The 60,948-nt window shown below is 39.8% G+C and overlaps 2 protein-coding genes across 3 annotated transcripts; both read left to right on the forward strand.

Annotated features, from left to right (window-relative positions):
• The first annotated feature begins 18,786 nt into the window (after window positions 1–18,786).
• Window positions 18,787–24,314, forward strand: hoxb9a (homeobox B9a). The gene is made up of 2 exons (XM_086055849.1): window positions 18,787–19,381; window positions 24,079–24,314. Exons 1-2 carry the CDS (start codon window positions 18,787–18,789, stop codon window positions 24,312–24,314), a joined length of 831 nt encoding a protein of 276 aa, XP_085911975.1.
• Window positions 24,315–37,535: 13,221 nt separating this feature from the next.
• hoxb8a (homeobox B8a) lies at window positions 37,536–42,292 on the forward strand. 2 transcript variants are annotated; one of them, XM_086055667.1, is made up of 2 exons: window positions 37,536–37,968; window positions 41,313–42,292. In XM_086055667.1, exons 1-2 carry the CDS (start codon window positions 37,536–37,538, stop codon window positions 41,720–41,722), a joined length of 843 nt encoding a protein of 280 aa, XP_085911793.1. In that variant the 3' UTR covers window positions 41,723–42,292. The 2 variants fall into 2 exon arrangements, with proteins under 2 accessions (XP_085911793.1, XP_085911794.1); XM_086055668.1 differs by having other exon boundaries at window positions 41,316–42,292.
• Window positions 42,293–60,948: the final 18,656 nt, after the last annotated feature.

Genomic DNA, 60,948 nt, shown 5'->3' on the forward strand with positions numbered 1-60,948 from the left:
GTCGTGATCTCTGTTGTTACTTTATATTTTTGTTGATAAAGACTTTTTACTCTTCAACTTCCGTGTCCTATCTGCAAATCCCGATCGTCACATGACAGTAACAATGTAAAAAAACACTTTGGATGACCTTTCATTTTGCGTTCTTCGTCTTTCAGTAAAATGACTGTAAAATAAAATCAGCTTGTTGTTTTTTACATCTTAATATTACCACTGGTTAGCTTGTTTACAACTTCTTTGCATTCCAGTTAAATACTAAAATGTTAAGTAATGCATTTGTTAGTGCTGCCATAATTAACAGCTAGGGATACCGGGGGACGGAGGAATAACACATCAAACTCAGTCTTTTGCAACACGATCATCACAACCAATGTGAATGAGGTGCAACCATTTATTGGAATGCGCACCTGTGTGTAACGATGCCCACATCCCCCATAGTAGGTCACGTCAATTAAGAACAATACAACAGGCCTCAACAGGCCAACACCCCCACTTGTACTTAGGTTGACATGGGTACAACACGATACATCGAATAGACAACAATTTTCGATATATACACGCATACAAACATTTAAATGCCAAATAGAAAAATCAAAAATGCATTCATCCTCATTTCAGTTACAGGTTTAGTAAAAATATCTGCCAGCATTCTATCTGTAGGACAGTAATGAATTATTATTTTACCATCGTCAAGGACAGATCGGACAAAATGATATTTAATATCAATGTGCTTGCACCGCTGATGACTAACTGGGTTCTTTGAGAGGGCAATAGCACCTTGGTTGTCTTCAAAAATAGTGACAGGTGCATACTTTGATCCTTTGTCCATTCCAGAAAGTAAATGTACAAGATAATGATTTTCTTGTGCAGTAACTGACAAAGCCCTGTACTCAGCTTCACACGTGGATAAAGCAACTGTGGCCTGTTTCTTTGACTTCCAAGAAATACTAGCTCCACTCTCAGACAAACTAGAGCAGTAGCCAGTCATGCTACGTCTGTAATTCTGATCAGCTGCCCAGTCTGCATCACAAAAGGCTACAAGTTTTAAGTTGGCATGTTTCCTGTAGCACAATTCCAGGTCCACAGTGCCTTTTAAATATCTCAACACATGTTTTGCTGTCACCTAATGTTGTTGTTTTGGTTCAACAAGATACTGAGACAATTTACTCACAATAAAACTCAGATCTGGTCGCGTCGATGCCATTACACAAATTAAACTGCCGATTAGTTCACGATATTTCTTTGAACCAACAAGTTCACCCTCACTGTCGAATTTCATTTTCATTTCGCATGGTGTTGATCTTGCTTTGCAGTGAGTCATGTCAAATCTCTCCAAAATCTTGGTAATGTATCTCTTTTGATTCATTTTTATTTCCCCTTGTTTCTGGGCAAAATCAAGGCCAAGGAAGTGCTTCAATTTCCCAAGATCTTTAATTTTGAATTTAACTCCCAATATTTCCTTTCCACTTTTAAGTATTTGACAATCACTCGCTGCAAGAATAAGATCATCTACCCAAATTATCAATATGATCTTTTCATTGTCAGATTCTTTACTGTAAACACAATAGTCAGCTATATTTTGAACAAAACCATTTTCAATTAGGTAGTCATGAAGCATTTTATTCCAATTTCGTCCTGATTGCTTCAGGCCGTACAGTGATTCGTTGAGTCTACACACAAATTTTTGTCCCGTTTTTGACTTAACCTCAAACCCTTCAGGCTACTCCATATAAATTTCACAATCTATTGGGGCATGCAGATATGCAGTTTTAACATCCATCTGATGTAGTTCTAGATCGTACTGAGCTGCAAGCTGCATGAGCACACGTACTGAGGTCATATCAGCAGTAGGTGAGAAAGTTTCATTGTAATCAATACCAGCCACTTGGCTGTAACCTTTCACCACATACCTAGCCATGTAAATTGTCTCATTCGGATTTTCTTTGACAACATAAACCCATCTACCCTCCACTGCATGTTTACCTTCGGGTAAAGATGTTAGTGTGAAGGTATAATTTACTATTAGAGAGTCCATCTCTTCTGTCATAGCTTTAACCCACTCCTCTGATTTTGAAGAGCTCAAAGCTTCCTGAAACGTCAAGGGTACATCACATGTCACACGATAACAATAATCAATATCTGTCAATGCTTCACCTTCGAATTTGGCTTCATAATCATAGTCCATATAGTATTGAGGACGTCTCCTGTCTCTCTTTGGATAACGAGAACTATGGTCTTTTTCATCATTACTTTCCAAGATGGTATTAGACTCACATTCCTCCATTTTTACATTGGACAGATCAATTTTTGGCTGCTAAATTTCAGCTTTCTTTCTATATTCAAAAGAGTCATATATGTCTTCATCTGTCTGAGTATCACATTTATTAGTATTCTTTGTGACAAACTTAACCAGTCTGTTTTTCAATACTTTGCCTGTATTTGGATAAACACGCATGACTGTTTTTGTTGTATCCAACAAATATTTCCTTTTCACAATGTGTGTCTAACTTTTTCTTGTCATATTTGTATGCAAAACATTCCGAGCCAAATGCTCTCATTTTGGACAAGTCAGGTTTCTTTCCAGTTAGCACAAAATATGGGGTTTGTTCAAGTCGTCTGTTAAAGCATTGATTTCTGATCATAGCAGCATATTATCACTGGTTAAGTTGTTTACAACTTCTTTGCATGCCAGTAAAATACTAAAATGTTAATTCACATAATGCATTTGTTGGCGCTGCCATAATGAACAGCTAGGGATACCGGAGGACAGAGGAATAACACATCAAACTCAGTCTTTTGTTGAGCTTGCAACACGATCATCACAACTAATGTGAATGAGGTGCAGCCATTTATTGGAATGCGCACCTGTGTAACCCCGCCCACATCCCCCAAAGTAGGTCACGTCAATTAAGAACAACTTAACAGGCCAACAGCATTACCTCAAATGGAGATTTATTATAATAAAAGTTATTTCTACTCTAAATATATATATATATATATATATATATATATATATATATATATATATATATATATATATATATATATATGTATATATATATAGATAGATAGATATACATATATATATATATATATATATATATATATATATATATATATATATATAAATCCCGCCCCTTTGATGACGCCATGTTGAAGTCCATAAGCCCCACCCCTAACGGCGCCCCTTTGTAGTCCTTAAGCCACGCCCCATAACCCCGCCCCTTTGTAGTCCATAAGCCCCATCCCTAACCACGCCTCTTTGTAGTCCATAAATCCCACACCTAACCGCGCGCTTTGATAACGTCATGTTGTAGTCCATAAGCCCCCCCCTAGCCCCGCTTCATTTCCTGTCAGCCATTTTGGCACTTCCTAGCCCACGCCCCTTTAACACGTCATTTATGATTAACGCCCCCTTCCGGTATGCCCAATTATGGACATTATGCTTCCGCCAAGTTCAAGACATGCCCGGGCATGTTTTGAACAATGATGTCACCCCGGGCAAGTCCAGGCCTGTCCTGGCTGCCGCCATCTTTTCCGGCATGCAGAAAATATGGATGGATGAGATCATAATTCCGCCTCGTCCAATGTAACAGAGGCACATGTAACAGACATGTCCGTGCAGTCGCCATCTTTTCCGGTATGCCCAAATATGGGCATGATGCTTCTGCCTCATTCAAGGCATGTACAGACATGTTTTGGCTGCCGCCATCTTTTCCCGTATTCCCAAATATGGGCATGGATGAGATCATGCTTCCGCCTTGTTCAAGGCATGTACAGACATGTTTTAAGGTAGCTGCCATCTTTTCCGGTATGCCCAAATATGGGCATGATGCTTCTGCCTCATTCAAGGCATGTACAGACATGTTTTGGCTGCCGCCATCTTTTCCCGTATTCCCAAATATGGGCATGGATGAGATCATGCTTCCGCCTTGTTCAAGGCATGTACAGACATGTTTTAAGGTAGCTGCCATCTTTTCCGGCATGCCCAAATATGGGCATTTGATGACCTCATACTTCTGCCTCGTTCAAGGCATGTACAGACAAGTCCTGGCTGCCGCCATCTTTTCCATTGTGCCCAAATATGGGTATCGTCTAACATCATACTTCCACCTCGTTCAAGACATGTACAGACATGCTCTGGCTGCCGCCATCTTTTCCGGTATGCCCAAATGTGGGTATGGATGACATACACGCTTCCACCTGTAACATGAAACTCATTGTATAGCCTGGGGTAGATGTCCAGGCTTATTCAGACATGTTTTTAGACCCTCCCCTCATCTATGGGGGGCTACCATAAACTTGGGTGTAAACAGAAAGTAAAAGTGATCTTCCTGACAGCATCATGATTGAGGGAACATGTATTTCTATTCATAAAGGCTGTGGATCAAACGCTCATCAAAAGTCAAGGATTCATTTGGAAAAGAGACAACACCCACCCACTGAATCACTGGAGTAATACCACGTCATCTTCACATTTGACTATGAAACAACTGAACTACACCTGTATAACATTGTGAATGATTCTTTGTTTTTTTTAATGATTGAGAATACAACCCTTATTGTTCTAATACAGCTTGTTAGGGCATCTTCCATACAATTAAGACAGCATAATTGTAAAAAGTCTGAGTGCAAAATACCATGTCATCTCCAAATGTACTTATGAAACACCTGAACTACACCTGTAGAACATTGTGAATGATTCTTTTTGGGGGTTTTTTATGATTGAGAATAGCAACCCTTATTTTTCTAATACACCTTGTTAGGGCATCTTCCATACAATTAAGACAACATAATTGTGTAAAGTCTAAGTGCAAAATACCACGTCATCTACACATGTACCTATGAAACACGTGAACTACACCTGTACATCATTGTACATGCTTGGCTATGTTTTTTTAATAGACTGAGAAGAGCAACCCTTGTTGTTTTAATACAGCTTGTTAGAGCATCTTTCATACAATTATCAGGTTAGTTTACAATTAAGGCAACACAGGTTGGAAAGTCTAAGCGCAAGTCTCTTCACATACCATGACACAAACGGCTCTCCCCCCACTCCACCCCTCCTTTTCTGCATGTAAGAAAGACTACCTAAAATACAGACGGACAACGTTCTCTTAGGTGTATGTGTGTGTATTGCATCCAGGTTGGTAATTATGAAGTTAGCCTTGAAAAAATTTGGGATTATAGACCAAGTGATTAAAAAAAAATAAAAAAACGCGAGGTATGAACAATATGAACGAAGTGGCACAGGAGGTCTTTCCACAGAAGAAGAAGAATCTCAGTGGAGCACCATCTCAAAGAAACTCAGAGACAAACAGACCATAAAAAATGGACAGTAAGTACATACTTTAAGATACTTCTCTTAGTTTCATGACTCACACGAGTTTATGTCTTCTAAATGTGATCTTGTTTTACATTTGACTGAACGCGCATGAATAACACTTGTACATGTTGTCATTAGCTATTGTTTTAGGATTTTAGCTATCCATGCATTCATGAATAACACTAGTTTATGTTATTATCTATTTGTTTTAGGATTTTAGCCGTCCATGCACTTCTGAATAACAATCTGTGAAATCAATATATCTGTTTCAGATGTAACTATGTCTTCGTGCATATTCATGAAAATGCCAAACAGAACATTAAGTTATGCCATCTATATATCTCTATATTTTTTATATACAATACTTTGATATGATGTATTTGTCAACATCCAAGTTCTCCAAGTTAGATCATATGCACATAGCACGTATTGTAACTAGATGACATGTAAATGTTTGACCTGTGTTCTTCAATGGGAGTGATTTCAAGCCATGTAGAGTTAGTAAATACAGTGTAGCTCAAACTCTGATAAACAGCACAGCTAGCAACAAGCTTTTGAAGGCATGTGTGTGTGTGTCTATGCAGCCCTCCCTTGAGGGGATGCGTGTGTGTGTGTGTGTATGTGGGGGTAGCGGGGTGAATGTGTATGTGCGTGTGTAGGTCTGCGCGTGCGATTGTGTGTGTGTGCACTTGTGAGCATGGCAGTCGGGGGAGTTAACCAGAGGAATGTAGATAAACGGTTGCTTACCGGCGATTTCTTGAGAAGCTTTGTGTATCAAAATCCGTGTCCATTTAGGATGGCTGAGGGGCAAGTAGTCTAGAATAATAATAAACTCACTTTTTAAAAATTCTGAATGATTAATATGTATTCTTTTTTCTTTTCAGAACAGTACTGAGGTATAACAAGTTCCCTACATATTAGGTAAGTGACAAACGGACTCTAATCATTAGTTTGTCTGTAAACAGAGCGTACAATGTAACTTGGTGTGTTTTTTTTCTTAGCTTTAAAAAAGTCCCCCTCCTCTCTTGCGCGCCTAAGAAGAACGTACCCAAATGGTCTGCTTATGAACCTCCAACCGTCAGTAGCCATAATTGCAGACATGTCAGGGAGAGTTTAAACCATTATTGTGGAAATAATATTTCATTTAAAAATTCATTCATTTATTCAAAATCATATTTAAACACCTACATAAGATTTTTTACAAATTGTTCAGCTTCGATGTTTAAAAACTTTAACATTGACTAATGTTGACCTACTTTATTATTAACACAATTATTGTGTAGACTCATATTTAAACACCTATATACGTTTTTTTTACAAAATGGTCAGCCTCAACGTTTAAAATTAGGTCTTTATCATTGACATTTACCTGATGAATCCCTATCATTCTTATTAATGCAATTATTTTGTCGTCTTATATTTAATCACCTACATAACGTTTTTTTACAAATTGGTCAGTCTCATCCCTTAATTCACATTTACCTGATGAATCCCTCTCATTCTTATTAATGCAATTAATGTGTGGACTTATATTTAATTACCTACATGTGTTTTTTCCAAATTTATCAGTCTCAACATTTAAAAACTTTAACATTTACTAATGTTAACCTTTCTTTATTAATAATGCAAGTATTGTGTAGACTCATATTTAATCACGTTTTTTTCAAATGAGTCAGTCTCAACATTTAAAAACTTTATCAATAACATTTACTTGATGAACCTCTATCTTTATTAATAATAATACTAATTATATTGTGTATTTGATCATCTGTTATTGTTGACCATGTTTTCTTACATACCCAGTGTTTAAACATCGACCTGTTACTTTAGTGGGTACTTTTATTAGCATAAATGTTTGTTTATAATCCTTGTATTTTAAAATCATTGCGAGAGATTGATGTAAACTCATTAATCAAAGCAGGAGGTAAAACCTATACAATATACTGTTTCTTGTTTCAGCCTAAAGCTCTGTCGTATTTGTTCATTCATGTACAGACATCATGAAATACAAGTTCCTCACCAGTGAATCAGTACGTGCATGAGTAGACCCCACATACTGGAGTGTTCAAGGTGCCTTATTTTTTTATGACCTCCTCATATCCACCTTGGCAGGAAGGATGAGAAAACAAACTTCAAGGAGTAAAGTTACATGCAAAATCAGAGGCACCCTGAGCTATCCATCCTCTCACCAATCTGTCTCCAACCAGCTGCTTGAGTGATGAATATCAAATTGACTTTGTCAATTTATTGAGATATTTAAAATTGGGGTGCTATGGTAAGTTATACATTGTTGTGAGGCGGTAAAAGATGATCTGACATGTAAGGAAGGGTATCTTTCAGTTCATTTGAACCTAGCATGTGTTTAACATGCGAGTAATTGTCAAATGTATACAGTTCTTACACACACATAGATTTGAAAGTTTTTGTTTATTTGTTTGTTTGTTTTTAAATGATGCCCTGTCTCACTCAATTATTGGGTAAGAGCTGGGCCCTTAAAAAGGAAACCACATGTTGAGAAAAATGAAGGTATCATGCTAAGTTTATGAAATCATGTCAACTTGAATGTTGTTTTTAAGATAACCAACAATACAATGTGAGTATGCAGACTAAATGAAGTGAATGTCATGATCAACATTATTTGAAGTCAATCCATAAAAGTTAAAAGTTTTGAATGAAGTGAATGTCATTATCAATGTTGTTATTTGAACTCAAATCATAAAAGTTGAAAGCTGATGTCAATGATTCACATGTTTAACATACATTGATGTATTAAAGCAAGTATTTTTAGAGTTACATTTGAGAGTGTAGAACTGGTACTCTCAGGTTTTACATGCTTTTTATGACTATCACAATTTTAAGCAGACAAATGCATACTTTTACCAGCACAAATGTTTGAATACAGAATCCTGATATTTTAAAAATCCTCCTTTTCTGACTCCTACACACCTACACACGCACACACACACACACACACACACACACACACACATCCCCTCAAGGCATCCCCTCAAGGGAGGACTGCATACACACACACACATGCCCTCAAAAGCTTGTTGCTAGCTGTGCTGTTTATCAGAGTTTGAGCTACACTGTATTTACTAACTCTACATGGATTGAAATCACTCCCATTGAAGAACACAGATTGGCTGGAAACCACTTCAGGGTGTCCCCTGCCTACTGCCCGAAGACAGCTGGGATAGGCTCCAGCACTTACCGCGACCCTTGTGACGATAAGCGGTATAGATAATGGAAGAAGAACACAGGTCAAACATTTACACGTTATCTAGTTACAATACGTGCTATGTGCATACGATCTAACTTGGAGAACTTGGATGTTTACAAATACATCATACCAAAGTATTGTATATAAAAAATATAGCGATATATAGATGGCATAATTTAATGTTCTATTTGGCATTTTCATGAAAATGCACGAAGACATAGTTACATAGTGTTATCCATGCGCGTTCAGTTAAATGTAAAACAAGATCACATTTAGATGACATAAACTCGTGTTAGTCATGAAACTAGGAGAAGTATTTTAAAGTATGTACTTACTGTCCATTTTTTATGGTCTGTCTCTGAGTTTCTTTGAGATGGTGCTCCACTGAGATTCTTCTTCTGTGGAAAGACCTCCTGTGCCACTTCGTTCATATCGTTTATACCTCGCGTTTTTTTATTTTTTTTTAATCACTTGGTCTATAATCCCAAATTTTTTCAATGCTAACTTCATAATTACCAACCTGGATGCAATACACACACACACACACCTAAGAGAACGGAACGTTGTCCGTCTGTATTTTAGGGAGTCTTTCTTACATGCAGAAAAGGAGGGGTGGAGTGGGGGGAGAGCCGTTTGTGTCGTGGCATGTGAAGAGACCTGCGCTTGGACTTTCCAACCTGTGTTTCCTTAATTGTAAACTAACCTGATAATTGTATGAAAGATGCTCTAACAAGCTGTATTAGAACAACAAGGGTTGCTCTTCTCAGTCTATTAAAAAAACATAGCCGAGCATGTACAATGACGTACAGGTATAGTTTGCACTTAGACTGACACAATTATGTTGTCTTAATTGTGTGGAAGATGCCCTAACAAGCTGTATTAGAACAATAATGGTTGCTATTCTCAATCATTAAAAAAAAACAAAGAATCATTCACAATGTTGTACAGGTGTAGTTCAGGTGTTTCATAGTCAAATGTGAAGATGACGTGGTATTACTCCAATGATTCAGTGGGTGGGTGTTGTCTTCTTTCCAAATAAATCCTTGATTTTTGATGAGCGTTTGATCCACAGTCTTTATGAATAGAAATACATATTCCCTCACTCATGATGCTGTCAGGAAGATCACTTTTACTTTCTGTTTATGATGTATGGTAGCGCCCCATAGATGAGGGGAGGGTCTAAAAACATGTCTGAATAAGCCTGGACATCTACCCCAGGCTATACAATGAGTATCATGTTACAGGCGGAAGCGTGTATGTCATCCATACCCATATTTGGGCTTACCGGAAAAGATGGCAGCAGCCAAAACATGTCTGTACATGTCTTGAACGAGGCAGAAGTATGATGTTAGACAATACTCATATTTGGGCATAACGGAAAAGATGGCGGCAGCAAGGACATGTCTTTACATGCCTTGAACGAGACGGAGGTATGAGGTCATCAAATGCCCATATTTTGGCATACCGGAAAAGATGGCAGCTGCCTTAAAACATGTCTGTACATGCCTTGAACAAGGCGGAAGCATGATCTCATCCATACCCTTGTTTGGGCATACCGGAAAAGATGGTGGCAGTCAAAACATGTCTGTACATGACTTGAATGAGGCGGAAGTATAACGCCCATATTTGGGCATACCGGAAAAGATGGCGACTGCCAGGACATGTCTGTACATGTGCCTCTATTACATTGGACGAGGCGGAATTATGATCTCATCCATTCATATTTGGGCATGCCGGAAAAGATAGCGGCAGCCAGGACAGGCCTGGACTTGCCCGGGGTGACATCATTGTTCAAAACATGCCCGGGCATGTCTTGAACGTGGTGGAAGCATAATGTCCATAATTGGGCATACCGGAAGGGGGCGTTAATCATAAATGACGTGTTAAAGGGCGTGGACTAGGTAGTACCAAAATGGCTGACAGGAAACGAAGCGGGGCGAGGCTACAACACGACTACAAAGGGGCGGGGTTAGGGGTGTGGCTTATGGACTACAAAGGGGCACGGTTAGGGCTGGGGCTTATGGACTACAAAATGGCGTCACAATCTTTACTTACGGACTACAAACCTGTCAAAAAAGTTTGACGAAAGCGGTATTGTATACTTTTTCTTATATTTTTATATATATATATATATATATATATATATATATATATATATATATATATATATATATATATATATACTAGTGCTGTCAAGATTTTTAAAAATTAGTTTAATTAATTATGATCTGTAATTAATTGATCTAATTAACATATTTTTAATCTAATTTGAAAATTACTGAGAAAAGCACCAAAGCTCCCATTGACTTTATATATGTACAGTATGTATCTGTATTTATGGTGGATAGCTTTTTTTCAATTCCCCAGTCATTTGCCAAAATGACAGTACAAAATAATGGGGCGGCACGGTGGTCGACTGGTTTGCACGTCCGCCTCACAGTGCAGAGGTCGTGGTTTTGAATCCGGCCCCGGCCATCCTGTGTAGAGTTTGCATGTTCTCCCCATGACTGCGTGTGTTTTCTCTGGGTACTCCGGTTTCCTCCCACATTCCAAAAACATGTATGGTAGGTTGATTGGACACTCTAAATTGCCCGTAGTTGAGATTGTGAGTGTGAGTGGTTGTTTGTCTTTGTGTGCCCTGCGATTGGCTGGCAACCAATTTGGGGTGTCCCCCAGCCATTGACAGCTGGGATAGACTCCAGCACTCCCAGCGGAGACTTCCCTTGTGAGTATAAGCGGTATAGATAATGGATGGATGGATGATAAAAAAGATTAAACACAGGAAATCACCCTTTCTTGTATGGATAGAAACAGGGTGCAGATAAAATCAGGTAGCACTTGCCAACTAGTAACTAATGGCTCTTGTGCAATTGTATATGACAGGGACCACGGTCTTGCTAATATGCACCCGGGATGGAACATTGTAACGGGGCTCCAGCATGTTTAATAAATGTTGAAGCCCAGTTCCTGGACTAAAGCATATGGGACGGCGCATAGATGTTGCTATGTATATGCCGATTGCTTCAGTAATTACGAATATCTTTGGCTCTGTCTGCTTTAATTTCTACAGGCTGCTTAAAAGTAGCGGGGATACATTTTTGGTGTTGAGCGGGTTTCTTTTTTCTACCCCCGGTAACTGTATCGGGGTGATGCCGTCTTACATGCGTTAGCATGTTTGAAGTGTTACCTGCAACATACCGCACGGGGGTCGAACAACGCCAACACAGTTCTTGTTCGGTCCACCGCTCGCACTCCATCGCCGGTGTACTCAAATCAGAAGCCGAAATGTTCCCAAAAGGCTGATTTGTATAGGGGCAGACGGCTCCTCTAGATCCATGCTTTTTCCCGTACTCACCATTTTTCTTCTACATTTGTTTTGATCTATTTCTTCTTCGAACAACAAATGTGGCGGTCACTTGGTCTGGCTGTATTTTTTATTTTTATTTTTCGATGAATACTTTTCGAAAACCCGTGATGCACTGAGGCGAAGTGACGAGTGATACATATGTACATATATATATATATATATATATATATATATATATATATATATATATATATATATATATATATATATATATATATATATATATATATATATATATATATATATATGTATATATATATATATATATATATATATATATATATATATATATATATATATGTATATATGTGTATATATATATATATATATATATATATATATATTAGGGGTGTAACGGTTTTTGTATTCGTCCCGAACCGTCTCGGTATGGGCTTCACGGTTCGGTGCACGCAGTCACACGACGAATACGTCTGATGGGGGGAAAAAAAAAAAAACGCCTGAGACTAAGCGACCGCCTCATTTGTTGTTCGGAGAAGAAAAAGATCAAAAGAATTTTAGAAGAAAAAATGGTGAGTGCGGGAGTAAGCATGGAGCTAGAGGAGCCGTCTGCACTATCAGCCGTTTGTATAATGTATTGTATATATAGTATAATCAGCCGGGAATATTTCTTCTTTTGTATGGCGGCGATGGAGTGCCAGGCTGCGAGCAGTGGAGCGAATAAGAACTGTGTGTCTGTGTTGTTGGACCTCCGTGCGGTATGTTGCAGGTAAGACTTCAAACATCATACCGATACAGTTACCGGGGGTCGAAAAAAGAAACCCACTCGCTCTACACCAACGACTTATCACCGCTACTTTTAAGCAGCCTGGAGAAGTGAAAGCAGACAGAGCCAACGATATTTATAATTACTGAAGCAATCGACATATACATAGCAACATCTTCGTGCCCATATGCTTTAGTCTAGAAGCCGGGCTTCAAATGTTTATTAAACATGCTGGAGCCCCGTTACAATGTTCCATCCCGGGCGCAAATTAGCAAGACCGTGGTCCCTGTCATATACAATTGCACAAGAGCCATTAGTTACTAGTTGGCAAGTGCTACCCGATTTTATCTGCACCCTGTTTCTATCCATACAAGAAAGGGTGTTTTCCTGTGTTTAATCTTTTTTATCATCCATCCATCCCTGTCATAAAGAATCGCACAAGAGCCATGGTGGAGCATGAGCTGTCCACTGCTGCGCCCCTAACTCTTACAACCAAGTTAAAAGTTACTAGTTAGCAAGTGCTACCTCACTTTATCTGCAACCTCATTCTACCGAACCGTGACCCACATATCAAGGTAGGTACCGTACTTTTGTCCCACAGTCACTCATAAAAGGCGCGTCATCACAGCCTCTCGCTAGTCTCGTCCATGCTAACAAACGAACAGCACTTTTGAACAACGTTCTGTTCGAGTAGCTGTATAGTCTACTTAGAAAATGTATCTGGATTCCTGGATTCAGATGTTTATATTTTGTGCAACCACATGAAGAAATCATTCATTCATTCATTATCCCTACCATCATCGATGCCGCTTATCCTCACAAGGGTTGCGGGGCGTGCTGGAGCCTATCCCAGCTGTCTTCGGGCAGTAGGCGGGGGACACCCTGAATTGGTTGCCAGCCAATCGCAGGGCACACAGAGACAAACATCCGCACTCACAATCACACCTAGGGGCAATTTAGACAGTCCAATCAACTTACCATGCATGTTTTTGGAATGTGGGAGGAAACCGGAGTACCCGGAGGAAACCCACGCAGGCACGGGGAGAACATGCAAACTCCACACAGGGAGGCCGGAGCTGGGATCGAACCCACGACCTCTGAACTGTGAGGCGGACGTGCTAACCAGTCAACCACCGTGCCGCCACTTGAAGAAATCAAATTGAGTAAATTATGAAAAGAATCGTGTTCAGTGTATGAATAGCCTACACTGTAAACAACAATTTTAGAGAGTGGTAAACCCATGGAAATCATAATTTACACTATAGTTTACACCCGTAACAAACGTTATCTACAACAATTTTGTGATGAATACCTTCGTTTTAAAATAACAACAAGAAACCAATCAACAAATGTAGACTACAAAAAAAAACAACCTTTAGAATCAGCAAAATAAATATAAGGTAACAATTTGCAGCCACTTTAATTGGGTAAATGTAAATAATATATTTGGGGTAAAGAGCACCTTACTTACATGAATAGAGTAAAGTTTCACATTTCTGGTTACATTCGTATATTTTTTTAGCAATATAATAATGCAAGATCAGCCCATCAGCACAGCACGGCTGAGGTGGTAGAGTGTTCGACTCCCAACCACGGACAAATACAAATGGACGAACAATTCCGCCTATTCGCCGTCGGGAGATCGCCGTCGGGAGAAGTGAAGCCACCGGCAGCCAATGCCACTCACTAAGAAACTAAGCTCTGATGCACTTCGTTATTTTCTGTTTCTACGGCAACATCAAACCGATTTACAATCGATCCTGCATATTCACTGATTTTTTTTCCCTGTTTTTCCTGAAACCATTTTTGAAATAATTTTGGGGTGTGTGTTTGTGTGTAGGTGTGCGTGCGCGTGTGTGCGTGCGTGCGCGCGCCCGCGTGTCAGTGTGCGTGTGTGTATTATTCAAGAATGTATATCATTGTCAAACTCAATTTTGTTGCGGGTTGTTGCAGTTTGGTTTTCCCTCAGGCAGTTGTTATGACTGTGAACTAAATGTGTAATCATCATCATGCTCATACACAAGAAAATGATGAACTAGTGTCGAAATCCAAAGTCCAGGAAAACAGTTTGTTCCACTTTTGAATTTGGTAATGAATAAAACTCGATAAAAATAAAAAGGTAAAGTCAGCTACAAAGATCGACACTTTGCTGTTGAGAAATAATGCTGCAAGCGTTTGTGTGTGTTTTGCTTTCACCAAGTGAGATTAGTATTGTACCTTTTTACACCGTGTTCACGTTTTATATATCCTGTTTTTCTTTGTAATTTTCATAATGCCGAAGACCAAAGCAGCGACAGCATAAGTGTACCTCTTGTGAAAATACTGAACGTTTAAATTGAATGTAAAGCCGCGGAACGACGTTGCGTTTGAGCGCGTCGGTATTAAAGCGAGGGTTGATGTTGTTGTTACTTTTTCTTTTCCCTGTGAAGGCCCGTAATTAGTATTTCCGTTTTTAATACCTCTGTATAATATCGAGAGTTGTCTTTACTTACTTGTGTGACATTTACTTTTGTCGCACTGAAAAAAAATGCTGTGTATCATTTACTCAATTTTATTTCATCAAGTTGTTGCACGAAATAAAATAATCTGATTCCAGATAGATTTTTAAAGCAGACTATACATCTACTTTAATAACGTAACTGGATATAGATTATCTTATTTTGCGCAACCACTTGACAAAATAAAATTGAGTAAATTCAACCATCATTTTTTCAGTGTTGGAGAAATATACGGGAATCACGCAAATTTGCTTAATGTTTGTTTTCTGCAATTGTCGTAAAATAACAATTTCTGCCTGAACCCTCCCAATATTTCAAAATTCAAAAACACGATCACATCCGTTGTTTTAAAATGCGAAATCTAAATTGGCATTCACTGAAAAGAAATGGTGTGTTGAATTCACTCACTTTTCGTCAAGAATTGCACAAAATAAAATCATCTGGATCCAGATAAATGTATTTAGTAGATGTACGGGCTACTTATATTATTATAATTATTATATTTCGTGCAACCACTTGAAGAAATAAAATTGAGTACATTCAGCAGACGCTTATTTCAGTGTTGTTTATTTTTTTCTGCACTGATATTTTCAATTTTGTATTTGTTCTTAAGATGTGGAATTAATCGCTATACGTCATCCGCCTGCACGCATTATTAAAATAAAAGCGGACGAAAATTACGATAATTATTTCAATCAATTACACTGTTAGTGTGTCATGTTGAAATATTCACTATGATACTGAAATGCAATAATTTTTCAACACACCATTATCTTAATGTAATTAAGTTGACATTGTGAGTTAAAATCACTAATATAGTATTATCGAGACACAATTTTTAAATGACACTCCTGGACGTTTTTTTTGTTTTTTTTTTAAATTGAACAGAGATACCTAATCGCATTGTCTTCACTGTGTTTGTGTGTGTGTTTGTGGGGGGGGCTTGTGTGACAGTGGGTGTGTGGGTGTGTGTGTGTGTGTTGGTGTCTGTGTGTGTGTGTGTCTGTGTGTGTGTGTGCGCGCGCGAGTGTGCGTGTGCGGGTGGGTGTTTGTTTGTTTGATTTTTTGTTTGTTTGTGTGTATGTGTGTGTGGGGGGGCGTGTGTGTGTATGTGTGTGTGGGGGGCGTGTGTGTGTGTGTGTGTGTGCTGAACAATTTATAGTTCAGAAAACTATTCATTACTTGATGTATTCAGATCAACAGCAGATTGCCTTATTTACACCATACTCTACCCCGAGAATGAAAATATAACGCGTACAAAGAATGGAATACATTACATCAGTTTTCTTAGTATTTTTTTAAACAGCTATAACTTTACATTCTTTTTATTTTAAATCATCATTTGAAAGTATATTGCAGCTACTTTTATTAATTGGTCAACATTTTAATTAAATATGCAAGGTAACCAAGAGAGCAACTCAGCAGGAGTATAACCATAAATAATAATAATAGTAATAATAATTATAATAATACCATCTTCAAGAATATACCCTGTATACGCCACTATCCCTCCATTCGCCTCGGGTTCATGATTTTTTTAATTTGCAAGGCCTTTGTGGTTTGGAGGAGGCCGTTCTTTTTTAAATGTAGACCTCGATCATAAACACCACGGAAAAACTATATGCTACCGAAAAGGAAAACAGTTTCTTTTAGTGAGCTCTGTAGCAAACTAACTTCTCATTATGTCGTATATTTTGGACCTAGATGTTTTTCCCGTTGGTCTTCGATGGCAATATTCCTTTCTTCCTTGCCCAGAAAAGAAAGAGATTTACAGTAGTTACCACATATTAAGGGCAAAAAAATAAAATTTCTTCAAATTTCGTTTTAATTTAGCTCTTTGGTAGCTATCCACTTGAGGTGGAAACATGAAATCGGATGCCTGATGTGTGGAACGAATTCAATCTCAAACCTAAACACTCGCGATCCAGCCGCAATTCACGTGTTTGGTTGTCCACTGCTGCTGCTGGAAGCCATGCGTGCCCTCTTTGAGTCCCATCACATGCCCATCTGAAAGCATACCTCACCCTCATAAATAATAATAAATAATCACCATGGCCCAACCAGATATGCGGAGCACTCATTTGAGGGAGATACTTGGAAATGAAAGCCAGACATTAGATTTACTGCGCTGATTAGAATCCTGTCAAGCTCGAGAATTCAACATTGTGATCATTTGGAGAAAATACCAAGACTTACATTGGCCTTTGAATAGAGGTCAGCAGCAAGTCCAGAATCAAGTGGGACGATCTGTTGTTGGGCCTTCATCTTCAAAAGAACAAACTCTGGATTGTATTCCTTGAATATGACTGTCAGTCTGAGTCCGTGGGATTTTTATTCCGTTCCACGGGGAAGTTGATATCCCGCGTACTCCCACAGACATCCCACACCCACGAGGTGTTAACTCCGAGCAGCCTGACCGCTGAGTGAGATGCGAGTGAGGGCACTTTCCCGAGCAGAAATAAGGCTGCAACAATCCCAGTAGTGTTTACAGTCTGCACTAGAGCAAGTCATATATCAGCACTGTAAAACCTTAAGCAGTCGCCATGAATTTTATTATGGTTTCAACGCACTTAAAAACATAGTTGAAGAAGTGGCTTGGGCAAAGGCAAGGGCATGACCACGTGGCCTGGCTTAATGGTGCTCGTTAACAAAAATGACTGTTAATGTGCCAATAAAACAATGGCAGGGGGGTTTGAATGCAGATGCAGAAACACGGAATGTTAATTTTGTCGTGTGTAGAAAAAAAAGCTTGTTTCTGGATTCACTCTAAAGTCAAATAAGATTGACCTCATGAGAGATTCGATAGCATATTGTGCTAATTTGGATGTGAATGAATGAAAAAAAATGAGTATGTATTTTTAAAGGGGAAGTCAACCCCAAAATGTTCTTATTAATTCTTATAATATTGCATTTGTGGAATATGAGTTAAGCAGCAAAATCCACCCGTTTTGCTCAGGATCAGATAACGACCAATCACGGCTCACCTGTTTTCTGAAACTGAGTCATGATTGGTCGTTACCTGAGCCCTGATGTCATTTTCAGTCAACAGCAAGTGGTAAAATGGCCGCCCAATCAGATAGCTAAAAACAGGTGGATTTTGCTGCTAAAATCATATTCCACAAACGCTATATTAATCAGAATGTCGTTTTAGATTAGTAGGGCTGCATACAACATTTTTTGAAGGATTGATTTTCTATAAACAACTGTAATTTTTCATCATCATCCCCACTCATTCAAAAATACTTCATTTAACAATTTTATCTACATCTACCGTGCATACTCTAAACATGAACTGGCACTGTATTTTGTAGATGATGATCTAAACATGGGAATCTATAAAAGATTCGAGGAGGCGATCTATGGGGGGGGGAGAGTGATTTACGCTCCGTGGAAGCTTTAACCCTTTGTCGGCATTGGCCAATCAGTTTCTCGGAGAAAGAAGGCTGCATCACTTGTTTCACAAGCGAGCAACTTGCTTGGAAAGAAAGAAGGGGGGAGAGCGGGAGAGGCAAAGAGGGAGGAGGTGGGGTGGGGGTGGGGGGACAGAGAGAGAGGCGAAGTAGCAAAGGGCAGATGAGGAAATTCTCCACATGTCTATCTTCTTGTTCTCCATTTAGTGAACTCGTAGTGTTTCACAGATAATGTCCAAGAATGTCTATTTCTGGGACTCTGAGCAACTATTACGTGGACTCCATCATAAGTCAAGAGAGCGATGAACTCCCGGCCCCAGCTCATTTTCCCAGCGTCCAATATTCCGGCTCCAGCTCCACCGCTGCGGCCGGTGGAAGACAGCCCGGCTCGGCAGCACCCTCGGAGCATCCGCTCCCCGAGTCGTACCCATCCTGCAGCTTCCAGCCAAAGCCTCCGCTCTTGTCCTCACCGTGGAGTCCATTCAGTCCGCACCACCATGCGAGCGGTCTTCCGACGGTCTACCACCCGTACATCCCCACACAACACGTCCCTTCCACGGACACGCGCTACCTCCGCTCGTGGCTGGAATGCGCGCCGCGCGGCTCCGACTGCTTTCCGGGCCCGGGTCAGAGCGGCCAGGTCAAAGTGGAGCCCCAGCCCGGCCACCCTGGCGTGGAGACCCCAGCCAAAATCGGCGGACAGAACCAGCTGGAGAGCGCCACATACATCCTGGAGTACAGATCCACGGCGCCGCCCGCCACGATCCCCGGTGTGGGCTTCGGAGAAAATAACGACTCTTGCGAGGGGAGCGAAGACAAAGAGGGCCCAGATCAAAGTAAGTTATTAGCGCAGGAAATAGCACTTTGGCGAAAGACACACGATGATTGGGGCGAGGGATTGTAAATGCTTTTTATGCTGCTGTAAAACAAGAACAAAGAGCTGGAGAGCCAAAGCCACTTTGTGCTGTCGAACCTTGCAGCTACTCAAAGACCAAGATAGGATTGTTGATCCAGTGTAACGGAACAAAGTGCTGCGCACAGTCCAACATTTTAATTGAACTGGACTCTGATTGATATGTTGGTTTTTATGTTTGCGATTTAATTAACACGGTATAATTGCGACAAAACATTAAATGAGGTGTTCATAGGGCGCTATTTTATAACCCATAGAAAGCCCTAACTTGTCAAAATACAATGTACAATCAGTTTAAGATCTATTATTATATGCACACAACGCATTACAATCTCTCTCTCTCTCTCTGTCTCTCTGTCTCTCTGTCTCTCTCTCTCTCTCTCTCTGTCTCTCTCTCTCTCTTTCTCTCTCTCTCTCTCTCTCTCTCTTCATATATATTATATCTTTATAGTTAATAAAACGACTTAAAATGACCTTACATAAGTTAGTTGTTTCATTACCATTATTAAACAGCCTGGCTTTTTTTTTTTTCAAATGAGATCGAATATATCATAACTTCAGGTACAGGTTCTTTACAGGATTGTCACCTCACCTGATATTGACAATGTAAACATAGGATATGTCCAGATCATGCCTTAAAGTTCTGCGATTCGGGGTCAACTCAAACCTTTCCTGATGTGTGGAGTTTGCATATTTTCTCCGTGCTTACAGGCATCCTATGCATCCCCCCACATTCCAAGAACTTGCATGTTAGGTTAATTGAAGACTCAAAATCAGGAGTGTCAAACTCCTTTTTGTCATGGGCCACATCATAATTATGGTGTCCCTCGGAGGGCCGTTACGAACCGATGTTGATGGATAACTAGTTTTGAAATCAAAAGCCAGTAAGTAGTTTATTCAACTATTTTCCAATGTATTTTAAAGAAAGGATTGTTAACAAATGTCTGCAATGTCTCATGCCGTGTTAACAGTGAAGACAATTTCAAAGAAACATGTCAAGTCAACACACATTATTTGATAAACAAAAAAAAAAAAAACTATGTTGCGGACCGGATCTGGGCCCCGGCCCTGAGTTTGACACCTGTGCTCTAAAATGTCCATGTTGTTTGAATGTGAGTGTGAATGCTTGTTTGTGCTCTGCAACTAACTTGTGGTGACCACTCCATGGGGTAACCATCCTCTCGGCCAACGTCAGTTTGGATGCTTCAGCTCACCCATCAGTGAGATAGGCTCCAGCTCACCAAATGACTAAATGTGGTGCCCAAATGAGGGCAAGCGGTAGGATGGAATAAGAATGAATGGTTGACTATTGGGGGCTTGACCAAAGCAAACTCTGGTAATCATGCTTTAGTTCAACGTTCAAGATTTTAAACCAGTCTGCTTTTGATCCATGTTACGATAATAGCATTTTAAGTAAACCTCCATCCGAGGCTTGGCCTCCAATGTAAACTTTGAACATTGAATGCATCAGTTGGAGGTAAAAGATGGCTCAGTTTTCTACATTAATTTCCAAAATGGACTTATTATTGGTACATCTAAAAATATCCCCTGGAATGATACACTGGATGGGACCCCCTGCCTGCATGCTTAACCATCCAATTATGCAGAATCAAAGGGAGTGGCAGTTATGTGCAGTAATCAAGGTGTTTAAATATGTAACTGTTCATAACAGCTCTGCATGTGTACAATAAATCTACATATAGGCATATATACTGTAGCATATATCAACTGTATGTAACCTATCTATATAGCTACTGTATATAATCATCTACATTCATCCCACACAATCCTGCCTCGCTCTCTATGGTCAACTTGTGGCTGCTTTGCCCTGGTCTGTGGAATGGTTCGACATTTTGGAGAAGATGCTTATTATCTTTCTTTTTGCAATGCAAGCGAGTCACCACTACTGTCGTGTACATAGCAATTGCCAGCAGCTGCACTGCTTGGCTGCATTCAAAAGTAAACGAACTTGATAAGCATACCATTATGAACATTATGTTTCTAGTCCTTCAAAATGTTTGCAATGTTAAATGTATAACAAGTGCATCTTTGGTTAAATGTTGGTTTTAGTAAGTTTTTGGCTTCTTACGTTGTGTAGTTATGAATGGTGTGTGTATGAATTAACTATTCTAACGTGCAAGCTAATCACAGCAGTAAAGGTCGGAATATTTTCTATTTTTTGGTCGCTGTTCTTCATGTAATTATGTTCACGATCTAGAAGTGTTTTTAATATTAATATGTATGAAATTATGACTACATAGGCTTGTGATAAAGACTACGGTATGTTCCGAATTAACATTGCATCAGCGTCGTAGAAGACGAACTCTGTCATAAACCGAGGAGCCCACTGTAGCTCTGTGTAGTTGGTATTTATTGGCAAGGTATAGGTTTGGTGATTTCCCCAAAGGTATAGCACTTCTCAAAATGGCCACTATATGTGTAGAGTCGACCATAAGGAGAGAGCTACCTTTCAATATACCACACTAATTAAATTGAACATCCTGCAACAGATTATTTTCACATTACTGGTGCTGGGCACCCATCCAGAATAAACTACGATATTAGACTTCAATCTTTGTGCTGTTGTTACTGTTGCCGGCAGAGCCGGGAAAATGATGACCTCTGAAGTTTATTAAGTTATCACAGGGTGAACAACCCCATTAATTGGCGTGCTGCTGTTGGTGGTTGGGTGAAATGTACAAGGGGTTGGGGTGGAGAGGGAGCAGGGTAAAATACGACAGAGAAATGTAATAACGTGCCTTGGGATATACGAGGGGTCAATTTCTGGAACTATTAGGGTGAAATTGCAAGCGGAGGGAGAAAGAGGCGAGAGAGGGGATGCAATATTAATCCAATAGGCGATCGGCTCACTGTTTCCATGCAAGCTGCATTCATCATGGTGGACACATGCAGGAAAAGACACATTGGTCAGCAATTGAATTTTTCATGTTGCACAGCCACGGGCTAGAGCAGGCTGCTTTATGGGAATATCAGTCCTTCCATCTATGTGTCTGTTCATGCCACATTTCCGTTACAGCTACAAGAACCTCAAGACAGGAATAGTGTATCACCAGAACACATATTCTCCCTGTCTGCCTTCTTTCCATTGGTCATAATCTTTTCCTATCTTCTCAATACTACAGCATCCTCAAGACAATTCTGTCATCCAGCGTGACAGCCACGGTTGTGGCACAGCTTACACAAGTAATGGATTGTTCTAGAAGTGATTATACACGACTGTAAAGCACCCACTTTAGCGAGTGACACAAGTAGTGCACACCCTGGTCTCGTCATCCATCTTCTCCCCGCCTCCCTACCAGGCATTATTTTCCCTGAGAAGAAATCAATACCGTACGTTTGGGCCATGTTGGAGGACATTGATTACTCAGCGTATTAAGCACGTATTAACTGATGATGGCCACTGACTAAGCGTTGAGGAAAAGTGGAGAGCTGCAACATCCGGCAAAGATAAGGCCTGCTCTCTTGACTTAAAATCTTGACTATTTCCTCGATGTTGAGTTGAGATTACATTTTTGATTTGTTAAAATATATTCTTATTCCATAAACTCCTCTCTTGCTTGGCGAAAAGTTATTTATTTTTTAATTATTTTCCTCACTGCCTTCACGTGCTACTTGCCTGTAATTAACCTACCCTTCAAAATATTTTTGTACTTTCACCCCTAGGAATAATAATTACCAAGTTAGACTGCATTGTTTTTACTAATAAAATTTAAAAAGTAAAATAAAGACGTCTTTTTTTTCAGGATTTTAAAAAAAGAGAAAGTGGCCAACTCTCAGTAACTCATAAACCAGTGGAGGTTCACTAAGATGTAGTATCATTACTTTTTTCTAAGATTATGAATAACAAAGGGGGATCCATTTTATTTAGACTATCCACAAAATATGTTCAATATTGATATTAATTTTGCAGTTTGGGAATAGTGTGCTCTCAAAATATATGGAATATCATCAGAAACATACATGTCCTTAATATAATCAGCCTCTTAAAATAATGGCCTAAGTGATATTTGACTACATTTATAATTTTTTTTTTGCCTTAAACATCTCCTCAGGATGCTGGCCACCTCTGATAAAAACGGCTGCATCCTTAGTTAAACAGACCATTCAATTCTACGCCTGAAATGAAATTGTTAATACATATAAGATAATCAGAATGTGGTTCAGTTTTTCGTATTTTCTGAAAAAAATGAAAAAATGACATATAGGCCTGTAACACGGTGGGTAATTGTTTTGTATAAACACAAACATCACAGCATATTTTATATAAGACTGTTATCAGTGTCTCTAAAATATTGCATGTATAGTTGTTTTAATTTTCTGCCTTCTTTGTTCAAATTCTGAATTAATTTCACGCTGCAAAGTAGATTGGTTTCTTGCAAATATTAAATGAAGCGTCAATTTGGATGCAGTGGTCCATGAGTGGTGTCAAATAAAATAGCCACTGATATGCTTCTGAATGTGACCTATTATGACGTGTGACATTGTGGAGTAAAACAATGATGTTGTCCACCGAAACGACCCCCCCCCCTAAAGTTGGGGGAGTGATTTGTTTATTTGTGTGTTTTAATTCACTCGTTTGCATACTTGTCCTTCCTCCAGATGACCCCTCCGCCAACTGGTTACATGCGCGCTCCTCCAGGAAGAAGAGGTGCCCGTACACGAAATATCAGACGCTGGAGCTGGAGAAGGAATTCCTGTTCAACATGTACCTGACGCGCGACCGCCGCCATGAGGTGGCGAGAGCCCTCAACCTGACCGAGAGGCAGGTCAAGATCTGGTTCCAAAACCGGAGGATGAAAATGAAGAAACAGAGCAAGGATCAACCCAAGGATTAACGGGATTTGCATGAGCGTGCATGTGTACGCACTTCAAATATCATGCAGACGGACTTGGTGCACGCTCACACCCCACGAGAACACACAGTCCACGTTGTATGATTAATAACATAACCTGCAACCTCAAAGGAAAACCATCACTGCTGGTTCCATTCTGTTTCATTCCCACCAGTGATCGTTTTGCTGTGCTTTTATGGAAGATCAAGTTTGGAAAGCATGTGTATATTTGGAGTTCTTATCTTCTTGGAAATTGACGGGTATACACCACTATCCTCAAGGACAGAAATATTTTATCTTGGACTTGGACAGAGTATGACGCGTCCATGCACTTTTACTGTCGTGTCACGCACATCCAGGAGCACGAGGTTCTGAAACCAGTAATTCGCGTGGAACATTAATAACGCCGATGCACACGCGATCGCCAGTGTCTATATCGTTTGCACGGGGCTTTTCCTTTTGTATTAATTCCATTATGGAGCAGGTGGCACACGTTGATACATATTCTCGGTTTAGTCTTAGTAATGAGCAGATTTAGAGTATTAAATATTTTTACAACCGGACGTTTAAAAAGTTGTTGTAAATTTAATCTTATCGACTCGTTCTTAATTCGATGTGTCAGGCATTCACTTTCCGAAATTATAAATTATCGATGTTTCATTAGTTGGGAAATGTAAAATAATCTCATCGTTGCTGTGAGCCACAGAGGCGATGCGTCTGTCTTTGGTCAGTCCGGGCCATGCTGTCATGTTTCTGCCCCCCCGAAGTAATGCTGATTTCAACAAACCACACATTGAAAAGGAAAAAAAAGAATCTTTATTCAATGAGCTGTTGCATTTTAAGAAAGGCGCTCTATTTTTATACACCACATGTTACATCTGCTATGCAAGTAATTTAAAAATACAACATTGAAGAAAAGGGCCAATACATTTAACGAATATTTTTTCAATCGCTGTATCAATGTTATTTTTCTGATAATGTCATGGCTTGGGGCTGTATAAGTCAACATCATTCAACAAAACATACACTAGGTTTATGTACAGTTTTATTGATCTGAGAGTTGATGAAAAAGGCCATGTTAGAAGGTCATCTTGTTTTATGATATTTGAAGTGTCGTCGTATTTAAATGGCGTGCGCTGGCAGTTTTATGGGCGGACCATAAACAAGACATCGGCGTTGAAAGCAAGCCTCTTGTCCAGTACGAGTCTGCGAAGAGAAGCTATACAGACACTTGATGCACAGCGTCACATCCTATATCAGGTTCAAATGTTTACATTGTTTGCGCATGCCTCAAATCGCTCTTAATATTTTCGTTTACTCTTTGTAAGTGGCGAAATTTCCAGAGAAAAATGCTTGCAAAAAAAAAAAAAAACATATTAAAGCTGTTTAAGAATGTGATATTTCTAATTTATTGTAGATAAAGTGAGTATCTTGTCTTTTTGAGAATGACTTAACTTGTTTAAATTTGTCCTCATGAGAAAAAAAAAATCCAAATTTTCTCTTAAAATTGTCAGATTGTTTTTTTTATGTCTTTGAATCAAAACTATCCGTCCATGCTTCTACAGGTGTTTGATTGAAAGTTGGTCACTACACTGTTTGACTGACATGAAACGTTTAATTACTTTCAATTGTTCTCTCCGTTGGCGGTGCGTAATATTTACACTCCCTGCTAAGACCGAAGGGCACACGTTGATAAATATGGATTTAATATGTCATTCAATGCGGCAACTGTAATCTGTGGTAAAGGTTGACAAGCGTCCCGCCTTATCGTAGAGCTTTCAAGTCCCTTCATGAATGTTATCGTCTTTCCTTTTTTAGTGTTGTCACTTGTTTCTCTAATGCTGGATTTCTATTAAAGACACTTAATTACGGCAATGTTTCCTTTGATTGCCTTGCACGCGGCTAATTTATCACACAGGCTATGTGAAAGGAAATCGGAACGGATTGAGTGCGAGGTTTGTTAACAACTGGGCGTTGCTATATTGAAGAAACGATGCAATTGCTTTGTTGCAAATTGCAAAAGCCAATAAAAATAACTGTGCAATTGGAATTCCTCGCCAGGTTTCATTTGGTATCTGTGGGAAGAAATGAGGGGGAGCGCAAAGACGTAAAATGACCGCAAGTAAGGAGGAAAAAGAGGATGAACCCGCATGTGTTTCAAATATGTGTCTCATGGCTTGCACGCTGGAGTTGAAAGGAGAGGGGCGTCTGTTTGGCTGCAACACCAAAAGACTGTCATAAAGCCATAAACGCCGCAACCCCCACACGCAGATGATCGGCGCATTCATTCGAGGCGTCGTCACCCTTCCATTGGGATCTTGGGGAGGGACTGAGGCTGTCTTTTGGCTTCTGAATTTGGAAGACCTCATGGCTCGCAAAAAGGCCCGATGACGTTCAGTGCTTACATTGTAGTACACATTTCCAAATTGTTGCAGTATACAATGACTGCTACTATTCTTATAATTATCTGGAATATTATAAATTAAAAAGTCACAACATTCTATTATTTTCCCTCAAATAGCAAAGTCAAAGACAAATCCTTAAAATAACATAATCCTGTTCTACTAATGAATTAAAATAATCTTAAAAGAGTCTAAACTTCGAATGCTGCTGTGACCCAAATATTGAAAATGGGATTGCGTTTCATAGACATGTTACTTTGTCTAATCCTCCAAATTGATTTTACAGGGGCACACTCCTTTGCTTACTTGCACTTGTGCAAATTGGTTCTTTGTCAGTAATACTTGCATGTCGCTGGTGTCGGGCTAAGACCTCATGAATCACATTTTCGTGAATTTCATATTTAAAAAAAAAAATCTATAATATTGGTTAGTCCATATGTGAGGGTGTTATGTTTACACATTATTGACCAATCTAAAATGTTAAAAATGGCTTGCTGTCTTTCACGATGTAATGTGAATGGATTAACAAACATTTTTGGGGTCTTGGCCCAACGCCAGCGATATGCAATGGCAAAACGTCTAGTGTGGATTGCTTTGTGTAGAGATCCCCCACTTGAGAGGTTCATAAAATGTAGCCTAATGATAATAATTTTTAAAAAGTGCATTGAGTTTGTGGGGAGGATTCCGAATTTATGTTTACATCATGACTCTTTATTTGAGAGGCACACTAGGATACATTTTTAAATTTTTAAATTTCTTGTAAACCATTCAGTCCAGTGCAAGTGAAATAATAAAAATTGAATATAAAGGATCTGTTTTTATATGGGTTTGAATCTCCGTTCCCTTCATCCCATGCGTGCTGCTACCTCCCACATCCCCAAAACACACTCCTTGGGTTAATTGAAGATTCTAAATTGTCTATGAATGTGAGTGTGATTTTTTTTTCCTTTTGTCTGTGCGAGTCACAATAGACCAGGGGTAGGGAACTCCGGGTCCTCGAAAGTCATATTCTGCCTGTTTTGGATCTCTGCCTACTCCAACACACCTTACTCAAATGATCAGGATGGTTTCAGACTTCTACCGAGCATGGTGATAAGCCTGACTCAAATGATCAGGATGGTTTCAGACTTCTACCGAGCATGTTGATGAGCTGATCATTTGTATCAGGTGTGTTGCGGTAGGGCGAGATCCAAAACAGGCAGTAAATGACTCTCGAGGAACCGGAGTTCCCTATCCGTGCAATGGACTGACGACGAGTCCAGTGTCCCCAAAATCAGCTGGGATAGGCTGCACCTCACCCGCAAACTGTCAATATCACTGGTCTCAAACTCAATTTATGCGGGGGGCGCTGGAGGCTGGAGATAGAGTCTGGGTGTGTCAGGGCCACATATCATTCATAGATATCATTCTGCGGTCCACTAATGGCCCCCGGCCCGCTAGTTTGAGACTCCAAGTCTATACAGATGGATAGCTGTTTAAACTTTATAAAGTGCTCAACATATGAAACCGAGAACTTAACATTTTCTATGCTATACTTGACTAAACCATTTGAGCTGATGCAAATGTTATTTTTCAAAGTGTACTCAAAAAATATCATTTTTCTAACACATTTGTTTCATGATGAGTGAAAGACAAGCAAAGCTTACGTTTATGTTGAAATAAAGGTGTTATTCCCAAGAATTTATCACTCTAAAGCGTACATGTTCTACATACCAGGGGCGATTCTAGGATCACCAGTTTAGGGGTGCTACAGAGAGGTCACTGGGTGCTACAAAGACCGGGCCAAGGGGCTATGTGTGGGGGTTGGGGTCATGTGTCGGGAGCTGTGCATTGACAGGAGGTTGTGGGGTGTGGGTGGTAGCCACTCCCAAAACGTGCACAGGAAGTCTGCGAGTAAACCGTATCTGGAAAAGGGCAGCAGGAAAGTCCTGGCCAAGTGGTTATGAACGTCAACTGCCACAAGGGAGACCTTCCAGACACATGGCTGCAGAGTCCTTGAGTAAGGCACCGATAACCCGAACTACAGCCCCCTGTTCCAGTGAGTGCCACCAACAGTGTGTTTTTGCTGTTTTATGTCAAATGCAAAGGTAAAATTTAATGAATACATGTGTACACGATAAAAAGAGAGGATCCTCTATTCTTTGTCATCATAAAAGTTATTTAAATGAGCCACAGCACAGGAGAAAACAATCTTATTTCCATGAGGCTACTTGACTGTCGGTACGCACGCACACATGCACACGTCAGTTAGCTAGACAATAGCAGCACATCTAGGCTTTAATATTAACACATACTTTGCATATGCTCGAGTCTCTCATTCCAATTAAGAAGGACAGAGGCATGTCTACTGTTTGACCACTTCCTAGCTTGAGAAAGCTTCCCCTAATTCCTACCCAGCATTATTATCAATACCAGGCTGCTTTTTTGATGCATTAACTGTGTGGTTATGTTGCGGTGCGATTGAGTGGAAGAAGATGAGAATTTTACCACATATGGTTTAAGCACACTTACACTTACAAATTCAATCAAGGAAGGCGCACCTCTGCGCACATTGCACAGATCAGCTCAGCTCACTGCACATAACAGAGGCGGGAGGGGTGAGGTGCATCAAACCATTTTTTTTAAGCCAAAGGGGGTTGTTGTACTGTTTTTTTTGTTATTATTATAAATTATTACGTTTCAATCAAGTACTGTTATGTTCCTAGCAGGCCCACTAGTTGAAACACGGCATTTTGATTAATATTGCATTGAGTTAAGCAGAAAAACTGTCCCCTTTTTAGCCATCTCAGGGATCGGCCATTTTGTCACTTCTGTCAACTGAAAGTGACATCACAACTGCTCAGGGCTCAGGTAATGACCAATCACGACTAAGCTTCAGAAAACAGGTGAGCCGTGATTGGTCGTTACCTGAGCAACTGTGATGTCATTTTCAGTCGACGTGAAGTGACAAAATGGCCTCTCCCAGTGATGGTTAAAGACGGATGGATTAACTCTTATTCCACAAACGCAATATTTATCAGAATGCCTTGTTCAACTAGTGGGCTTGCATAGATATTTTCTGTAAAAAAAATGTTGACTTCCCCTTTAAAGAGTATCACCAGTATCACCACAAGAACCCATCATTATTGGTTCATTATTGGGTTCATCAACCCTCACAAAAATTCTTGAAAAAAATATGTTCTATGAGCGTCCCCTGGTCAAAATACCGCATTCTGATTAATAGCATCAAGTCCAACCGTTTTTAGCCCTCTCAGGGGACGACCATTTTGTCATTTTCTGTCGACTGAAAATGACATTGTAGTTGCTCAGGGCTCACGTAACAACCAATCGTGGCTCACCTGTTTTCTAAAGCTAAACCAATCATGGCTCAGCTTGAGAGCCGGAGAAACTGTGAAGTCACTTTCAGTCGACAGAAAATGACAAAATGGTCACCCCCTGACATGGATAAAAATGGGTGGATTTTAATGCTTAGCTCATATTCCACAAATGCAAAATTAATCAAAATGCAGTGTTTTGACTAGTGAGGTTGCATCGAACATATTATTGTGAAGACAATTTTGGGGTTGACTTCTGCTTTAAGAACCAAAATAGGGGTTAATAGCGCTAAATGGAACAAAGGGTGCTATATAGAACCAGGAGTGCAATATAGAACCTCTGAGGCACATTTACTTTCTAGAGTTAATCACAGGTGAGTCTAATCATCATTGAGTTTTTTTTTCTGTGTGTATACTTTTCAGACAAGCGTACTCATTTATATTGCGCATACGTGTGTGTGCATACGGCAATGTTGCGCCACAACACAGACTCTGTGTAACCCCACAATGTAAGGCTTGCCCAATGAAGCTGCAGCCTTTGAGCGGATTTGCTCCGGTCCCAACAAAGCTATCCCATAAACCATCTGTGCACAGGACAGCAGATGATTGTGATACTTCACTGAGGTCTATAGCAGGGTCGGGGTTTCATTAAATCCAGACAGCCTTTACTCTGCAGCTGCAGGCCTCCCTCCAGCCTGAGAGCGGTGACTGCAAGCTGCTTCACCCCACAATGTGTGTGTGAGAGGGGTGCTTTGACACATGGCACAGTAAATCTAAGAGAATGCAGCCTCTCACAACAATACACATTCATTCGGAATTAATAGGTAGGTTGTGGTTAGAAAGGCAAACCGAGAAGCATTAGAGATACTTTGTGGCTATCCAAAGGCCGGCGAGGTCCCCGTAATATCATATGGAGCAAGTGTGACAGCATGGACACAATTACTAAAATATGATTTTGATTCTATAATCAAGACAACAGTCCATGCGCCGGAATCAACCAAGAGAATACTTTTGTTGTGGGTTTTTTTGTATGCAAGATGATGTAATGCATGAAAATCACTCAAACTGCCTTCATTTCAAACTAGTACACTCAGCATTTTCTGTAAATTAGTACTAAAACCCATATTGTCCACCAGGTTTAGTATTAGTTATATGCTCCATCATCATGGTGGGAATCTAATAGGTCTACATATTATAATCCAAGTTCCACCACCGGTAAAATCAATATTTTAACCCAGACCACCGTGGCCAATATGTCTTTAGTTTTTTTCTCCCTTTCAAATCAATCTTTCGCTGTGTGTCTACAGATAACCAGTGTGTGTAACAGTCTTTCTGTGTTCCCCGAACCCCTTTACGCTTCAGCATAAATAATTCAACAAGCATAGAATATCCCTCTTCTTCAGACCTTTATAAAAGAGAATTATTCCCCCTGTGATACAATTGGCTGTCAGATCCCATCCACCATTCTGGAATCAGGAAGCCAATACGCTGCTGGCTGCTCTGTGCATGTTACAGCTGCAGTGACATGGACAGAGGAAGTGGTTGTAACGCCATCAAATAGAAACACTGTGAGTGCATGTTCCAGCTCCCCCGCATAGTGTGACCTTAACAAATACTTAGTCATGTGTAATATTAGAATTAGAATGCGTGTAAAGGAGTGTATTTCTGTTTTTATTCCAGTTTTGTTGTGCATGTACAATGACAATGATGATAGTTCCATGCGGAATGACTAAATCATCAAAGAATTAAATGCAAACAACAAACTTTATCACACAAGACAATTCGGTGAACAATTTGAAGATGTTACAGATTTTATCCCTTTAGTTCTCATTCATTAAAATAATAATAAAATGTTAAAACTTCAACCCGGCAGTTACTGGTATGCAATACAAGAGAATGGTGACTTTTTCCAATACACAGTATAATGAATCATTCGTGTATGATTATATCAACCCCAAATTTTCTTTACAATACAATACAATTTTCTTTGCACTAAATTGTTCTATTCAGCCCCACTAGTCTAAGCAGGCCATTCTGATTGATATTGTGTTTGTGGAATATGAGTTAAATAGTAAAATGCACTTGCTTTTGTCCATGTTAGGGGGCAACCATTTTGTCACTTTCTTTTGACTGAAAATGACATTGCAGTTGCTCAGGGTTTCAGGTAACAGCCAATTATGGCTCAGCTTCAGAAAACAGGTGAACTGGGATTGGTCATTACATGAGCGACTGTTATAATGTGATAATTCTTATAATATTGCGTTTGTGGCATAAGGGTTAATCCACCCGTTTTAGCCATCTGAGGGGGCGGCCGCTTTGCCACTTGCTGTTGACTGAAAATGACATCACAGTTGCTCAGGGCTCAGATAACAACCAATCACGGCTCACCTGTTTTCTGAAGTTGAGTCATGATTTGTCGTTACCTGAACCCTGAGTAACTGTGATGTCATTTTCAGTCGACAGCAAGTGACCAAATGAGCGCTAAAACAGATGGATTATGCCGCTTAACTCATATTCCACAAATGCAATATTAATCAGAATTCCATGTTTAGACGAGTGGAGGCTCATAGAACATATTATTGCAAAAAACATTTTAGGGTTGACTTCCGCTTTAATTGACAGGGATTCATCTTGTATTTGGGCAAGAAGAGTTAAATACCAATAGAAGTTTATAAACATGTCTTCAGGTAGATAAAAATGTTAAAAATAATATGAAAAAAATACAGTACATTTGAAAAATATAGACGTTATCAATCACTGATGATGTAGTGGCTACCCTCCCTGACTTCTGTCATGCAGCGTGCGTTGCCACTCAGTGACGTGCGATTGGCTGGTTTCTACATGTATCTAGAGATTGACTGACGACCAACCCTGAGTGCAGTCTGCTTTTCATTCGAACTGAAGTCTGCTGCCCTACCACATAATGTTTCATGCTTGAAAACTCATTCAAAACAATCTCAAGAGTATCCATTTAAGAGTGTGCAGAAGACTATAAGTTGAATAAATCACGGAGTGGCCCCATCGTTGAAAACAGTGTCGCGGAGCTCCACGTTGAGCTTTTTAGTCAAAAGACCCCACCAATTATTGCCACCTAAAGAAGCTATTTCTTTCTTTGTTTGCTAAACTCAACGAGAAGACAGTGTTTTAGTGAGTTAATTAATTCATTGTTAAATAATGGCATTTTGCATTGTCGAAAACCTTAAAAATAATTTTAGTGGTTCTATTTACATTGTAATAGTATATATCTCCGTTGACTCATAAAGCTGTGACATATTTCGGGTCCCCCTCTCTCCTCTCCACATCGTTGTTTTGCACACTTCAAACACGGAAACAAACAGCACGAGAGGAGAAGGAAGTGCAGCACGCACCAGGGGTCTGAAAGAAGAAAAAAAAAGGTGGGGTATGAAGGTGATGAGGGATGCGGCGTTGGATGGTTGGAAGAAGCCGCCGCCGACTGTCGTAAAAAACAGTAAGACGGCAAAGAAGAGCAAGAGAGCAGAGAGAAAGGGAATTCAATGCGGTGTGCCGCAATAAAATGATATGACGGCAATAAAAGTTTATAGCGTATAAATTTCTGAAGGTTAAGAACTAAACGGCTGTAAAGCAAACACGCCGAGAGAAAGGGGAAGGCGGCAGTATGGAGACAGACACACACTGAAAGTATTAGAGGGAAGCAAAGCGCTTTCTTGATCAATTTTTCGATGATGAGATGGAGACTACAAATATCTGGATGATGTCATGTAACTTAAATACAGGCAATGGAATCAGTGTGTTCCTTTCTTTTTTTAAGTGTGGGTATTATGTTGCAGGATATAAACAATATTCAGTTATTTGTTGAACTTTGGGTTGCAGCAACATGAAGGAAAGAAAGCGTCTCCTTCCTCTCGCGTCCTTTCAAATGGGAGTTTGGTTCTGCTGCCGTTTGCCTCTGTGGGGATATCTTTGCAGACCGCTTGTGTCGACGTGGTGCTGTGTTGTGTCTCCAGTTCTTTGTCTTCCTCAGTTGCATCCTTACAGCGCGGGTCATAAAATAAAATCCCCCCTCCAAAGAAAAGCACCCAAGACAGCAGAGCCTGAAACACTGGGCCCTCACCTTCCGCTCCAGAGGGCAGGACGGGGCCCGCCCGGCCCGGGCTGGAGCCCTGAAATGTTGGGAGGGCAGAACAAATTCGGGCGCTGCTGAACACCGGAAACCAAGGTCCCACATCACAGGCCATGAAGGCCTTGCAATATGTTGGCATTTTTGTTATTTGGTGCTCTTGTGCTCTCTGATTTCACTGCATGTGCTCGCCTGATAACGACTCAGATTTCCAAAGGCTGAAGACTCAGGAAATGTGCTGCAGGCTCTTCAGATAATGGTAACAATTGCTTTTTACAGTCTGTTAGCAGCCTATAATTTAAAAGGCCGGCACACACACATCGATGCGCGCGCGCGTTGAAACGGGCGCACGCGAGCTAATCGAAGGAGTTCAACATGGTTTTGACTGTCATTTGATTCAAAAATAATTATAATGCGGTTGTCATCTGACTTGTGTTGTTATTGTATAACTAAATATATTTGCGTATTCAATTTAAAGAATAATTTTAACAACGTAATTATGTGGTAATATTACCGGTTGTATTATTACTAATTCCCTTTTTAATTTTATTTAGCACAAATGATTATCAAATGCTATATTAAATCAAATTTATGCAATCGTGCTTCAAAATGCATTTGATAAAATCTCAATAATAGATATATTGTTTGACATAAATCTCAAATTCCAGTTAAAACAAAAACGCCGAAATGTTTTCAATAGCCAACTTGCATTGTATGAAGCACCATTTTTTTTTCTTTCTTTTCATTTCAGAAGTGAATAATCTTCTGCTGGATGAAGGCGTACTTTTCACATTCCAACTATAAAAACATCAAGAATGGTCTAGGCTAGTCTGTCTTTCGCCCAAATTCAGATGGAATCGGCCACAGCTTCCTGCGACTATGAACACGAGAAGCGGTACGAAAATTGGTTAATACTACTAGTGGTACTTATAATAATAATAATAATAGTAATAATAATAATAATAATAATAATAATAATAATAACAATAATAATAATAATAATACACATTTGGCGTCGTAGGTTGATGACTAAACATAAACTTCGCAGGACACTGAATTGAATTGATAACATCAGTAATCATTAACGTGAATGTCTGATTCGTCTTTTTTCCCTCTTGAGACCCCAATCACTACTGCTAATCAACTCCAATTGGAGCACACAATTGTATTTTAGAGCTGTGTGTGTGATGCGTGGACTTCAACTGAAGCAAGACACGGACACCTCGTGCAAAGATTTCATTTTAACAGGCCACTTGATGGCGCTCTTGCATCATTATTAAGAAAAGACCAACAGCTCACATTGAAAGCAAGTTCTGGTGAGAATTCAAAACACACAATACACCATGTTACGTTCACAGAGATATTGATTTGTTTGTCTTTTTTCTTTATGATTGTTGTTTTTTATTTCTTTAAGGAATTGTGTAGGCCTATACAAATATGACATGCAGAGGCAATCTGCAAATTATGTATTTTTTATAAGAATAAATGACTGAAAGGGATTCAACAGTAAATGCGGTGATACTAAACGGTCAAATAGTTTCCCTTTTGTATTGGACGTTTGGTATAATTGTGTTTAATTGTAACACAGGAATGGAAAATGAAAAACACAGTGTAATCTGTTTTCTCCGATTGCTTTCAGGTGGCGGTGGATATATATCGTGGTTGAACATTTTATATAGGCAAGTAAAAACAGCAAAAAAAAAAAAAAACTGCCTTTAACTTAACCATGGTGTTACATGAACTTTGGTCAGTATGAGCATTAGATGGGGAAATTCTGCTTGTGAAATCTAGCGTAGACTAATGTGATTTACGCAGTGGACATTTCAAATGGGCGCTTGCGACATTTTGGCACCACATCAGCGCTGCACAATCTTCAATGTATAGATACAACTTCCATTTGACTCATGTGCGTGTTCGAATGTCACAACGACAATAAAAAAAAAAATTAAAAAAAAAACACGCATACACACAGAATATTCCCGGTTATACGAATGCCATGAAGGACCGCATTCAAATAATCAGAAATGATTTAAGATCTTTACATCTACTTAAATATTAGGGTTTAATCAGTGCACTTTTGTAATCAAGTCAGAGGATGTAAACGAAAGCCATCCTACAACTTAACCCTCGTTAGGACTCATCCCTTCGTCCAGCGCTCACACCTCGACAGGAGGGACGACATCTGCATGACGAAACGCCAATTAAAACCCGAGGTATTCTTGCTGGGTTAAGGGCATTTACGGCCTCTGCTCTTGCATGCGGGCGCACATCACCCCCCTTTGTGCTTCTGTGCTGTGAGCACGTAAACAAGCAAACACTATACCGCGTCAGCTTTATGGGACTTTATAGTTGCTTAAACTGTTTACAGCCGTTTCTAGATCTTATTACCCAGCCAGCCCCCCGCCTTCTCGCATGTATATGAAGATCATATTTATAAAATGATCACAACGCACCGTCCAGACCCCGCAGCTTGTTTATTTCTAAAGCCAAAGCCACGCTTGCGTTGACACATGGGAGAGGAAAGAAGTGCTTGGCAATTAATGGGGACGTGGTGCTCTTCATGATGCAATGCATAGAATACAACCTCTTATCTCTCTTCAGTTATAATTTTCAGACTGTGTATGCGATGTGTGTGCAATTGGTTAAAACTTTTATTAAAACACACACACACATACACCCCAAGCACACACACACACACACACACACACACACACACACGCACACATGCGCCCCCCCCCCCCACACACACACATTTCTCCGCCTCATTTTGTCTTCTTCGATCCCTCCATCCTCCCGCTCTCTTTGCATTAGACGCTCGCCAGCCGACGCTAGCGGAAAGTGCGCGCGCTCGTGCATGTTTGTTCGTGCACGGAGAAGCCAATGGGACGAAGAGCTGATAATAGATGCAAATTATCCTGAAACACACATACTTCAGAGGAAACGGGGAGAGGGGGGATGGAGAGAGAGTGAGCGCGTGTGCGAGAGCGGAGAGAGAATATGAAACAAGTCATTTGCAGAAGAGTAAATCACAGAAAAGCCGTTTGAGAGCAAGACAGGGCTCCAGCTTTCCACGCTCACGCCGGAATTGTGATGCGCGCCAGTCTTCCCTTATCCACTTCCCCTTCTCTGGCTTCTTCGTCGCTGGATATTTCATGGAATCGGCGTGAAAGTGGTTGTTTTTGTGGAGGCGGCATTGTCTGCTCCCGCTCCGGCTGCTTGTCGTCACCGAGATCAGCTCGTCAGTTGTGGCCGTGAGGGGGGAAACACCACAACAGACTCTCGCTCTCTCCCTCCCTTCCCTCCTTCTCTCTCCGTCTGGTGCGCTTGCTTCAGCCTCAAAACACAACAGAGCGCCGCCGCTCAGTTTTACTCTGACTCGACAGACGGGGGGGAAAACAATCGGCGAAAGATGAGTTCATATTTCGTCAACTCACTCTTCTCCAAATATAAAAGCGGCGACTCGTTACGTCCAAATTATTACGAGTGTGGCTTCGCGCAGGACCTCGCCGGTAGCCGGCCCACTGTCGTGTACGGTCCGGGCTCCGGTGCCACCTTCCAGCATGCTCCTCAGATCCAGGACTTCTATCACCATAGCGCCTCAACACTGCCCAGCAATCCGTACCAGCAGAGTCCTTGTGCGGTAACCTGCCACGGCGAGTCGGGCAACTTCTATGGATATGACGCCCTGCAAAGGCAGACGCTGTTCGGGGCGCAGGACGCAGATTTGGTCCAATACAGCGACTGTAAACTGGGAGGCGCACCAGGGCTCGGCAGCGAAGACCCGGAGGGGACAGACCAGAGCCCTTCGCCGACGCAGCTCTTTCCCTGGATGAGGCCGCAAGGTGAGAATTTTCTTTCTCTCTCTTTGCCGAACACCTTGAGCAAATCTACGCCCTGCTACTCCGGAGGAGAGGGCAGAATATTTGAGAGCTCGCTTGTGAAGCAGTGGACAAAAGTTGGAAAGTCACTGTTTAGTGAAGGCAATTGGGGCTTCCTGTGTTCAAAGCGGAAGACAATGACATGTTTATGGTTTTATTACCAGCACCAAAACTTGTGAATGACTTCAGGGTTTAAATTGCACCAATCGTACTGTGGTGGATGGGCGAACACAGAGAAGGGAAGCGGACTATGGAAAGAATGGCTGTGTGTGTGTGTGTGTGTGTGTGTGTGTGTGTGTGTGTGTGTTACTTGTGTGTGTGTATGTGTGGGCGCAGACCAGAGAAGGATGAAGTGAACCTCATCAGAAAGACCGTGTGCTCCAGATGGGAAATAGTTGTTGGAGGTACAACAGTATTAGCTGCTCTCAAAGACTTGCTTCAGACATGCAGCTCTGACCCGGGTTAAACTTTTACTGCATTTTCCCTTTTACGACTTATTTGTGGTCTTCTGAATTATTCAGCTACACGGGGACCATTGCTGCCTGCATGGGAGAGATGGGGGTGGAGGACGACAGGGAGAGAAAAAAGAAATGAGCTTCCTTTTTATGTTAGTTTTACCACACACGGTGTGTGCATGTGTATTGTGTGTATGTGTGTGAGAGAGAGAGTAACAGAGGGAGAATTGGAGCTGTAACTGAAACTGAAGCATTCTTTATTTCAAATCGTAACAGTGGCACAGTGCTGTTATTGCGCAGAGAGTCTTTCTGCACACACTTTGTTTGGATTTTTTCTTGGCTTACGTGAATATTGCGAGTGACCGTCATCATTTTGCAGCATAGTCTTTACTGACCAAAATATCAATAAAAGCTAAACACAGCTCTCTCCCTGTTGCCCTCGGCAGTGATTCATCACGCTGTTAAAAAAAGCCGGTATACGAGTTCACTTATGTTTCGGTGGCCGTTTCACAAGCCTGTGTAAACTGCAGTGCCTTCTAGCAACGTGTTAGTCCTTTGTGTACATTGTCAGGGAGCTCGGTTGCGTGGTTTGTGCTAACTAATTGTCCAACACCTTTTAATATGGAGCGACAGCAAAGACGGGATTCATCCGAGGAACCCAACTTGTAATATTAGCACGGTGATTGATGGTTTTGTATATATTCTGTGGTGAGAATCAAAACAGGAAAAGGCGCGCCATGCTTGTTGGGCTATGCAATGCAGCTCTATCGCATCCTAAAACCATGGCGGACAATTTCACCTTTACGCACACACAAAAGTAATGCAATAACAGACAGGACTGTTTTCTGCGGTTTGCTGAGTCATTTTGTGTTAAATATGAACACAAGTATGTGTTGTTGTTCGTTCTAGTGAATCCCTTTTCAAACTCTTGAGAATGTTCATTTATTTGCAACCACAAGCTTTTACTCATAATACCATTTTGTTAAAACTGAGAAGGGGGATGAATTCGGTTGTTTTTCTTTCACGTGTGACGAGTGTGGTCCCTATTTGTAAAGTGTCTTTAAATAATTTTGGTTGTTGGATTGAGGGGCATTATGCAGCAATATGTGTTTAAAACGAGTTGTAATCATTTTACGGAAACAACCGAACAATGTAAAGTAATCGTCACATAAACCCAATTGTACAGACCATTCTATTCGGTGAGAAGAATTTCTTTTGATTTTAACTCAAACGTGGTGTGCACCCAAAATGATTTACCGGTTCTAATGTGTGATCTTTATGACCAGTGGCATATTTTGTCCGTGTGGCGCATCCATCCCCTTTTATGGTAGGCTATCAAAGCGTAGGACAAACAGTTTTATGGAAATATAATCACTCACATAAATGCCCCGTGTGTGTAATCTGTCGGGAGTCGGACGCCAAGCATTCACTGTTAAATGTGTTATTATTCTTTTTTTTTTTTAAATCTACCTTTGATGTTTGAGACGATGAGTTGAGACGTTGTTGTATGAGAAATCAAGTTGAAATTTTAAATTAAAATAAAATGTATATTCAATTTTTGTTTCACTGTACCCCGTTGAACGAATGCACAGTTTAAAATTAAAATGAAATTATCACCGGGCGTGGTTAATTATAACAGCGAGTATTTGGAGTGAACGCGTATCTGTCCGGATGTGAATTGTGGCCTACAGAAGCTGAATTGGTAATTGAAAATCACTTAGAATAGCTTAGGTTTATTAATCATTTATCCACTTAATATTGAAGTTGTGGTGAATTTAAATGTTTTTCTGCCAGCGCAAGAAATCTTTAAAAAACTTTCCGCCGGCTCAGAACGAACAAAGCAAATTCCCACGCTTCACCTGATGTTTTTCATTAATTGGAACGTTTATTAGTTATAATGATAAATAATCATTTATTAGTATTAGTTTATTAGCGCAGAAAGGCACAATACATTTAAAGTTACAATTTTTTTTCATATTACATGATTGCTACTGTGGTCTTTCCCGATGTGCAATGAAACTGTAATATTGAAGGTATTCCTTTTGAAGCAACAAAAACAAATGAAAACAATTACATAAAAGTACATGTCATTTAAAATAATATAAACACGTGGGAAATATCTTCCTTCTGCGGACTGCTTTCATCTAACTCGGGGTGTCAAACTCAAGGATCGTGGGCCAGATCTGGCCCGGGCATCATTTTATGTGACCCGCAAAGGCAAATCATGTGTCGACTTCATGTTTTTTTTTTCAAATTGTCTTCACTTTTAATAACACTGAGAATTGAGATATTGCACGATTGTTTTGTTACCAATCCACTTTAAGATAAATTGACAAATGATTGCACACACATTTACTGGTTTGTGATTTCAAAGCCAGTTATCTATCAATTTGTTGTGTATATTGCTGGCATCCGGCCAAGACCTCATAAGTTGCATTTTGGTAAATTTTATATTTTTTCAAAAATCTATACTAGCGGTCAGTCCACACACGTGGGTGTTACTTTTACACATTATTGACCAATCTAAAGTGTTAACAATGGTTTGCTTCCTTCCATGATGCAATGCTGATTTTTGGGGTCTCCTGAAAAGGGACTATTTCGTAGATACAAGGTTTTGGCCAGACACCAGCAATATGTGATAATATAAGGCGATCATACATTTATATGGGTTCACAGTCATAATGGCCCTCCGACGGCAACGACGATGTAGCCTGCATCAAAAATGAGTTTGACGGCCCTTCTAACTAATACAAGTACAGACTTAGCTGTTGTTTTGGGGTTACCATTTGCATGGAACATTCATCTCTAATAATATGTCCCCATTTTCCGCCTTGTTCTCACCACCTCCCCCAGTAGCTGCCGGAAGGAGGCGAGGCCGACAGACCTACAGCCGTTACCAGACTCTGGAGCTGGAGAAAGAGTTCCTCTTCAACCCCTACCTGACCCGAAAGCGCCGCATCGAGGTGTCGCACGCGCTGGCGTTGACGGAGCGGCAGGTGAAGATCTGGTTCCAGAACCGCAGGATGAAGTGGAAAAAGGAGAACAACAAGGACAAGTTCCCCAGCAGCAAGAGTGAACAGGAGGCAGTGGAGAGAGAGAGGAGGGAGAAGGAGCTCCGGGATGGCGGGGCAGGAGGTGCGGGAGGTGGAGGAGGTGGTGAAGGCGGAGGTGGTGGAGGTGGCACGGTGCCGGTAGCGGGAACAGCTGGATCACAGGCCGCTTTGAGCGAGGATTGCTGTGAGAAAACTCATAAGCAAATGTAGGATGAAATAGATGAATTTGGGAAGCTGTTGGGCAAGATGTGGGGAGTTGGGGCGGGGTTCTGCTCTTTGGTCTGAATTGGGGATTTGGCTGTCCTGCTATATCCACGTTTCAATCGACGGGACCGAACTTTAGTTTTCAAAACGGCGACTGGCTATCTGATAGGACTGGAAGGGCCACAGTGCCCAGTTCTGCTGACTGTAAGAAATGAAAAAAAAATAAAAAAAAAATAAGTGGAAAAGTAATTAATGAGGGCGGGATTAATCAATCCAACATAGTCTACTTTAGTGAAGAAAAAAAAAGAATGATACAACAATGATAGCTTCATTTCTTTGTTGAACACTTGTCGTGGAAACATTTCTATATTGTTCGAAGTTTGTCATTAACAATTTTATCTTTGGCAGCTGTATAGTTTTTAAGTTAAGATGATGATGGTGCACTTTTTACTGTACTTCTCACTCCTATGTTGTTGTTGTTATGGCAATTGTTATTAATGATGAAGTTGATGGCGTAGCAATTAATGAAATGTCCAACAACATGAAACTGCCTATTTATGCCGTTTTAGTAGGTCGGGTCTCTTTTTTAAAACACTCTAATCGCCGTTTATCGTTTTAGTTCGTTTATGATTGATGGTGTTTGTTTATGCTGTCTTCCTTTTCTCTTTTGGGATTAAAAGCATGCGCACAGTGCGGTTAATAAAGAGAAAATACTTATAAATAAAAATGATTTTAAAATGTACAAAATGTACAAAGTGCTGGGTTCTATATTTGCTTTAAAGTTTGCTTGTTATCTTTTATTAACCTGCTGACCTATTTTTTGGTCTACTTTGGAGGCATTAGCATGTGAACTCCAGGCAGTTAAAAGCAGACAAATAGTTCCTTGTCCTTTTTTTTTTTTATAAACTCTCATTTTGAAATTGTATTTTCTGTCATAACACAGACTGTTAAACGGCAGTTCAAGCCTCTTTAAAGAAAATATCACGCGCAAGCACACACATACGCACACCCACACACACACACACACACACTGTACAACCCTCTACCTATTCAAACACACTTTTATTTATGGCACACTCCTCCATTTATATCGTTTCAAGCCTGTAGCCTAGTCACAGATTTACACTGCCCTCAATCATCATCATAACAAACACTTGCAGCAGGGTTGTTTCCGTATGGAAGGCTCAAACAAAAAAAACGAGTATAGGTTTGATCATAAACCCCCCACTCCATGGTTTAACACATGGAGTAATAAAAGCAGAAAGAGGTAGTAATTTCCAATTTTGCAGTGCTGTACTAATTTTTATAAACCTAGTACAGTATATTAATTAGCATGGAACATTTGTAGAAAATATGTGGCCGTTATCTGTGGTCGTTATCATAAACCATGTTACACAAAAAAACATGCTCACTTGGAAGCACTTGGAAGAAAATCTTAATTTTTAGATACCATCCCAACCATATAAATAAATAAACGGGGCTTTGTGTTCTGTTCCTATGGCACCAACATAACCATATTTTGTGCTCTGGAATACACTGTCATCTCCTTCTCTCTAACACATGAGGTAGTTTTATTCCCTGGAGAAGGTGCAAAGTTCAAGGGTTCAAACATAATGTTGTAGAACCCTTGGCAATGCAAAGTGCTTACACCTGAGTCCAGTTTTGTACAAGGTGAATTTGCCATGCGAAAAGGTAAGAATTAAGGCATTTAAACCTCTAAGAGTAGTATCTGTCCATTATTAATATTTCCATAGAAGACATGGAAATATTAATAATGGAAATAATATGTTTCATGGCCATACTATAACAACTTTTAAATCTTAAAATGGGAAAGGCAATTTTCTGAAACAGCCACTTACATTTATTGAATAACAACAAATGTGAAGATGGTGACTGCACACAACTCACACACTTCATTTAATCATAGTTAACTGTCATTCAAGTGTAAAAAGAAGTTAACCAACGACAAATTTAAAAACAACAAAGTACTATGACTTAACTTCTGCTATGTAGGTCATTTCATAATTTGAAGACATTTGGCACCAACAGTTTTAAAGAAACAGATCATTTGTGTCATAACTTTGTGGTATGTTTTAAACAACAAAAGAAAGAATATAAACCATTGTATGATTTGATTTGTCGAACTGAACCAACAACTTTTTACTTTTTTTTTTCATTTGTCATATCATATATTTTGCCATGTTTTTCATAGATACTCAGGCACCTGAAATCCATATGTTTAAACAATATTGCTAAATAAATTATTTACTTTTACATAACCAAAATTACATGTAATCTGAAGAGGCCTGCTAATTTAATATAAAAATATACTCTAATGACAACAACGGGGCTGCAAATCAAATCTAATTTGAGAGTTTTTGCTCAAGGGTACATGCATGTCTGAGCTGCTATGTTAACTGGTCAAGAAAAATCTTAGCTATAGAATATCAAGCTTTGTGTGCCATTTAATCATTGCCTTCTTAGTTAGACCGAAGTGAAATAAACCATCTACCATAGCCTAACAGATTGCCAGTCACCCAAAGATCTATTCAATCATATAGGTTAGGCTCAGGCTAGGCTAATTTACAGACCACGCTAACCGTGAGGCTACATCTATTACCAAGGTTAAGGCATTTCATTTAGTGATATTTTCTTAATTAATTAGTCATCATTAATCCTCAGATTAACTATATCTGAACTCCCACCAAGTCTATTTTTTAATCACTTTACCTGTTCAGTTTCAGTCACGTAATTTTCTTTTTGAAATGACACTTTAGCAGAGGTGGACCAAGTGGCCAAAAGCTGTATTTTAGTATGAGTGCCACTAATTTAAAGTCTCAATTGACTCAATTGAAAGTAATAAAGATAATCGGAATAATTACTCTAGTAAGAGTACATTTTCAGTAAAATAAAAAAAAAAGAATCAAGTACTGAGTAAGTGGCAGGTAACTCCTGTATTATGTCTTGTTTTAAATAGCACATGAATATCAAATGGAAAAAAAGTATTTAAAACAGGAATGTGTCATTTCAAAAATTGCCTAACAATATCACTCGAAAGCAATATTTATTGAAAAAAAAAGGAAATAACACAAATTAAGGCAAATTCAGAGAAATGCGTTTTTAAGTCAACTTCCTTTGTTCAAAAACAATAAACAACATAATAGGCTACATAAATATATACAATTTGATGAACTTCAAAAGATGGATCCCCTCAAATTCAGTTTCATTACTCAAATGTTTCATTAATCAATTTGAGTTCTGCTAATTTACATTTTCAGTGCCGGGCAAACATTGATGATTGAGTTTGTAATTGCTCCTTTAGATGCACGCAATGCTAACAGGGCTGAATGGGTCAGATGAACTGAAATTTGTATTCACGTGCTGTGGTTGACCACAGAGAATTACAATTTCCAAACAGACCGAGACAGTCTGTTTTATGTTTCTCAATTTCCAAGCGGAGTTCGTCTAGGCTCAAATGCAGACAATTTTAGACAGGTATACAACAGTGCATGACATCGCTGTTCTTTTTTGTAGTCCATCCATCCATCCATTCTTCACAAATGCTTATCCTCACTTGGATGTTGGGTGAACTGGTAAATATCTTAAGGTAAATATAGATTTCTCTCATGTTTCAACCGCCCCACCTCAATAGTGCCGAGGGTGCTATTTAAATATTTCTAACATGATATTGATTGTAATTTGGTCAATGTATTGATTTCTACAATGAATGAGACGGATTGTCCAGCACTGGTATCATATTTATGAATGAAATCTAATGACATCCGGCGGCAAGGTGGTCGACTGGTTAGCACGTCCGCCTCACAGTTCAGAGGTCGTGGGTTCGATCATGGCTCCGTGTGCCCTGTGTGGAGTTTGCAAGTTCTCCCCGTGTCTGCGTGGGTTTCTCCGGGTACTCCGGTTTCCTCCCACATTCCAAAAACATGCATGGTAAGTTGACTGGACTCTCTAAATTGCCCCTAGGTGTGATTGTGAGTGCGGATGTTTGTCTCTGTGTGTCCTGCGATTGGCTGGCAAACAATTCAGGGTGTCCCCCGCCTACTGCCCGAAGACAGCTGGGATAGGCTGCGGCACGCCCCGGGACCCTTGTGAGGATAAGCGGTATCGATAATGGATGGATGGATGAATATGACCACATTTGTTACCGTATTTCAAAGGTGTGTATGAAACTTGTCACTCTTCACGCTAATCAGTAGACAAGATGTAACTTTCTGTTTCAAAAATGTTGGTGAACCCTGAGAATGGAAGACAACGACAACAAGCAAACAACTTCATGCTGTAAAGAAGAGTAAAGATGGGCACTAATTTTTAACACCATTATGCATTTTTAAAACAACCCCACACTTTCTGATGAAAAAATTTGTCAAGTGTTTGCTTACTGCTGTGGCAGTGTGGGCTGTAATAAAATAATGAACAACACAGCACACCACACATCATAGTGCCACAGGGCACTAATGGAAAACACAAAGTAGAAATAAGAATAGTTGGGGAAGAAATACAAGATGTTGGGCTGTATATTGCTTGTTTTTCTGGATGGCTTCTTGTGTATTTTGTCAATGAAAAATAAGATACAATACAGTGAACCTTGGCTGTTTGAGGGATAGTGACCAGACCAAGCCCTGCAGCAATTACTGATAATATGGGTGGAATTGAGGCTCACCCAAAAAGGTTTGGAATCGTCTATAGATGCCACAAGATTGTGGCAACACACCTATTTTCATCAGACAGAGCTATGGTCTGACTAAATGAAACTCTTCACCCCACTTCACCATACCTGATCCCAAGCTGCCACAAGATATGAATATATATGAAAATAGTGACTAAGTGATTATTTTATGAATAGCAGACAAATACTGAACTGCTAATATGCTAGGTTTGACTCCGAAAACTTTTATTCCACGTACTGGCAATGGTTTAAGTGACATTTTATCATTCAATCAATGATTATATCGTTGATTCTTCATAAGACATCTGTACTCGAGGTTTAGTCTGCCTTTTGACTGAAGTCAACTGAGATAGGCCCAGCTCCTAGTGAATAGAAAATATATGGATGGATTTGACCATTCCTAATGTAGTCCAGATGAGATGTTGACTACAATAAAATAAAACATAAGCACTTCCTTTGAAGATGAAAAACACTTCCTACTCGCACCTAGCAGTGTTTTTTTATAGGTATTGCTAAAATTAATACATTTTGTGTCTGTTAGTAGACAGAAAAAACAAAACATATTTGTAGTTGCTTCATCTCAAAGTTCTAATTGACTCCACTATCTTGAAAAACATTTGAAGGGATGACTCGCAACTTACTTATGGACCAGGGGTGCTCAAATACAAATCTTAAAGGGCCACAAAGATTTTTTTCAATGAGTCAGTGCCCCATTTTTGGGGGCAGTCAGGGCACATGTGGTGAAACTGTAATACATTTTTTAAAAATTAATTTTCATTCAAAAAAGTAAAAAAGGATCATTAACAACACAAAAAGGATAAATAACCACAATAATCAAATAGCACACGCACAAAGGGTATCTATAAAGAATTGTGTTTATTTCACAATAATAACATTAGTCATAGCACTCGTTGTATTATGTTCTTATTCTGAAATCCCAAATGCACCACTTCTGGTGGCAAATTGGCGCTCACTAAGTGATTGATGCACAGAACTTTCACCAAGTAACGTCACAAGAAACATTCAAAGAACGCATTCTGGTGCAAAAGGTAATAGCTAATGCTAACAAGGTCCTTACAGTTGCTGTAAATACATATGAAAATAATGAATGTTTAGCATGTCTAAAAGACTGCAATGACTAATACATGTATTATCTTTATGGGAGCTCAGGTGCGCTTTGTGGGAACTTTGCCCAGTTTGGCCGGAACATGACTTGAACCCTAAAAAGGCAAAAGTAAAGTGGATCCAGGCATAAGACAGGAGGATAAATCCAAAAGTCTTTAATATATAATTATTATGTCTACATGTTTCAACCAACTGGTCATCTGGAAAGAGATGAAACGTACCATACAAACGCAGCTCTTAAATAGCAGGTGGACAAGCGTCAGGTGGAAAATCAATCAATTAGCCAATAAATATATGTAAGGTAGGTCACATGGCAGACAAAAAGTTGTAGATCATTGCATCATACTGGGATTACAAAAAAACATGGTTCATAAAAAGAAAAGGCACGGTCCATAAAAAGAAAGAAAGAAAGAAAGAAAGAAAGAAAGAAAGAAAGAAAGAAAGAAAGAAAGAAAGAAAGAAAGAAAGAAAGAAAGAAAGAAAGAAGGAAAGAAAGAAAGAAAGAAAAGGTATGGATTCAATTTTATTGTTGAAACCTGGAGCCTTAATTTATGTGCATCAAGCGTGTCGATCCAAAATATTTCCCTCTGGCTGAATTTCAAGATGCGATCTCCTGTCCTGATTAAGAGTTGGACGTGTTTCCCACCTATGACAAGTAAAAGAGAGTTATTATTGATACAAAATAACTTCAAATGTCGACTATTGCTACAGGGAAATCTTGATCCTTCTGAGCTCATATTTATGCACAGCCAGACACAGACACACAAGCCACGCTTAGTCAACATAAAAGATAATAGCACAAGTACAAGTGAGACGATAGACAACATACTGTATGCATGACTTACAATGAAGATATTCATTCGGTTGGAAAACCTTCTGAGTTTTGAAGTCAATGAAATAATTTGTATTTAAGACATTATCACAGTGTGGAGAATTCATACATTTGACAATTCCAGTACTTTTTTTTTCCAAGAAGGATAAAGAAAGATGTGAACATGTTTAAGTGTGACCAACATCGGTGACGCCTTCTTTGTAGAATCTGTGGAACTCATCAATAAGGACCTGTACGGACATAAAGACAATTGCACTGTTTTTGTCCCCAGTTTGCAGTTCCCGACTGTCGAACAAGATTCTCGATAATTGGGTAGATTTGTCCCGATAATCATCAGGGCCAAAACTCTTAAATATTAAACGTATTCAGTATTTACGACCAAAAATCTTCACGTGTGTGTTGAAAGCCGATTTCTCTCTCGGAAAAGAAAACAAATGATGCCCTACCCAATGTGATTTTTTTATATGAAAGTGTGTTCTCCAGATGACAGGAAGCATTTTCTAAAGAAATACTTTTTTTTGCTTCTTCGTTTTGGAGAGATCACGTTATCGCAGAGGATTTCTGCCTCTGAGGACTTGTTTCGAGATTAATGGTGGGACAGAATCTTGCTATGTGTGGTGCTTTGTGCTGGGATTATCAGTGCAGACCACACACAATATGACCAAAACTGTTAAATGAGTGATTTTGTATCTTTATGTGTAGGTTCTGTCACAGATTGAAAAAAAATGTTTTAAGATTAGAAACATGTTGATGTGCGTACCATGCCTAACACCAATTTCACCCATCCTTTTCGACAGTTGCTTCTTTAGATTCGGCTCCCAAAAAATAGCCAGATTAAGTGGCTCCTTTTTTGTTGCTTCAATTAATTTATTACCAAATTTTGTGTAAAATTAATTTCTAATTTAAAAAAAAAAAAATAGGACATGCAAATGTCTAATGATGCTACGATAGGCATTCTGCTAGAAGGTGTGCCTTAAATTCTGCCTAAAGATGCTTGTCCGATTCTGCAGATGAACTAGTCATATTTTTGCAGGAGGCTCTTCTACATAGAGAGGCATAGCTGAGCGAAAAACAGGATCCCATAGGAACATAAAGGCATTGTTTACAGATGCCATCGGTGAATATGCAAAAATTATGACAGGCAATCCAGTTAGTTAGTAATACAAATTGTAAAATAAATTCAGTTGGATGTGTGAAATCAAGACCTTCGCCATGGTCAGTCTGCCTCTAGACGTCCATAGTAAAAGATGTGCGATTGAAGATTGGTGAGACTGCACAGACTATTAAGTACATCAGTCATGTATTCAATGAAGGATGTGAGTTTCTTGAATTAATGCTTAATTTAAAAAACATACATAAACTTGGAAGATGGATGAGGAAGGATGCCATATGAGATGATGACCAGGAGAATGATCATATCTTCAGGAATTTTAGGAAATAAATATAAAATGATTCTAGCCTAAAGGCCTAGATGGACCAATCCTGCCGCCGGCCGTCGCTAAGCGTCGGGATGTTGGATTACGTCGTCTGATTGATGTAGCGCACACCGTCGTAACATCGGATCCTGTCGGGAAGCGTCTGGTGGGTGTTTCAGCAAGTTGAATCGGCGTCGTAATTTGTAACATTTGGTGTCACTGATTGGCTGTTAGTTAGCGAATCAGCGCACATGGCAACAACAGAATGTGACGAATGCGGATAAACAGTAAGCGATGGACAGCCTTGAGACAATGCAATAAGGATTGCACGATACTGTACTGTGTCAAGAGTGTGAGGGTTTGCTTCGCGTGGGAGCTCATCGTGAGTGAAAAACATTGTGGAATGCATTGTTTAGGTTTCCGGTTGGCTTTTTCTAACCATGAGGAATAGTGACTCTGCCGCCGATGGTATGAAGGGGTATTACATCTCACGCATGCGCAGAAGGTACTTAATGGTCATCGTCACTGTTTGTCATTGCAGTTTATGTTCCCAGCGCGACGCCGACGGTTGGCCCGATTTTTAAATGTTTAAAAACCGGACGGACTAAGCAAGGGCGGGGGTGGATTTTAGTCCGTCCCACTAATTGTACCTCATGCGTGTGACGTAGTCACGAGGCGTCCGAATCGAAGGGCAAACCAGCGAGCCATTCACCAACCCGAAGGGCTGACCAATGGAGGTGGTTCCTGGACCGCCTATCCGTTGGGAGAATGACCTCTCTCACATCCGCTGCATTGACATATAAACAATGACCGCTGTTAAATAAAGCAGTTACATTACAACTCTCGACTCACTCACTTCGTCTCCTTACACACATACAACCTGTGGTGGCAAGCTGTTCGTCAAATCGTTCATCCATAAGTGGGTGCCCATAAGGTAAGCGATTTTGAATAGTAAATTAGACAACTAAAGGGACGCTTGCTTGAACCAATATGTTAATGACAAGAAAAACAGTTCATGAGATTTGAATTTAAGAGCTGTTTGAGACATTGTTTTCTTCACTTCAAAATCTTCTTCAAAAAAAGTTCTTATAGCTTTGGCATTGTATCGTATTTTCCGGTCTATAAGTCGCTCCAGAGTATAAGTCGCACCAGCCATAAAATGCATAAAAAAGTGGAAAAAAACATATAAGTCGCACTGGAGCATAAGTCGCATTTTGGGACGAAATTGTGCGCTTAGTCCACATTTCCACCGAGCTTCGATGCTACATGTAGCATACAAGAAAGTTACGGTACGATAACTTTAAACTCACCAAAACTATTGTAGATTGCTTAAATAAATATTTTATTCATCCCCCACCATGTAGAATGTTTCCAAGTCTCCAAAAGTATTTATCTATTTGGTCGTAATTATGTCTTCCTCTCCTCTCTGCTGAGTGTGCTCCTCCTTACGTGTGTGGCTGCATGATGCAATACCCCAGCCAGAGGCAGGCAACTGCCTGTTTGTGGTTCGTTCTTATTCAACCATCGTCTGTAAGTAACTTAGACAATTGTGTGTACCGGTAATGACCATGCAACATTTATATAGGAGCGGAATTGTGGCTGATTGTATTGTGTTGTTGACTGAACATACTAACTGCTATCGCTAATGCTAATCGCTGTTGCTAATCGTTAGCATGTCAGCCTGTTTGTGGTTCATTCTTGTTCAACCATCATCTGAAACTAATTTAGACAATTGTGTGTAATGACATTTATATAAAAGCTGAATTGTGGATGATTGTAGGTTGTTGACTCAACATACTAATCGCTATCGCTAATGCTAATCGTTAGCATAGGCTCATCTTGTTCATGTCTATGAAAATACATGTGTATGTAAAGTATTTTCTGTTTCTTGTGCAGTTTCACAATATAAACAGGCAACTCCGCTGCACACCTGGAGTCAGTGAAGTTTGTTTGTGAATGTTTAGCTATTTGGATAAGCTCGCTTCCTCGACTAGCAAGGCCTGTTAGTTTAACAAAACATTAGACTTTAATCATTTAAATTATTCATGCATTTTAATAGCTTTTAGGATGTATCTTATGTTTCTTTATGTTGGTGACAATAACGTGTGAAATGATATAGAAGTAATTGGCATAGCTTGTTAGTGCTGACTCGTATTTATGATGTTTTGTCTCCCTCTGCAGGCGCTTTAGCGCTAAAGCGCCTGCAGTGGGAGGCAAAACATACAACATACAACAATCCATCACAGTAATGTGTTAATAATTTCACACATAAGTCCCTCCAGAGTATAAGTTGCACCCCCGGCCAAACTATGGAAAAAAGTGCGACTTATAGTCTGGAAAACACGGTACTGTCAAAAACTGCTTTTTGGCATTCTGGGCCCTATTTTCATTTCAAATCTAGCACAAAGCGGAGCCTATCTGTGCCTATGGGTGGAAAGCGAAAGCAGAAGCTTTTTTTGTTGGGGGGGGTGACGGACGTAAGGGCGGAACTGCTTTAAAAGGACGGGGAGGGACAGGGTCGGGCGATGATAATTTTTTTGAATAAGAATGGAGGGACGAGGCTGGAAAGGTACCCAGGTCGCGGGCGGATGACGGAGGACGGACCGGCAAAATAGGGTCAAGTGCCCAGCTCTGGTATCCAGACCCTCCATTCCACATGACCAAGCAGCCGAGGATGCAGAATAAAAAAAGAAAGAGAAAGAAAGAAGGAAGGAAGGAAGGAAGGAAGGAAAGAAAGAAAGAAAGAAAGAAAGAAAGAAGGAAAGAAAGAAAGAAAGAAAGGAAAAATGAAAGAAAGAAAGAAAGAAAGAAAGAAAGAAAGAAAGAAAGAAAGAAAGAAAGAAAGAAAAACTGGAAAAAGGAATGGAACTCCTTTACAAAGGAGCCCTTGTAATAGAAATAGTCATTTAATCATTGGTGGTTCAAACTGCCATATCTGAAAACCTTTATTAACTGTACAAAAATTGTTTTCAGCACATTGCACTATTAACTGCCTTATAAGCATACAGTAAATGTAATAATATGTTAAAACGATAAAACTCTCACAAGCACTCTCTTTAATAGCAAGGATGGTACAATAAAATTTGTGTTTACAGATACACCAGACACAACTAAAATAACACTGCTATATGTAAAAAATTAAAAAAAAAAAAAAGGTTTTAAGTTCTGCGAAACTTAAAAACAAAAATCAACCTTGGAATGGATGTTTGCAGTGGGAGAACAGATTACTGTGTCAGTGAGCGCAAAGGGGAGAATGTTTCTATAGTTCGACCAAATCATTTCATTCAACATTTTTTACAAGTGTCGCCTTGGTTGCGCAGCGGTTACTGTCACTTGCTCAAATATGCCTGACTGTCTTTTTCTTTGCTTTTTTTTTTTTTTTTTTTATACAATCTCTCCTCTCCCGTGCACTCTGTGGAAAACTTTATGGCTCTGTGACTTCCATAAAACAACAAGTTAGGACTTAGTGAATATTCATTAGTTGGGGTTTAAGATTTCGGCTGGGCAGAACTCCGGTGCTGGCTGCACCCGACCAACCGGCTGAAACCGAATGATCCTCGCAGCTTCCCAGTCATTACTCATATTCAGTGTTTTATTCAACTCGACTCAAACACGGTCAGCAAAAGTATAAAGCCGATTGTAGCGCGTGAGTGAACTGAAGACTCAGTGTTTTTTATACAAGTTGGCTTTGTATGACCGCAGCTTGCCGGTTGGCTATAGGGAAGCCAAATGGGTGGCAAATTGTCTTGACGAGAAGTAACTCAAAAGTGTCTTTCTTATACAGCATATTTGGGTACAGGTTGAGCCAATGCTTAAACTGAGTCCAATTTTGTATTACACTCGCACACACACGCACAAACACAAATGCAAACATCGGAATCCCATTCTTTTAAATTCCCTTTGTGTCCATTTTTCTGAAAGAAATGCTTGTGTACGTGCGTGTGTGCGCGTGTGCGTGTGTGTGAGCGTGTGAAATGTGTGTGCGCGTGTGCGTGTGTGAGCGGGTGATTTGTGTGTGCGCGTGTGCGAGTGCGTGTGCGTGTGTGCGCGTGTGTGTGGGGTGTGTGTGTGTGGGGGGGGGGACGTGCAAGAATCGCACGCACCACAATTTGTGAGAGAGGATTTGACGCATAAGACCACGGACAATATTAATACCAGAGACAAAGTCACTATTAGGTTACCGAGGTTTTTTACATTTTTATTATTATTATTTTCACATTTCTGTACTTTACAGATTACTTTGGAGCTATGAACCTGTCCCATATTCAGGAGCTATAGACTGAATTAGCCAACTGACGTTATTACTGTCTGCTTCTGCAGATTTTTACATTCTCAAAGTTTCAATGTATTGGTTCTATTCAAACATAACAACAACGACACAAAGATATATTTCAATTGGATTCTAATTTTATTTGAGTACTACTAAAATTACAAAAACATGGTTACAAATCAATGTTTTTTGCTCAAACGATTGTAAGCTGTGTTAGCTGGTGTGCTAAGGCCAAGACCCAAGCAAGCTATATAGAAAAAGAAACATTTTTATTTATAATTTTCTGATAATATGCGTAACAGGGTTGCATTGGTTGGAGTGACACTCTCGCATGTTATGTTCGGACAGTTTTTTTTTTTTTAAATAAAACTGGGTTACTTAAATTAAACTGAAATTGGCAGTTAATATTACATTGAATAATTAAAGTAACAGTAATTGTAAAACTTGTCAATTTTTAAAGATTCATTCAACAGTTAAAATTATTTACAACGATTAATTAATACAATATATTTTTTACAGACTTTTTCAAATCCATCTTCTACTATTTTCTAAATTCACCAATGCTGTTTATACACAACTGATTGGTTAAAGACACCTATACTGTCTTATAATGAACTTTAAATGAATTCAATTCAATTATCAATTATCGAGGAACCCGCTCACTCCATTGCTCTTCGGCACATGGCATATACTCAAATATAACTACCACAAATGCAACCATGATCGATGGAGAATATTGAATACATATGAAGGCAAGAGAAAATGTAAAAATTGTCAAATCAGATACAAAGATGACTTTTTTATTCCCGGTGTAGTCTGAAGCTCCAAGTTCACAGCGAAAACTCACGCAAGCATGGCAAATTTGGCGGGCCAAAGATAAGATCTCAACCATGGAAATCTCAAATGTGAGACAGACCCGCTAACCACTCTACCGCACAAACAATGCTCCACGCAAGAATAATATATCAATACAGTGCGACCTATTTGGCCTAAAGGCTCCACTTAAAAATGCTGTTTAAAAGGGTTGAAAGGAAATAAGCGTGTTCTAAAATATATTAGACGCGATAGGGATATACGATTATTATTATTATTTTACTATTATTATTACTATTATTATTATTATTATTATTATTATTATTATTATTATTATTATTATATTTGTCTCCACATTTTGTATTTTACCCATGGTGTCTAAATACAAGAAAAAATACACACGCTTGTTACACGCATTATACACATGTTATTTGTTATTGTTATTTCAAATTAATAGCCTAATAATAAAGCCACTTTTTTGTAGATCTGATTAAAATGTCTATGCTGTTCTTATACCAGTTCTGCACCCAGTCTTGCAAAATATTGCCTATATAAATCAAATACGAAATATGAAACGAGTTTAGCAATAAGCAATGACTCTGCCGAACATAAAGTATGACTAAAACTTTCCAGAATCCCTGATTCCGAATCAGAGTCGCCTTTATACAATGAGTTCTTCAACGCTGTCAGAGAACGTTACCGCTGCAGAGCCAATCTCCTTGCAGAAATCAGACGCTTTTCCTTTTTGGTCAATAAAATCCTTATCTAGCTCCGTTAACCCTCTTCGCGTGGAGTTCCACAGTTTGCAAACACGGAGTTTGCCGACACGCGGAGAGGCTGTGGAGCGTGGGGGTTTACAACGAGTCCTGGTGACTTTATTGCACCCACCAAAGGGCCGGAAAGCCAAATAAAAGCCGAAATCGCACAAAGAAACCAAATGAACAAGGTATCGAGTGGCCTATTTGCGCCTTCTGGGTTGCGCTTTCACGGGTTTAAAATTTAACCAGAGACATTTGCAACAGGAAGTGTGACGTCCGTTTTGATAAAAAGTAGCTATCATATAAGGTCGGGCCTACGCCAGGGAATGTGTTTAAATGTACAACAGACCTAATTATTTATTAGACTTTCATTATTGACTAAAAATATAGGAATTAAGATGAAAAAAGTCATTGACGAGTATAATAATAATAATGAAACTGTCAAATTGTATTCTGGGAACAGTTTATTTCTATACATAAATAGTTCCTCATTTTACCTTATCAAATTGCTTGCGTGTCATTTAGTTGGTTTGCTATTGCTCAAATATTGAGCAGTTCTGCCTTCGCGTTACAGTTCATGATCGAGCGCTATGTTTGTTATGAAAGAATCAAACATTAATGTAGCCACACCTCTCATTTCAGGCGGAATACTTTCCTTTTTCAAGAATGCATATCATAGATAAGCATATACGAAAGCGCATTGAACCAACATACAGATCATTTGACAGCGGTCCTGTGGGTCGTTAAAATGGTGACGCAGTGCCGCAATGCGAAACTACATTTACGCATTACGTGTTTGTAGCTTATTCAGCTGCTAAGCTTGCAAATCCACATCATGCACACTCAATTCAATTTAAAACGTAACGCTTCCTTTTGCAAGAGCTACAAAAACGAAAGGAACACATTAGAAGATTAAAAAAATACATGATTTAATCTTCTTCTGATTTTTTGTATGGTATGAACTCATTGGTTATGTCCTCCAACAGAGCAATTATCACAAGCGTCTCACAACCAATGCTTACACTCACCAGTATGTACAGACTCGCGTGTATCATGCATGCTTACATGAATACCGCTAAATGTTCTTCATGTATCGACGGACATCCATTTTTACAATGCGCGTTGTGTAATTATTAAGAAGCCCAAAAATGTTTGACTGGGGAAGATGGGTGAAACGTGTCTATTTCAAGAGCAGAAGCTGAAGAAAATGGCGGAGAGAGCCCTGGACGAGGGGCTAAGAGCAAGATCCTCTCTCTCAACATCCGCACAGAATTGCTATAAATTCTTTGTTGTTTTATGAAAATTTACAACTTTGTGATACAAGTTTATGAGTGGCTGCGCGCGGGGATTGGCCAGTGGACTGGTCATGTGGACGCCCTTAACGTGAACATGAACTTTTTATGATTTCCCAAGTGGCTATATTGCTGCGGCACTGCTCTCCGGCCCGAATCAGCCACCTCCACCGAGCCCGGCTCCGCCAGCCTGCCTTCGAGCGGTACCGAACATCGAACCGAGCTGGCTTTGACTGCACGCTTACTATAATATGTTCGTCGTGGCTGTGCTTGGGAGCCGCGAAGAGATGTTGACAGCAACCCGTGCTAACCCACACAACCCCTCCTCCTCCTCCTCATCTTGCTCTTCCGGATCTTGCTCCTGCGTGTTCCCGTGCTGCTGCCTGCATGTTCCGAAACGGCGCACCGACTTCGGGCCAGTTCAGCTGTGGTGACAGCGGAGAGACTTGGAGCGATGACCTCCTTAGTTCTGGTTTTAGTCATTTTATCAGTGATGCTGCTGAAGATAGTGGGGGCGGCGATGAAGGAAGCAGTTTTTTTTAACTACTGGTTGACAACGCAGACCCCGATTTCATTCTCCTCCTCCTCAACCTCACCTCCAATTTGCATGCTTCCGGTATGCATGCACCACGAGCGTCTGGTTCCCCATGGTATCGGGCTAACGTGCATGCCCGAGTGAGCTGCAGGTGTTTGGGACTCGTGAAGGACTAGCAGCAAAGGTAAGAGCGCTTGGTGTGAGCCACAGCCGTGGGTGCTGCATGCACGCTGCCGACTTCAGCCATGTTAAATGAGCAAAACAACACCAGCATTGCCCGATTTTGATGCGTCTTCGATTACTTTACACGGTTTCCTCTGGGCGTTGTGTTACATTATGAATTGTTACTGGTAGGATTATTTAAACAGCAACCACCAAGAAAAACTGCAGTGTTTAATTAAAAAAAAAAAAAAAAAAAAAAAGCAATTTTGCGGTTTGTCTTGCTTGCCATTTGTTGAGTGACTGCTAGGAAGAGACTGGCTCCATATTTAGTGGGTTGGGATTCTTTAATACCATTGTGCATTCAAATGAGAGATCATTGTTTCGCCCTTTCTGTCCACGTTGTGTCTTTTTCAAGATGCAGCCGTCCCTTTGTCTTTCCATCGCACGCGCGCGTGCATGAGCGCGCCCTGCCCACTTTTATGACTTTGCTTCCCTTCTCATTTCCTCCCAGCAGGTGGCTGGTATTTTTTTCCCCCCGACCACCACTCCACCCATTCTCTTGCCCCAAACACACGTATACGCACATCCCGCACAAAGATATACACATAGGACTTGGCGCTTTGCCGTAGTTGTTGTCTTTTACTCCATCAAATGTCAAGCGCAGGGGTGTCCAAAACCGGTAATTGGGGGCCGCTATCCTGCTGATTTTAGATGTTTTCCTTCTCCAACACAGCTGATTCAATTGATCAGGATCCTTATCAGGCTTCTGCAGAGCTTGCTGATGAGCTCATCATTGTTCTTTGATGATCATATATATGTATATATATATATATATATATATATATATATATATATATATATATATATGTGTGTGTGGGGGGGGTCGGTGTGCGTGTGCATATGTGTATACAATACCAATGCCAATCAATACCAAGCATTGATACAATGATGAAGTATCAATACTTTCGATACCTAATGCATCGCCCTGTTTGTGTGTATTTCTGTGTGTGTGTGCATTTGATAGGAGCGCTATTAAAGCTGTGCACGACTTGGCCACTTGGAAGCATTGTGGGTTATCCTTTTGAGATCCGTGTTGTTGAATTGAGGAGTAGAAGAAGATACGTGTTGTTACATTGAGGAATAGAAGAAAATGTTTTAATGTGTGTACAAAACATTTCAACTGTTAATCTGTGTGTTTGCAGGTGCAGATAATGTTTTGAAGTCTTGCATATTCCTTATAGATTTTTACTGCATGGCATTAGGTGTAAAGGCAAAAAAAATGTTAACACTAAAAGGAATAAAGTTCAAGTAGTACACACACAGACTACGAGAGCTTGGTTTTGAACGGCCACTAGTTCAAAGATAGTATTGCAGACTTAAAACAAAGAGATTAGCACTGCGACGGCATGGCTCAGTGGTACAATGGTCGTTTCCCAACCAGAGGTTCTTGGTTCAATCCCCAGCCATTTTGACCATGGTGAAGTATCCTTGAGCAAGTTACTGAACTCACAGATTTTCCTGATGCTACGTCATCAGTAGGTAAATGAGGTATAGTGTGTGAAGCACTTTGAGTACCAAAGGTTGGTCAGCGCTGCAAGTGACAGCCCATTTAGCACTATAATTAGATACTCAAAATAATTAGGTTGGTGGTAGTCCTGTGCACTCAATATTAACAGCTTGTTTAGACACAAGGAGTTCAAGTTTTTATTTGTAAGGCAAAGGAGTTTCCATATTTTTTTAAGTAAACTGAACCTTTTGTTTCTTCAGTATACATATATACACACATATTGCTGTAAACAATTACCAGCTACGCTAAATAGCCTACGCCTGCGCCTTTTTGGCTCGTATTGCAATCTGGCTTGGCTGTACAAGTCGCGGTGCCCACAGACAGCAATGATTATTTCGTCCTACATTGTTTGTCCACTTTTTACTGTCTTTTTACCACTTTTACGCTTGAAGCCGTTTAACTCCAGTGTAGCTGTACAGATTCGGCCCATTCTATGCAAACTGTATTATATATGGGATAGCGTTATGAGAATTGCTCGACATTCGGCATGACCGCAGTATAGCTCATAACCTCATTGTCAACAACAGAGCTATTTCCGTGTTTGTTTAAACGACACACCTGCTGGTTGCATCTGTGATTGGCTGAATGTACGTGGCTCCAGTTCACGTAATTTACGCTGACTGATGAAAGTTATTTTCAATTAAACAGATGTTAAAATGAAATATATAACACACATACTGAAGCTACTTCTTTTTTATGTAAATAAACTGTTTTTCAGACTCATTACTAGTCAAAAAAATAATAATACGCTCTTAATTTGTGATTGGATACTCAAGGGTGCGGAACCTCCGCCTCCCAGCGCAAAAACCTTCCGCTCACAAAACAGCAGCAAGATTAAAAATATATTAGCTTTTGGACTCACTATAGCAGAACAAAATGGAATGAAGTGGTGCTGCCTTATTTCGTGGATCCGATCAATGATGAAATTATGACACTACAGTCGATCACCAATTTTGCATTTCGATACTGTAGATCAGAGCTGTGTAAAGTCTAACATGTATTACCTAACTTGCAAAAGGCATAGAACAGACTAATATATCAACACTAACCTTGTAATTTATTAATGATGTCTATGGCATTTAGCAGATTTTTGATTGCTCCATGGTGAGTTATGGAGATATTTAAAAAAAAAAGATCATATTTTGGCGCTTGGGTGGCTTCACATAATATGCATCTTTATTTTTAGTCCATACAATATTATATATATATATATATATATATATATATATATATATATATATATATATATAATATTTGATTCGGGAAAATTAATAAAATGAATATATGTTTGTTGAGATGAAAATCCAAAATACACACACACACACAAGCACACACGTACACACACGCATAACCACACACTCATCATTAGTTGGGTTTGGATATAATTCGTTTTAGTATTAGGAATATATCTTAATAAGGCTCAAGGTTCAATAATGGATGCATTTAATTGCTTACATTAAAATAATGGCAGCAGGATGTGTGTGTGTGAGTCTGCGTGTGTGTGTGGGGGGGGGGGGGGGGGCGTGTGTGTGTGTGTGTGTGGGGGGGGGTGTTTCAACCTGTAGTTCAGAACATAGTTGTTGCCTCTTTCTACTCAGTCATTCTTTTGACTCACACAAGGGAAGTAGTCTTTTATCAAATGTTGCTGACTTAAGTCTTAGCCATGCACACGTTGGCGGTAGTAAATAATGCAGGTATGCTGAAATTAGTGTGATGAATAACCGCGACCACTGTAAGGCAACATGAGTGTTGTCTTTACTTAAATAATCTTCCCAGATT

This window comes from Filicampus tigris, chromosome 16, assembly GCF_054856515.1.
Source record: "Filicampus tigris isolate MCC_2025a chromosome 16, RoL_Ftig_1.0, whole genome shotgun sequence".
In the NCBI taxonomy this organism is placed as follows: Eukaryota; Metazoa; Chordata; class Actinopteri; order Syngnathiformes; family Syngnathidae; genus Filicampus; species Filicampus tigris.

Excerpts from the sequence above, each read along its gene's own strand:
- hoxb9a (XM_086055849.1), top strand. The coding sequence starts at position 18,787 with ATGTCTATTTCTGGGACTCTGAGCAACTATTACGTGGACTCCATCATA. Across the intron at positions 19,382-24,078 it reads CAAAGAGGGCCCAGATCAAA|ATGACCCCTCCGCCAACTGG; the intron begins GTAAGTTATTAG and ends TCCTTCCTCCAG.
- hoxb8a (XM_086055667.1), top strand. The coding sequence starts at position 37,536 with ATGAGTTCATATTTCGTCAACTCACTCTTCTCCAAATATAAAAGCGGC. Across the intron at positions 37,969-41,312 it reads TCCCTGGATGAGGCCGCAAG|TAGCTGCCGGAAGGAGGCGA; the intron begins GTGAGAATTTTC and ends CACCTCCCCCAG.